The sequence below is a fragment of the Juglans regia genome, chromosome 8 (genome assembly GCF_001411555.2).
Source record: "Juglans regia cultivar Chandler chromosome 8, Walnut 2.0, whole genome shotgun sequence".
Taxonomy (NCBI): domain Eukaryota; kingdom Viridiplantae; phylum Streptophyta; class Magnoliopsida; order Fagales; family Juglandaceae; genus Juglans; species Juglans regia.
The window spans coordinates 20,421,024-20,482,587 of record NC_049908.1 but is presented as its reverse complement, the minus strand read 5'-3'; the positions used below and the strand labels follow the sequence as shown (position 1 = coordinate 20,482,587).

At 34.7% G+C, this 61,564-nt stretch overlaps 2 protein-coding genes and 1 non-coding gene across 3 annotated transcripts; all 3 read left to right on the top strand.

Annotated features, from left to right (window-relative positions):
• The first annotated feature begins 2,881 nt into the window (after positions 1-2,881).
• LOC108990733 lies at positions 2,882-3,655 on the top strand. The gene has a single exon (XM_018964799.1). It carries the CDS (start codon positions 2,882-2,884, stop codon positions 3,653-3,655), a length of 774 nt encoding a protein of 257 aa, XP_018820344.1.
• Positions 3,656-22,770: 19,115 nt separating this feature from the next.
• LOC118349343 lies at positions 22,771-22,877 on the top strand. The gene has a single exon (XR_004802313.1). It is a non-coding gene; the product is annotated as a small nucleolar RNA R71 (small nucleolar RNA).
• A 3,678-nt stretch (positions 22,878-26,555) lies between these two features.
• On the top strand, positions 26,556-43,753 carry LOC108990737 (myosin-11). Its single transcript, XM_018964802.2, has 38 exons — positions 26,556-27,095; positions 28,443-28,571; positions 29,144-29,287; positions 29,395-29,540; positions 29,628-29,784; positions 29,891-29,949; positions 30,237-30,396; positions 30,509-30,658; positions 30,742-30,878; positions 30,965-31,111; positions 31,273-31,374; positions 31,560-31,617; positions 31,694-31,795; positions 32,511-32,548; positions 32,773-32,899; positions 33,006-33,176; positions 33,347-33,478; positions 33,603-33,712; positions 33,822-33,882; positions 34,115-34,292; positions 34,418-34,623; positions 34,712-34,831; positions 36,295-36,393; positions 36,676-36,897; positions 39,066-39,205; positions 40,561-40,672; positions 40,763-40,810; positions 40,946-41,200; positions 41,288-41,443; positions 41,566-41,772; positions 41,901-42,044; positions 42,314-42,384; positions 42,465-42,564; positions 42,639-42,695; positions 42,800-42,856; positions 42,977-43,057; positions 43,205-43,287; positions 43,394-43,753. The coding sequence occupies exons 1-38, from the start codon at positions 27,093-27,095 to the stop codon at positions 43,515-43,517; spliced, it is 4,593 nt and encodes a 1,530-aa protein (XP_018820347.1). The 5' UTR covers positions 26,556-27,092; the 3' UTR covers positions 43,518-43,753.
• Positions 43,754-61,564: the final 17,811 nt, after the last annotated feature.

Sequence of the window (61,564 nt, the reverse complement as noted above, 5' to 3'; positions counted from 1 at the left end):
ACTAGATGGCATATCAGTGCACTGATCCAAGAAGAAAACAGTGGACCAACATGGCAGTTTACTGGTTTTTTTGGCCATCCAGAGACTGGAAAAAGAAGTGGGAGTTGGCAACTTTTGAAGATGCTTAAACCTTCCAGCCCCATGGCCTGGCTTTGCTCAGGAGATTTCAATGAGATATTGCACCGAAAGGAGAAAATGGGAGGGGCAAGCAGACCTTATAAACAAATCGAGGAGTTTAGGCAAACAATAGACTACTGTGGCCTAAAGAACATTCACTCTCAGGGACTAAGTTTTACATGGTCCAATAACAGGCTTGGAAGGGAATTCACAAAGGAAAAGATAGATAGAGCATTTGGAAATAAGGAATGGAATGATATTTTCAGTCATGCCTCATGCACTGCCCTTGCAGCTGTAAAATCTTACCATTCCCCTCTCCTCATTGAAATATGCAGAACAAGTAATGGAAGAAGGAGAAGACAAGTGTGCTTCAGGTGTGAAATGGCATGGGAACAAAAGGATGATTGTAAAAAGGTCATTAGTGAGGCATGGAAGGAAGGTAATGGATCAAGTAGTGAGGCTAGTACTCTGAGGAGACAACTAGACACATGCAAACAGGAGTTACTGGTTTGGCAACAGAAACTGGCTCGGGCAGACACTTAGCTACCATGAAACAAGCTCGGGAGGATGTGGTGTCTGCATTGATAGAAAATGATCTAAAGTGGCGCCAAAGGGCAAAGCAACACTGGTTTAAGCATGGAGATAGAAATACTCAATACTTTCATATGCAGTCTGGTCAAAGAAGAAAGACCAATACCATCAAAACGGTCGAGGTCTCACAAGGAAGGTATGTCACTGAGCAGGCAGAGATTGGAGGTGTGTTTACAGGTTACTTCTCTTCACTATTTACTTCCACCTACCCCTCAAATTTTGAAAACTGCCTGTCTGCTATGGAAACAAAACTTGATTTGGAGATGCAGGCATGGTTAATGATCCCTTTCACTAGAGAACACATAACAGAGGCTATTTTCAGATGAATCCACTAGGGTCTCCTGGCCCTGATGGATTTCCAGCTCAGTTTTATCAAAAGCACTGGGAGGTTGTGGGTGAACAAGTGAGTAATTTCGCACTCAAAGTACTAAACCAGGGTGGATCCCTTAAGGAGGTTAATGACACTTACATCACCCTCATACCAAAAATTAAAAACCCTAAGAGAGTCTCAATTTATAGACCTATTAGCCTGTGCAATGTGGTATACAAAATAGTCTCCAAAACCCTTGCAAACAGGCTGAAGGCCATCCTGCCTAAGCTCATTTCACATAACCAAAGTGCATTTGTACCCGGGAGGCTCATTTCTGATAATACTCTAGTTGCCTATGAGATCTTTCATACCATGAACTCAAAAATGAAAGGCAAAAGAGGTTTTATGGCTATGAAATTAGATATGAGTAAGGCCTACGATAGGGTGAAATGGCAGTTTGTTGAAGCTACAATGGCCAAAATGGAGTTCCCTCCAAAATGGATCAACTTAATTCAGACCTGTCTCCAATCTGTAATATACTCAATACTGGTTAATGGTGAGCCTCAAAGGTCCTTTTTGCCTTTAAGGGGCCTTAGACAAGGTGACCCTTTATCCCCCTACCTCTTCATTCTATGTGCAGAAGCCCTCACTGCCCTGCTAAACAAAGCTGAAAGCTATGGTGTTTTGACCCCTATCCCTTTTGGAAGAGGCTCAGTATCAGTGAACCACCTTTTCTTTGCAGATGATAGCCTGCTCTTCTGCCAAGCTTCAACCGAGGAACTTAGACATGTGCTCAACTTACTAGATATATATGAGAAGGCCTCAGGATAGGTGATAAATAAAGACAAATCCTCTATTTTTTTCAGCAGGAATAATAGCCAAGCAGTTCAAAAACAAATTTTGGAGATTGCAGGAGTTAAATCCTCTGGCTCTTTTGAAAGATACTTGGGTCTACTTGCAATGGTGGGAAGAGCAAAGGTGGCATCATTCCATTCACTAATTGATAGGACATGGAGTCGAGTGACAAACTGGAAAAACAAATTTCTATAAGCAGCAGGGAAAGAAGTTCTCCTCAAAGCAGTCCTTCAAGCCATACCTACCTATGCCATGGGTATGTTCTTAATACCAGCCTCCATCACTAGCAAAATAACTCAACTACTCAGGAAATTCTGGTGGAGATTCAATGAAGATAGCTCCAAGATTCAGTGGGTGAATTGGAAACAGCTCAGTTTCAGCAAAGACATGGGAGGGCTTGGGTTTCGAGATTTGAGAAGTTTTAATCTAGCCTTACTCTCAAAGCAAGGTTAGAGAATTTTACAAAACCCAAACTCTCTGGTGGCCAGGGTTCTTAAGCAAAAGTATTTCAGCAAAGTGGGGCTGTTAGAAGCCAAAGTGGGGACAGGGCCATCCTTTGCTTAGAGAAGTATTCATGCAGGTTTAAGGCTGTTAAAGGAAGGTCTCATATGGAGGGTGGGGAATGGAAAACAAATCAATATTTGGTCAGACAAATGGCTGCCTTTCTCTCATCCATATAAGATTTAGTCCATTCGAGATGGGGATTGTTGGTGTGAAAAGGTTTGTGATCTAATTGACCCCCAAGTGCAGAAGTGGAAGGAACCTTTTCTCAAAGAGCTCTTCACCCAACAGGAAATTGATGATATTAAATCTATACCAATCAGTTTTGGGGGGAGAGAGGACCAATTAGTCTGGCAATTTACTACACAAGGGAGATATACTGTCAAGAGTGGATATCACCTCAGTAAAAGTTTAGAGTGTGGACGAGAAGGGGAGACCTCAAGAAAAGTTAATGAAAAACAAGCTTGGAAGGCTATTTGGAAGCTGAGAGTAACCCCTGCTACTAAAATGTTCCTATGGAGAGCATGCAAGGAGGCCTTACCAACTCTTGCAAATCTGAGAAGGAGGAAAGTAGTGGAACAAAGTTCATGTCTGATTTGTAAGCTGGAGCCTGAAACTTCTGGTCATGTTCTGTGGGGCTGCATTGCTGCAAAGGATGTGTGGGGCCAGGGAGTTATAAAGGTGCAAAAACTATCTTTTCAAAGTGATTTAATATTTGATATCTGGTCGAGAATGGTGGAGAGGCTTAGTTTAGAGGAACTTGAAGAAGTGGCAGCTACTATGAGGGGCATATGGACTAGAAGGAACAACACTCTTTATGGTAAATATTTCAAACATCCAACTGCTCTCCACCAACTAGCCAAGGCAGAACTGGTAGCATACAGGGAAACTCTCACAGAGGAGCCAGTTGTCAATCCCACAACTCATGTAGGGACTCAAAAGTGGTCAAAGCCTGAGGTTGGTTCTTTTAAAGTCAACTGGGATGCGGCTGTAAATCAAAGGGAAGGGCATATAGGAATTGGAGTGCTCATCAAAGATCACCAAGGTTTCCCTATTGGAAGCCTACAGGCAAACAAATCCTTCAAAGGAACTCCCTTCGATGCTGAAGCCTATGGCATACTCCTAGCAGCAGTTTTCTGCAGAGAGATGGGCATAACACAATGTCTGTTGGAGGGGGATTCAAAGCAAGTAGTAGATTTAATGAACCACCAACCAAAGAACTGGAGTTTGGGTGGCTGTCTGGTGGAAGATGCAAGGGTGGTACTAAATTCTTTTGCTTGATGGTCAGTGGTGCATACTTTCCGAGAAGCTAACATGGCAGCACATCACCTAGCCAAATTTGCCCTGGACTGCACAGAGGATCAATATGATCTTGAAACATGTCCCTCATGTATCTTTTCTATTGTCACAAAAGAAATGAAGTAGTTGTTCTACTCGATTTCTGTTTGTGTATTATTGTAATCGGACTTATGTCTTAATGAGATCAGTTTCTTTTATCAAAAAAAAAAAAAAAAAAAACAAGGGGTCCTTGCTATAGGGATCACTATTTCAAAGTATAACACATATACCTATATTAATCTTATGTCTACTGTCGTGCTCACAAAAATTAATATAAATTCATTATGCTCTGTGGAATTCTTGAATGTAGGTCACAAATGTGTATATTTATTTCTAAACTACGCTGCCAAGGTTTGATGAATTTACGAACTAATATTGAACTTCAACTTTTGTTACTTCATTCAACATCTTAAGCATGCAATTCATGGCCAATAAATTGCAAGAATGAAAATCGAAATCATCCAATTGTAATTAACAAAGGGTATTCCATATAACCATATTCAACTCATATCCAAAATTCAATGACTACATCCTAGCACTAGAAGAAGAAAACTAGCAAATCATAACTAATAAAATAATCCAATTATTTCTCAAACATAAGTTCGAATTCAACATCCTTAATAACAATTCAACAACTAAAAATTAGAAAAAAAAAAGAACTCAGTAATTACAAAAATCTTGAGCTTCGGTCTTCCTTTCGGAATTACAACTCCTCCTTCAATCCTCTTTTTGTTCTCTCCACCGATCTTTTTTTTTAGACTTCTCTCAATACGCAGCTAGCTTGAAGTTCATCCCCCATTTAGTCTCCTCTATTTTTAGTTTTAAAATATTTTGTTATGTGCTAGCTAATTCATAAACTTTCCGTCCATATCTGCAGCTGAAAATCCAATCAGTTCAAAACCAATTCTCCTTTCAATTTTTAAAACAGATTTTCCCCATATTTGCCGTTGAAAATTTATAATTCTTGGTTGACCGACTTCTAGGTGGATTTATACCATCAAAACAACACATTTTGGAGCAGAGTCATTCATGAAAGTTTACGTTTGGGTAGTGAGAATATTTTAGAAGTGTTGAGAATGTTTGTGAATAGTTATGAGTAGAGATTGAAATAGATTTGTGGGTCCTATTGAGAGTATTTTGAGTTGTTTGGATGTATGAAGTATGTTGAGTTGTTGACTTTTGGATAGATAATTGAAAAATTTGTGGGTCCCATCAATGATTGTGTAACACCTGGACCCAATCAAGCTCAAATTTTTTTTATTTGTTTATTTTATTTGTTTTGTTCATTTTATTTTATTTTCTTCACACATTATTTTGTTTTCTTTCCGCACGTTTTATTCTTTCGGTCTATATTTCTTTTTCACCCGTAAGTTCTTCCGTCCACTCCATGCACACACACAACACAACCTTTCATCCGCACACACGTCTCTCTTGTCTCTCTAGGGTTTCAGCTCACATATATTTATAGACACATGTTATTCCATGCTAGTAAAACTACTACCCAAACACAAGCCGCCGCACCACCTTAGAATCGCAAGCCCAGCCTCCATCCCCTCGGTTTCCTGCACTTCCGTATCAAGAGTCACCCCAAGTAAGCCAGTCCTCCGTCGTCCATACTGCTACCACCAGCAACCTTCGTGCCTAGCCCATACGAAACCGACGCAACCCGTGCACACTGCATCTCCACGGATTGTGGCTCTTCCGCCGTACACCACAATCACCATCTTTAACCTGTTTTTCCCTCAGCCTCCATGCATGAAGCCGCCAACGTCATTACAGTGAACCCATTCCCCACTGCACGAAACCAAACCGCCTAGAATAAAACCACCGTGATTGCCACTATTCAGCCTTGGTGCAACACCACAGCTCGCCCACAATTCTGCCTTGCATCACCGTACCCCACATGGTCTCAATATCCCCTGTTTTAGCCACCGAAAATAGAGCAACCCAACCCGGTGCACTTGTCGTTCGAAGCCACCACACATGGTGCTAGCTCTTCCACGTCGTTACCATCGGCACAGAGAATTCCGACGGTCACTCCACGCCACTCCTATCCGCCGCGTCCCGCTCGGTAAGCCACCGATAGCACCTCCGTGTTACACTCTCTCGGCTTACTCTATGTCTTTGATTTTTTTCCTCATTCGTGGGTCTCTCTCTCTCTCTCTCTCTCTCTCTCTTGTCCAGTGCTCCGCCGAGATCACCACCGTCTGCCTAGCCCCTCGCCTACGTCGCACGCTGCCGCTTAATTTCCTCCATGAGTAAGCCTTGTCGTGCATGTTATGTTGATTTACGTAAGTTTTTTGTTAGTTTTCAAAGAATTAAATGAAATTACCGTAATACCCTTTACTAGATGTTATTAATGGGCTTTTAAACTTTTATTATGTATTAGTTCACTGTTAGTTATTTATGATTACAGAAAATTATTTTAACATGTTATTAAGTAAAGTTTTATTTTAAAAGTAAACAATATTGGTGTAATGATATTTTTACATTTTAGATATGATTTAGTCTATTTAAAAATAGTTATGGTTTATTTTAAAATTATATTATCCAGTATTAAACTTCATAAGTTGTTTTCATTAATAAATAAGTTAGACTTTTAAATGTTTTTAGTCGAAGTTATCAAATAGACATTGGCGATTTTAGAAAGGGATGATATATTTTAAGGTTATAAAATTTTAGGTTTTGAGGAATTAAGTAGGTTATTTTAGAAGTTTATGATTAAATATCGAAATAAGTGGTTGATAGGAAATTTACGGGAATTATGCGATTATTTTAAGGTGGCATTTAATATTTTTTCGGTATTTTTGAGGAAAATTCTGAAAACCTAAGAAGTCCAGGTAAATGGGGTTCCTATGCTAGACTTTGCGTTAAAATAAAATGAGCTGAGGTTATTTTTGGAAAATATGCATGTTTTGTTATGAAAAGAAATTTGAACTATCTCAGTTATTTGTTCTGCATTACTTATGAGATTCTGTTCAAGAAGAAAATATTTTCTATCATGACTGGTGTAGACATGAGCTTATTTTTGACATTCTGTTTCTGAATTTTGAAAAAGAGAGTGAATATGAAATTTGTGCATAAATTATGTTGTGATATGATTTTATTCTATACCGAAGATTTTGTTTAGTGCTCTGTTTGGATAAGACGTGATTTCTGAAAACCTTTGGCATAACTCTTTGATTCTGAATTTGATTCTGTTTCCGCTCTGTTCAGTTACGGCCAAACCACGGGTTATAATAGTGGATACGGCCCAACTACGGGTAATAATAGTGGATACGGTCCAACCACGGGTAATAATAGTGGATACGGCCTTGCCACGAGTTATAGTAGTGGTCTTTGTTTTGAGTGCACACCTTGGTGACTGAGTGATTTATGTTCTGCTTGACTATTCGCAGATGCACAACCCTACCATGGGGGTTATACATGGCCTCTGTTCTGATATGATGTTCTGATGATGATGATGATCATTTATGCTATGCCAAAGAATATTTTTGAATGAAATTATTTTTAAATCTTCGCTTTGATATTTTGATAACATGCTTTGTTTCCGCACTCTGAAAATGAAAATATTTTGTTCTGCATTCTGATTTCTGTAAATGCTCATGTTTACACACTGGTATATGTTCTATGTTTACTGAGTTGTTTATAACTCACCCCTTATCTCTATATATTTTTCATATAATTTTGATGGTTCAACTAGAGAACAAGAGTATGAAGTTTTAGCAGGTGTGATGATCATAGTGGAATAAGTGCCCGAGGGTATAAGTGCTTATTTGAGAGTCGTAGTTAGTAAACTGATTTTATTTTTCGAGTATTTTGATTTGATGAGTTAAGGATAATTTTGACTTTTAGAGAGTTTTTAATTTATGTTATTGAGATTTTCTTTATTGTCCCCATGGAAGAACTTAGATATTTGAATTGATTAAATTGATTAATATTTTATTGGATTTTCCGGATTTTATAGTTGTACTATTTAAGTTGATTTGAGGTATTAAGAGTTAACTCTCCGGACCTCCGGGAACGGGGCGTTACAGATTGATTTTTTTTAATGATAATTTTATTTATATATAATAGTGATAAATATTATAGATTATGAGTAGAGATTGAAGTGAGTTTGTGAGTCCCATTGAGAGTAAATGAGTTGTTTGGATGTATGAAATATGTTGAATTGTTGACTTTTGAATAGATAATTGAAAAATGTGTGGGTCTCATCAATGATTGATATTTTTTTAATGATGATTTTATTTATATATAATAGTGATAAATATTATAGTGGAGAGACTAAGTACGAAGATGGTTCACTATGTTTGGCATGTGGAGTATTTTCATCAGTACGAGAATACTTGAAAAGTGTTGAGATATCTTCGCTACCCAAACGTAATTGTTCTCAGATTTCCAACGCACTTGGGCTTGCTTTATTTTGGCTTCTAGAACTCCAGATACAAGCTAAAAACCGAAATAGGGTCTGGGCTACAGTAAACTTTTGGACAGATTCGTACTTCTCCATTTCTGCAAAGTTTTGAACTTCAAAACGGCAGAAATGGATTTTGGACTCTTCATAAAAGTTTTAGGTATATGTTTTAGCTTTCCAAAAAGCCAAATAACACTTGAAACTGAGGTTTGTAGCTCTAGTTAGAACACAAAAACCAAACAGTATTCTAGTTTGACTAGACCAAACCAACTAGGATTTGCTCTCTAGGCCTAGCCCGATTTCTACCTCTTCACATCATTCCAATTTCAACCTAATTCAATAATTAAACACCGGCAAAATACCAAGAATTCTCAAGAATTAAATATGACAAAAGTAGAAAAACAATAGTGAGAAAATATTCTTTCCACTGAAATTGATGATTACACAGCAAGTACTATGGGCTGTTATATACAACTTTGTGTCCTCTGCTTAACACTGATGCTAAGAATAAAAAAGACAAATCCTAACGAACCTATTGATGTGTATATATGTCAGATTTACATGAAAAATAAATGAATCTTCTAGAACAATTACTAGTAGTGCCAACTACATATTACTCTTGACCTGCAGTGTCTTGATTAGTCCTGCTTGTAGCTTTTCCCTCACTATATGGCAATCGATATCTATGTGTTTTGTCCTATCCTCTCATGAAACACGAGGTTAGCAACTATGTGTAATGCTTCTTGGTTATCACAAAACATCAATGCAGAATGTGGATGAGGAACATGCAAATCCTTAAAGCAGTTGAACTAGCCACATCAATTCACAAACTTTTGATGCCATTGATCTATATTCAACATTTGCAGAATGTCTAAAAACAGTGGACTGCTTTTTGGATCTCCATAAAATCAATGAATCTCCAAGAAATATGCAAAATCCAATAACACTTCTTCTGGTATCTACACACCCAGCCCAATCCCTGTTTGCAAAGTTTTTTAGATTCGATTTTGATTTAGAAGATAGAAAGAGACCCTGCCTTGGAGCTCCCTTAATGTATTGCAGCATTGTATTTGCTACTGCAAGGTGTGTATGTCTAGGTTTATCCATAAATTGAGAAAGCACTTGAACCACATATGAGATATCTGGCCTTGTAATAGTAAGGTATATCAGTCTGCCTATCAATCCTTTGTATGTTGTAGGATCATCTAGCAAGTTGCCTTCTGTTCTGCTCAATTTTAAATTTTGCTCCATAGAGAATTTCTAAACTTTACTCCCTAACATCCCACTATCTTCAAGGATTTCTAAAGCATATTTCCAGTGACTAAGGGTAATGCCATTTGTTGTTCTAGCTATCTCAATACCGAAGAAATATTTTAGAGGGCCTAAATCTTTCAACTTGAACTTGCTATCTAAAAACAATTTGAGTTCCTCAACTGCACTCATGTCATTAGAGGCTATTAATATATCATGTACATGCACAAGCAAAGCTATAAAAGATGATTCAGTAACTTTTGTGAAGAGAGAGTAATCTGTAGTGGACTGAGTGAAGCCATGAGTGATGAGAGTCCTTCAGAATTTGCTAAACTATTGTCTCGAGGCTTGCTTTAAGCCATAGAGAGACTTGAGTAGCTTACACACTTGCTGAGACTCCCCCTATTTAGCGAAACTTGGTGGCAAGCTCATATACACTTCCTCATGAAGCTCACTATGAAAAAATGCATTGTTGAGATCTAATTAGATGAGATGCCAATTATAAATTGAAGCAAGAGCCAAAACTCTCCTAACAGTTATCATTTTCGCAACAGGTGAAAAAGTCTCATAATAATCGAAACCCTCTTGTTGGGTATAACCCTTGGCCACTAATATGGCCTTGTACGTCTCAATGGACCCATCAGACCTAAGTTTAACCTTATAAACCCATAGGCAGCCAATAGGAATTTTACCAGCAGGTAGTGAGTGAGTTCCCATGTCTGATTGGCTTCTAGGGCAGCTATTTCATCTACCATAGCCTTTCTCCAGTAAGGGTGACATACAACCTCATGAAAGAATTTGGATTAAGAAATGCTTGATAAATTTAAAGTGAAGGTTCTATGAAAAGTTGAAAGATTATCATAAGAAAGAGTAGAAGTTAAAGGGTGAGGATTACCTACTTGTAGAGAACCATTGGCAGAAGGGGAAGGTTGGAGTGAGGTCTGAGAGGGAAGTAGCCTGAGATGAAAGTCGGACTAGTAGTCTAGAACTTTTCTGATTCTAGTGGATGTACGAGTAGGCAAGATAGGTGGTATAAATAGGGAAGATGAGGATGCATCAGTATAATCAGTAGGGGAATCAACATGAGATGAAGATGTAGTGTCAGTTAGAGATACATCAGTAGGAATATTAGGAAAACCAAGTATGGATAAAGGGAGAACAAGTACGAAATTTTAAGTTGACGAAGGAGGCGGTAAAATAGAAGTTAGAAAAGGAAATATAGACTCATGAAAGGCCACATCTCGAGACACAAAAACAGTTTTAGTAATGAGGTCAAATAGTTTGTAACCTTTTGTGGCATAGGGATAACTAATGAAAATGCATTGTCTAGCACAATGAGAAAATTTATATCCATGACTAAAGGGAGTGGCAGCATAGCAAATACATCCAAACACCCTTAAGTGACTAAGAATGGGGCTGTGTTTATAGAGGGCAACATAGGGTGAGATATCACCTATAATAGGAGAGGGTATCCTATTAATAATGTATGTTGCTGTCATAATACAATCACCCCAAAATGAAAGTGGAACACTAGATTGACACCTAAGGGATCTAGCAATAGTTAAAAGATGTTGATGCTTTCTTTCTACCCTAGCATTTTGTTGTGGTGTTTCAACACATGATTTTTTATGAACACAACCTTTAGAATTGTAAAATTCAGGCATGAGGAACTCAAGTCCATTGTCAGTGCGAATATTTTTAATGACAAGTCCAAACTCAATATAAACAAGAGCAAAAAAAGAATGCAAAATGGATCTAGTGTCTGATTTGTGTTTCATTAAATATGTCCATGTGCATTGAGTACAGTCATCCACAATAGTAAGAAAATACTTGAAACCAAAATAAGTGGGCACAGAAAATGGCCCCCAAATATCACAATGGATAAGATCAAAAGGATTAGAAGCAATAGAGTTGCTGACATTGAAAGTCAAGCATTTTTGTTTTACTAGAGGACATGTGGTACAATGAAAAAAGTCTTAACAGTGAACTGCATGATCTATTTTGTGCAGTAAACTAATCCTTGAGGCAGAAGCATGCCCAAGTCTAAAATGTCATAAAAAAAAAGGGTGCAACAGTAATACTAGAAGCAGAATTGTTGAAGGCTGCTTGTTGGAAAAAGTAGAGGCCATCTCGTTCTTCACCCACTCCAATCATCCTCTTCTAGTAAGGTCTTGCATTAAATATGTATGAGGCAAGAAAACAAGAGAACAATTAGATTGACTAGTCAGTTTGCTAGCAGAAATTAAGTTGAAATGAAATGAGGGAACATAAAGGACATTAAGTAAAAGCAAATCAGGAGAAAGTTGAGATGTTCCTATGTGGGAGACATAAATAAAAGAATTATTTGGTAGTTTAACAAGTAAAGAGGTGGGAGAACAAGAGGTAAAAAGAGCTATTTGTCATGTGATCCAAGGCACCTGTATCAAGGATCCAAGTGGTAGGGGATGAAGAGATGGGTTGAGAAGATGAGAGGCATGCAATACCTGAAATGTTGAGAGAAAATGATAAATTGGCAGATTGAGCAGTAAAACCTATGGGCTTCACAGAGGTGGAATCGAGCATGGCTATGAGTTGCGGGTACTGCTCATTGGTGAAGGACATGGCAAAAGCTGGCACATGTGAAGAAGCATTAGCATGAAACAAGGAATCATGAGGGTTAGAAACAGGACCTGAAGCAGCATTAACAGAAGTTGTAGATGTTTTGTTTTTAAATTTGAACCCTGGAGGGTAGCCATGGAGTTTATAGCAGCGGTCCACAGTGTGACCCAATAAGCCACATTGACTGCATTGAGGTCTTCCCTTTCCACGAGAAGGAAGGGGTTTGGTGGAACGAGCAATGTCTTGGCGAGACAATAAAGCCATGGGTTCAATAGGTGGGGTTGGGAGAATTTCATGTTGCCTTTCCTCTTGGTGAGACAGGGAAAAGACCGGGTTAATGGAGGGTAAATGGACCATAAGGAGAATTTAAGCCCTGATTGCAGAAAACGATTCATTAAGGCCAACAAGAAATTGCATAACATATTCAAAGTGTTATGCAGAATCAACTTCTTTTAAGGCATCACAAGAACAGATAGGTAAGGGCTTGAAGTTATTGAGCTCATCCCACAAGCCTTTAAGAATGGTGAAATATGCAGAAACGGAGAGAGATCCCTAAGAGAGGCTAGAGATTTGATGTTGAAGCTGGAAGATTCGTGGACCATTGGCTTGAGAAAAGCGGTCACGTAAATCATCCCATACTTCCTAAGCATTGGCAATATAGAGAACAATGTTTGCTATTTCTTTGCAAACAACATTCAAAAGCCAAGAAAATATCATATTGAGGGTCAGTATCAGAAGGATGAGAGGAAGAGGATAATAGGGATTAGAGGGGTGATCTGTGTTCACAGCAGGTGGAGGAAGAGGATCGTTAGAAGTAGCCATGGAAAGGATGAAGGTGAATATGAAGAAGAAAGGAAAAACTCTTTTCTCAAGAGTGCTCTGATACCATGACAAAAATAGAAAAATAGTTGTGAGAAAAATATTCTTTCCATTGAAATTGATGATTACATAGCAAGCGCTATGGCCGTTATATACAACTTTGTGTCCTCTGCTTGACACTAATGCAAAGAATAAAAATGACAAATCCTAAAAAACCTATTGACGTGTATATATGTTAGATTTACATGAAAAATAAATGAATCTTCTAGAACACTTATTACTAGTACTTTTAACAAACTAAATGTAAAAGACACCTAAAACTCTAGACAAACGAGCTACGAAACAAAACATTCTGAATCAAAACAATTAGGACTAAGAAATGTGTGAAATAAATTCCCACATCAAATACCCCCAAACTTGAATGTTTGCTAGTCCTCAAGCAAAAGGAAAATCATAAAAACAAAGGACAATAATCATAATTAGGCTCAACTCATCATACTCAAAGGACCTATCATGCAAACATCAAATCTTTAACTTAGTACATTAACAATAACAAATAAAGGAAAACTAAGCATACTCACATTCTCTAGTTCAAATATCCATACATAATTTCAAACTCAATCATATTTATCACGCAACCAATACAATTGAATCATGTAATAACTCAACTTGCAATCACACATTCTCACTACTAAAAACAAGATAGCAAACTAGATATATATATATATATATATATAAATATATTATTTTTTATTTTTTTCACTATTTTTTTTCAATAATATTTATTCTTTGTCTTTAAGTTGTTACTCGCATTTTGACTCGAATACAAGCATTTGTGATGGATGCACCTAGTTACTCAACAAGTCACACACTTTAATTGCTTTTGCATACTCATATTTAAAGTTGTCGTTTGACGTGAAGTAAATATTGGTAATGAATACCTATAGTTACTAAGCAACTCAAAACATTGGAGTAAATAGAACTTTGTACACATTTATTTATTCAACTGTCTAATCATTATCACTCTATTTACTTAAACCCTGTATATGACTAGATCAAAGGGGATAATCACAAGAAAAGAATCGCACTCATCTTTTATGTATAGTCACACAACTCACACAACTTTGTAAGAAAATATGTATTTCAATAATCCTAAATAAAACAAGTATGCTTAATCTTGCTTTATAAGATATCGTCTATCCTAAATAAAAAATACAATGCTTAAATCAATAAAGAACCCAAGAGTGAATGTTGATCCTAAATAAAGAAATGATACTTACAATTATGAGTCTGCAAGTATCGTACAATCACTTTAAAAAAAGTGAATAAATATGAGACTCACATGCAAATGTAAGTTCATTTCTCCTAATCTTTCACATACAAATTTGGTTTGGAAGATGTAAATATGATCACGAATTAACTTGCATGAATGTGAACAAACCAGAATTTCGAAGAGAAAAGTTTTTTTTTTTCCCTTTCTCAAACAAATATAGCTAGTACTAGCATTCAGCATAATCAAATATCCACTCCCCCAAACTTAATTTTCACATTTTTCTCAATGTGAAAGGAAAGAAAAATGGAAGACTAATACTTCTCTATTAGTAAGGCTGAACACAACGAATGTCCGATTGAATTGAACAAGAACTAGCTTCTTGCTTAATTTTTTCGAACCAAATAGTTCACCAAATCCGCATACCAGGGGATGATTGAAACTGCCAACAATTGCTCGTCTGGAAAGTTTTCATTAATGGGCACCTCATCTGCTCTTGATTGCCCCTTTACTCTAGACAAGTGATCTGCCACCACATTCTCCATACCTCTCTTGTGTTGAATCTCAAGATTATATTCTTGAAGCAACAACACCCACCGAATCAAGTGCGGTTTGGCATCTTTCTTTTTCAGCAAATACCTGATTGTTGAATGGTCTGTATATACGATTTCTTTGAAACCTATAAGACATCGGCAGACCTATGAAGGGCCGCCCGGCCGGGGGGTGGGGGCGCACTGCCCCCCCCCCCCCGTAATAGTATGAAAAAAAATATATATTAATTTTTTATAATTTAAGAGGATTATATTGATAATATTTTGTGTTGACCCCTCTAAAAAATTATCTTGCCCCGCCTCTACAAAATTATTTTGATTTTATAGATTAATTGCTTATAAGTCTAATTTTAAAAAAATTAATCCAATTTAAAAATAAAATAAGTAAAATACATCTCACATAAAATAAAATGATCTAATAACCTAATCACACACTTTTACTCTCAATAAAAACAAAAAAGAATTCGAATGGTCTCTTTCACTGTTGCCTCTACATTGCAGTTCTCTTTTTCTATTTTAAAAGTTTAAACTTTAAAGTTGTCTTGTCTAGATGATCTGCCAAATAGCCAAAAGGCTAGCTTTTGAGGCTTACGGACCTACGGTTACCGATTACATGTTCATACCTTGAAATAATTTAAAGTTTTTCGTTAGTGCGTCGTTTGATACATGGTTTGATTTTTCTCTATTTTCGATTTTAATGTTCATTCATATATATAATGTATTGAATCTATTAAATTTGATGCAATGTTTCTAAAGTTTTTTTTTTTTCACTTTTCCCCTTCTTTCATGTATTGATGCATTATGCAGTTGTATTTTTGTTTTTGAAATAGATTGATTACTACTTAGTTTGGCTTATATATAATTATGTCTATTGAATGATTATTTATTTTGTGTTTAAAGATTAACTTTAAATTCATGTTTCATGAGTAATTGAATTCATATATATATCTAACTTTATTTTATATGTTTCAATTTGATTTTAAATTTAGGTTCATGAATTATGTTTAAATTGAGAACTATTGACTCATTCTTCAAAAGAAAAGAAGTTGATACTCCAGAAAAGTTTTCTAAAATTTCAAGAATTGAACTTGAAGAAAATCTTGATCTTAATTCTCTAATTGTGGAGTCTGAAGAGATTCATTTTACATCATCAACTCTTGATTCCAAAGAGATTGATATATTTTCTCTACAACGAGATCCAGGATTACGTCCTCCTATGTGGAACTATCCAGTCAATTAACGTGATGAAATAAGAAGAGCTTACTTGAAAATGGGTCCATATCATATACATCTCTCAAAATATCCATTTTCTGGTTCTGAAAAGCATCCTTGTCGCTTTCAACCTTCTTGGTTTGTACAATTCGCATCTTGGCTAGAGTATTCTCCATCAAAAGATGTTGCATATTGTTTACATTGTTATCATTTTACAATGAAAGCATCTTAACGTTCTGGATGAGATGTATTTAATGTCATGGGATTTAGAAATTGGAAGAATATTAATGATGGAAAATATTGTGCCTTTTTGAATCATATTGAGGATGATCATTACTCTTGTCATAATAATGTTGTGAAAGCTTGTGAGGATTTATTAAAACAATCACAACATATTGGTAAAGTAATGAATGCACAAAGTTTCGAGCAAATTCTCAATAATCGACTCTGAGTAAAAACATCTATTGATGTTGTTCGATTGCTTGCGTTTTAAGAATGTGCCTTTAGAGGTCATGATGAGACCTCTGATTAAAAAAATCGAGATATTTTCCTTGAGATGCTTAAACTTTTGGATTTGTATAATGATAAGGTTGGAAAACTTGTTTTGGAAAATGCTCCTAAATCTTCAAAGTATACTTCACCCAAAATTCAAAAAGAGATTTTGAAAGTTCTTGCAAAGAAAGTGAGAAATAAAATTCGCAAAGATGTTGGAAATTCTAAATTTTGCATTATTGTTGATGAGGCACGAGATGAGTCTAAGATGGAGCAAATGGCTATAATCTTGAGATTTGTTGATGGTGATGGTTTTATACAAGAACGACTTTTTGATCTTGTTAAATACATCGGCATTGACTCTAAAGAATGAAATATCTATTGTTATTTCTCATCATTGTCTTAATATTCAAAATATTCGTGGGCAAGGATATGATAGTTCTATTAATATGTGTGGTGAATGGAAAGAATTTCAAACATTATTTCTTAAAGATTGCCCGTATGCATACTATGTTCATTGTTTTGCTTACCGATTACATTTAGCATTAGTTGTTGCATCTAGAGAGGTAGTTTCTGTTCATGAGTTTTTCTCAAATTTGAATTTCATTATCAATGTGGTGGACGCTTTATGTAAACGTCATGAAGAACTGCAAGTTGCTCAGGCAACACAAATTGTACATATGATAGCTATTGATGAACTTGAAAGTGAAAAATGAGCTAACCAAATTAGAATTGTCAAACGAGCCGATGATTCTCGTTGGGGTTCTCATTTTTATTATATTTGCAATCTACTATGAATGTTTGGAGCCATTTGCTCGGTGCTTGAAAACATAATAAAAGAAGGATCTACTTACTCTCAATGCGGGGATGCGAATGCTGCTTATAAAATGATTACATCATTCCAATTTATATTTATTTTACATTTAATGAAGGAAATCATGGGTATTAGTGATGTTCTTAGTCAAGTTTTGCAACAAAAATCTCAAGACATCTTGAATACCATGAATATGGTTTCTACTACAAAATGACTCATTCAAAAGTAGAGAAATGAAAGTTGGAAAAATCTGTTTGAGAATGTTGTCTCTTTTTCCAAGAAATTTGATATTGACATTCTGAAATTGAGCTTCGTTATGTACAAGGTCGTGGTCGTCATCAACGAGATCACATTACAATAGAACATCATTATCATTTTGAAATACTTAATGCTTCTATAGATTTTGAAATGCATGAGTTTGACAGTGGGTTTGGTGAAGTCGCAACAAATCATTTAGCCCTTAGCTCAGCTTTGGATCCAAATGATGCTTATAAATTCTTTAATATTGATGATATTTGTTGTCTTGTAAAAAAGTATTATTCTCTTGATTTTTCTGAGAATGAGAAAATTAATTTAAGGTTTCAATTGAATTATTTTGAAGTTGATGTGCTTACTAATCCGAAATTTCAGACATTGGCAGACCTATGAAGGGGCAGGGGGCCACGACACCCCAAAAGTTTTTAACAAAAAATAATATATATATTAATTTTTTTATAATTTAATAGGATTATATTAATCTTATTTTATGTTGGCCCCAGCTAAAAAATTATCTTGGCTCCCCTCTACAAAATTATTTTGATTCTATAGATTAATTACTTATATGTCTAATTTTAAAATAAAATAAATAAAATACAACTCACATAAAATAAAATGATCTAATAACCTAATCACACGCTTTTACTCTCAATAAAAACAAAAAAGAATTCAGATGGTCTCCTTCACTATTGCCTTTACACTGCAGTTCTCTTTTTCTATTCTAAAAATTTAAACTTTAAAGTTGTCTTGTCTTGATAATCTGCCAATTACATGTTCATACCTTGAAGCAATTTAAATTTTTTCGCCAATACGTCGTCTGATACACGGTTTGATTTTTCTCTATTTTTTATTCTCTTTTTTCGATTTTAATGTTCATTCATATATATAATTGTATTGAATCTATTAAATTTGATACAGTTTTTTTAAAGCTTTTTTTTTTCCCCTTTTTCCCTTCTTTCATGTATTGGTGCATCATGTAGTTGTATTTTTGTTTAACTTTTTTTTCTTTTTGAAATAGATTATTACTACTTGATTTGGCTTATATATAATTATGTCTATTGAATTGTTATTTATTTTGTGCTTAAAGATTAACTTTAAATTCATGTTTCATGAGTAATTGAATTCATATATATCTAACTTTATTTTATATGTTTCAATTTGATTTTGAATTTAGGTTCATGAATTATGTCTAAATTGAGAACTATTGACTCATTCTTCAAAAGAAAAGAAGTTGATACTTCAGAAAATTCTTCTAAAATTCCAAAGATTGAACCTGAGGAAAATCCTGATTTTAACTCTCCAATAGTGAAATCTGAAGAGATTCATTTTACATCGTCAATCTTGATTGTAAAGAGATTGATATATTTTCTCTACAACGAGATCCAGGATGACGTCCTCCTATGTGAGACTATCTAATCAATCAACGTGATGAAATAAGAAGAGCTTACTTGAAAATGAGTCCATATTATATACGTTTATCAAAATATCTATTTTCTGGTTCTGAAAAGCATTATTGTTGATTTCAAAACTTTTAACTCTTAACTCAGCTTTGGATCCAAATGATGCCTATAAATCCTTTAATATTGATGATATCTGTTGTCTTTCAGAAAAATATTATCCTCTTGGTTTTTATGAGAATGAGAAAATTAATTAAGGTTTCAATTGCAACATTTTGAAGTAGATGTGCTTATTAATCCGAAGTTTCAGAGTTTGTCATCCATTGCAGATTTATGTCGAAAATTGGTAGAGATAGTGAAATAAAAAAAAAATATCATTTTATTGATAGATTGATTCGTCTTGTTTTGACTCTTCTAGTATCTACAGCGACCAGTGAACGAGCATTTTCAGCTATGGAGATTGTTACAACAAGACTTCGCAACAAAATTGAAGATGAGTTTCTAGCAAATAATTCAGTTGTCTATATTGAAAGAGAAATAGCTAAGAATTGTGAATTAGATTCAATACTTGATGATTTTGTTTCTTTAAAAGAATGCAAGTTACAATTTTAGACATTCTGTGTTTCTTTTGTTTGATATATTTGTATGAGTGTATTTATGTTATTTCAATGATATATTGTTCTTGACATATCATATACTTTTTTAATACATAGGTTCTATTAAATATCGCAGAAAAAATTGTATAGAAATAGAACAAAAAATATTATAGTTTTAGCTTTGCTTGGCCCCCCCTAAAACAAATTCTTGGTTCCGTCACTACTATAAGATAAGATCGAAACTTGTCAAAAGCAAATACAACAACAAATAATTCTTTCTTAGTAGTTGTATAATTCAACTGTGCATTATTTAAAACTCTATTAGCATAATATATAACATGCAACTTTCTATATTTCCTCTGGCTGAGAACATCACCCAAATCGAAATCACTAGCATCACACATTAGCTCAAAAGGCAAACTCCAATATGAGGTTGCCATAATTGGTGGTTACACCAACTCTTGCTTCAACCTGTTAAAAGCATTCAAACAGTCATTATCAAAATCAAACACAACATCCTTATTCAACAAATTACAAAGAGGTTTAGAAATTTTACAAAAGTCCTTAATAAAAAGTCAGGAAAATCCTGCATGATCAAGGAAACTTCTAACTCCCTTAATATTGATAGGTGATGGCAATTTTTCAATAATTCCTATTTTTGCTTGGTCCACCTCAATACCTATTGCTGAAATTTTGTGGCCTAAAACAATACCTTCCTACACCATAAAATGACATTTCTCCCAATTCAAGACTAAATTGGTTTCCTCACAATGTTGTAAAACTCGAGACAAGTTATCTAAACAACTATCAAAAGAAGATCCAAAAATAGAAAAATCATTAATGAAAACCTCCATGATCTTTTCAACAAAATCAGAGAAAATAGTCATCATGCAACATTGGAATGTAGCAGGTGCATTATACAAACCAAAAGACATTATATGGAATGCAAAAGTATCATAAGAACAAGTGAATGTGGTATTTTCTTGATCTTTTGGGGATATAGGAATCGGGTTACACCCTGAATAATCATCTAGAAAATAGTAATACACATATCCAGCAAGTCTCTCAAGCACCTGATCAAGAAAAGGTAAAGGAAAACGATCCTTACGGATAACACTATTAAGTTTCCTATAATCTATGCAGACTCTCCACCTAGTTACTGTTCTAGTAAGAATTAATTCATTATTTTCATTAGGCACCACAGTCACCCTACCCTTTTTAGGAACTACCTGCACTGGACTAATTCATAAACTATAAGATATAGGATAAAGAATCCTTGCATCTAACCATTTAAGAACTTCAGCCCCAACTACTTCTTTTATGTTAGGATTTAAATGTCTCTGATTTTCAACAACAGGTTTATGATTATCTTCCATTAAAATTCTATGCATACACAATGAAGGGCTAATTCCTCTAAGGTCTGATTTAGTCTATCCTATGTTTTTTTTTTTTTTTCTCAATCTCAAAATATGCATCAATTTGTCAAGTTGATTATCAGACAAAAAAACACTCACAATTACAGGCAAAAAATTATTTTTACCTAAAAAGGCATACCTGAGATGTGAGGATAATGACTTCAACTTCAGAACTAGTGCTTGCACATTAGAAGGGGGAGGGAATGGCTTACCTTTGCCTAGATCCTCAAAATGAATACATCTCTGCTTCAGTTTTGGACATGTAGCCTCTAATGCACACACCACTTCTGTAACCTCCAAATCATCATCCTTACATGTCCCTGCATTCACTAAATAAGTTTCAAGTGGTTCTTTAGTATTTTCAGTCATAAAAACCTCTCTGGTCGACTCATATACAACATTAACTTAAAAAACATGATCAATAAAAGAAGGATATTTAGTTGTTTCAAATAAATTAAACTCTATATTTTCTCCACCAACCTTCAAAGTCAACCCACCATTCTTAACATCTATGACAGCTCCAACTGTGGCTAGAAAAGGCCGGCCTAAAATGATAGGGATCTCAATGTCTTCTTCCATTTGCAACATAATAAAATCAACTAGAATGATAAACTTCTTTACCTTGATCAGCACATTCTCAAGAACACCTAAAAGATATTTCACCGATTGGTCAACTAGCTGTAAAGAGATGGTAGTAGGCTTCAACTCCTTTAATCCAAGCTTCCTAGACTCAGATAAAGACATTAATGAAACACTAGCACTTAAATCACACAAAGTTTTAGAAAAATTAACATCACTTATAGTAAAAGGGATAGAAAAACTCTCTGGATCTCTTAGCTTTGGTGGAAGCTTATTCTGGATAATGGTACTGCATTCTTTCGTCAAGGCAATGGTCTCGAAATCCTACAATCTCATTTTCTTGGACATGATCTCCTTTAGGAACTTTGTATAGGTAGGAATTTGTGCTAAGACATCTGCAAAAGGAATATTAATGTGAAGATGTCTAAACACTTTAAAAAATTTTTCAAACTGTTGATCAATTTTATTTTGCTAGGCTTTTGAGGAAAAAGAATGGGAGGGACATAAGGTTCAACTGGTGATATTGGAGATGGTGTCTTGGCTAGGTCCTCAACTTCTTCACCTACGCTGTTGCTCACCTTTTCATAGTGTACTTCATCACTAACTACAGTCTCACCACTTACTTGACCAAGTTGTTTACCACTTCTCAAGGTGATTACCTTGCAATGCTCCTTCAGAATGACCTTTGTCTTACTAGGCAAATTGCCCTGTCCATGAGAATTGACGGAATTGGCTAACTGCCCTAATTGCATCTCCACATTTATGTTGGAACTCGCCAACTGGTCAACCTTTGCTTCCAGTCTCTCAAATCTCTTTGAACTAGCATTAACTAACTTCTCAATAGCTATCTCCCAAGACTGCTTACTTTCTGGTTGGGATGGTCTTGGTTGGAAACTAGGAGGATGGAAATGTCTAGAATTGCTACCTTGGTTATCTTGATCTTTCTATGAAAAGTTGGGATGATTCCTTTAGCCTGGGTTGTATGTATTGGAATAAGGTCTGTTCTGCTGTTGCTGCCTGTTAAAATTAGACATAAATTGGGCTTGCTCTACCAGCATACAATCAGTACTCATGTGACCTCCTCCACAACAATCACAACTCAATACAGGACTAGAAATAGAATTCATATTACCCAGCTTACCGAACATTTTTACTAGAGAATCTACATTGGCATTCAACATGTTTATGCCATCTACATCATACATACCTGGAACCTTCTTAGGCGTACATCTTTCATTAGATCACTAATAATTGTTAGAGGTCATTTCTTCTAACAACTCATATGCCTCTTCTGTTGACTTACTCATTAAATTACCTCATGCAGCTGCATCTATAGTAATCCTGACTGAATGTGTTAATCCATTATAGAAAGTTTATACAATCAGCCAATCAGGAAGATCATGATGTGGACACTTCCTTTGCAATTCTTTAAACCTCTCCTAGGCTTCATACAAAGATTCACCATCAAACTCAACAAAACTGGTAATATCATTTCTAAATTTGGCAGTCTTACTTAGGGAAAATACTTACTCAGAAAAGCTTGTGACAAGACATTCCAGGTGGTGAAAAAGTTAGGCGCTTTGGAATTCAACCAGGCCTTGGCTTTATCCTTTATAAGAAATGAAAAAAGTCGGAGCCGAATAGCATCATCACTAACTCCATTCATCTTAATTGTATCACAAATCTCTAAGAAATTGGCAAGGTGTTCATGTGGATCCTCAGCAGGTCCTCCACCAAATTGCTCTTGCTGCACCATCTGGATGAGATCAGGTTTAATCTCAAAGTTATTAGCATTGACTGTAGGTCTCGCAATGCTTGGTTGAGCACCATTGACTTTTGGCACAACATAGTCACGCAACACCCTCTGATTCTGGTTATTTGCCTTGGCTACTGCTTGTTCTTGCTCTAGCTCTAATCTTAGTTTTCTCCTTAGTATACATAGAGTTCTCTCAATTTCTGGATCAAAAAACTCAATTAGCTCACAGTTACGTGGCATACACAAAATATAGAAAATGTAGATTGACAAACAGAAACACAAAATAGCTTAAAAACCCTAGAAAACAATGGAATTTGGCCTCGAGAGGGTGGACCAGTCTAAATGAATAAATGAATAACAAAACAGAGCAATACAACCTAAATTAATACAGGAAATTATTTGTAGTAATATTGAAAACCATCCTCCCCAGCAACGACGCCAAAAACTTGATGGTCCTTAGACTCTACCACAAGTTCATAGGTCATGACAAATAGAACAGGGCAAAAAGAGTGTCGTTTCCACAAAGAGGAGATTCAAGTACTAATTTATAAAATTTCCTATATTATTTAGAAGATCCCAAATTGATGTAACTGACTGCAAATTCTTAACTTGAAAAATCAAATATGAAATGTTCCTAGGGCTTGGATTTCATCAATTGAATTCCTTCATTGAATTTAAACCTGGTTGCTTGCATTAATATTTTGCTAATTACAATGACCAAATTCCATTTTTTATGTGATATCCTCTTTCAAGGTATAACATCTATACCTATATTAATCCTATGTCTACTGTCGTGATCATAAAAACTAATATAAATTCATTATGCTCTGTGGAATTTTTGAATGTAGGTCACAAATATGTGTATTTATTTCTAAACTACACTGCCAATGTTTGATGAATTCACAAACTAATATTGAATTTTAACTTTCGTTACTTCATTCAACATCTTAAGCATGTAATTAATGGCCAATAAATTGCAACAATAAAAACCGAAATCATCCAATTGTAATTAACAAAGGGTATTCAATACAACTATACTCAACTCATATCCAAAATTCAATGACTACATCCTTACCCTAGAATAAGAAAACTAGCAAATCATAACTAATAAATAATCCAATTATTTCTCAAACATAAATTCGAATTCAACATTCTTAATAACAATTCAACAACTAAAAATTAGAGAAAGAAAAAAAAGAACTCTATAATTGCAGAAATCTTGAGTTTTGTTCTTCCTTTCGGAATTACAGCCCCTCAAATCCTTTTTTTTTTCTCTCTCTCTAACGGTTTTTTTATTATTATTATTATTTCTCTCAATATGCAACTAGCTCGAAGTTCATCTCCCAATTGGTCTCCTCTATTTTTAATTTTAAAATGTTTTTGTTATGTGCCAGCTAATTCAAAAACTTGCCATCCATATCTGTAGCTGAAAATCCAATCAATTCAAAACCAATTCTCCTTTCAAATGTTAAAACAGATTTCCCCCATATCTGCTGTTGAAAATTTGAAATTCTTGGCTGACCGAATTCCAACTGGATTTAAAGCATAAAAAAGATACGTTTTGGAATTGGGTCCATCACAAAAGTTTTATATCTCATTCTCAGCTTTCCAATGCATCTAGGCTTGCTTTATTCTGACTCGTAGAACTCCAAATATAGGCTGGAAACCTAAACAAGATCAGGGCTGCAGTAAACTTCTAGACAAATTTGTACTTCTCCGTTTATGTGAAGGTTTGAACTTCAAAACGGTAGAAATGAATTTTGGACTCTTCATAAAAGTTTTAGGCCTACGTCTTAGCTTTCCAGAAAGCTAAATAACACTTGAAACCGATATCTGTCGCTCTAGCTAGAACTCAAAAACCGAACAGTATTGTGATCTAACTAGACCATACCAACTAGGATTTGCTCTCTAGGCCTAGCTCGATTTCTGCCTCTTCACGTCATTCCAATTTTAGTCTAATTCAATAATTAAACACTTGCAAAATATCTAGAATTATCAAGAATTAAATAAATGTAAAAGACACAAAATTCTAGACAAACGTGCTAAGAAACATTCGACACACTGAATCAAAACAATTAGGACTAAGAAAATGTGTGAAATAAATTCCTACATCAACATGATAGATTGGAATGAAAATGAAAGTGACCTAAATGCCTTGTTTTGGTGTTTTTAATCTCAAACGGTGCGTGTTACAATTAAGACTACAGACCCAACTAATAATTGAAAACGTTGCGTATCACTACCTATAAGCAGCAACCCAACCTTCAACTAAAAACGCTCGATTTTATTTCTTCAAAATGTTGTGCTTTATGCGATCCAACACAACTCTGTTCCCAATTCACTACTTCCTTCTTCACTTCAGTTTGTAGAAACCCATCTCTAGAACTCACTTTCCTCTTCTCAACTTCATCTTCACTTCTAAGGTTCACTGTCGCATTTGGATCCCTAAAAGTGTGAAAACAAAGTTCTTTTTCAAGATTTAAAATTTAAAAAATGACATTCGATATGAGTTTTCTACACACATTTTTTAACGGGTGAAATAACAACATTTTTTAAAATAATTTTATAAAATGTGAGAATTTTCAAAATTGCAGTGAATGCATACATGGCTCTGCCAAGGTGGTTCCTCATTAGTAGAGATGGGTGAGACCCAATCATGTTCCATGGATCCTATTTTTATTTGTACAATGCTAGGGTGTGCATCAAACGTGCACTCCAAATATACATAATATACATACTAGTGTAAATAATTTTTTCTTTTATTTTTTTTTGAAGTATTTTTTAAACATCCTTAATTATTAAGAAAAAAAAAATACAAACTCACTATTAGTGATTTCCTTAACCATTAAAAAAATAAAAAAATTTAAAAAATTAAAATATATGAGTGAGCATATTTGATCGATACATTTGAGAATCATACTAGCATTTTTCTTTGTACTTTTCTTTTTATGTTTTGTTAGCTACAGTTAGTTGTTTGTTTGGAGTCCTCCAATTCTCTTAAATCACATGACTTTTTATAAATAAATAAATAATAAAGAATAGTGCTACTTATACGTATAATTTTATGTATGAGTACTGCTTTTTATCATCTTCTCGTTATCTTATAATGTGATATTAGATGATAAAAAGTTATTTATTATATTTTATTTGTAAACTTATCATTTAATGTCACATGATGGTGAGAAAATGATAAAAAGAGAATGATTAATAGATTTATTCTTTTGAATAACAAAAGAAGACCAATTATAAATATATTTGAGATCATATAATTAGATTCGATCGGACGGCCAGGCGGAGGAGTTCTAAAAGAAAACAATAGAACCACTTACACTGCGCTGAGATGTTCAACAGAAGCACTTCCACGTTCTGTTGGGGAATACGCATATAGGAAGAGAGAGTGAGGGAGAGAGAGAGATGACTCGGTTAGCAGCCACCCATTGGCGCGAAACACAAGGGAATCACACCGAACTTAGAGGTCCTCTTGAAGAATGTCACTCCACACAACCCATTTCGGATCCCACCATTCCCTTCTCAATACACAAACCCACATCTTTCGTTGTTTTACTTTTGTTCTCTTTCCTTCTTCTTCTTCCCTCATCCCATATCCAATTTTTCCCAGGAAATGGAATTTTCCGGCATTGTTTTCGACCGTACTTGACTCCATATTGGTTTATCTTGACTTTCGACAGAAGGGTCGTTGTCTTTTGTATTGTTTGCGACGTATAAGGTGCAATTTTGAGCGAGAAGTTCACTTCCTCTCCAGAATCTCGCTGAAAATGGCATTTCCCGATGTTATGTTCTACCATACTTGACTCCATTCCTGTTTCCAGCTGATGGGTGGGCTTTTTTTATGGTTCTTATGATTAGAAAAAATTTTAGCTCGGGGAGTTCAAGAGTTCCGTCAGGTGAAGTTTATGAAGAAAGAGCTTATGTGTAGCTGAACTCTGATCGCATCTTGAAAATGGTATGCGTGCTTCGGTTAGCTAATCGGTTTTGTTTGAGTTAATTTCGTGTAGCTTACACTGTTGAACTGTTTTTGATTTCAACAAGAGTGAAGCCATCGTTAATTGTAAACTATTGGTATAGGTTTCTTCCTAGTCTATTGAATGATTAGTTGTTTTCACTATTTCAGTGTATGTTGATGCTCAATCTTTTCTCTGTTTTGAAGAAGTTATGGGGACATTTTCATTTAGGACTCCACTGTTTGTGAAAATTTAAAATTTAACATAATGAGGAATCCACACGATTACGTTGATGACCGATTCTTTAATTTGGGTCTTTTTTAAAGTCCTAGTACGTGTGATTAAGAACGAATGTAATTATTTACCAGTTCCACAAACCAGCTTAGCCATGAAGAGGGTCAGATTTAAGTAACATACCGGCTACTAAATCTCAAGGGGTTCATTCTTCTGCCACATATAAAAGGTTGGGAAAGATACCAGCGGCTAAAGATAACGATAAAAGAATTTAAAATCAGGGAGAGCACTAAATATGCGAACCTTTTGGGAAAAGGTTATGAAAAATTATGGTGTATTCTTAGACTAATAATATACATGGTTTCTAGACAGACTGGATTCAGCACAAAAGCCTGCTTAACCTTTCAACGTTTAGAGCCAAGTATGGACAAATTCTAAGGATTGAGAGGTGTAACCATCGGGGCCATGTGATTATTAGATTGACCAGAGAATTAAGATGTGGTCACTAATGATTTCTCCATGAAATATGTTTTGGGACTCTGATAATCAATATATATGATAAGAGGAGGAAGGTAGTTTTAGAAAAAGAGAGGTGTGAGAAGTTAGGATGTCGTTGCAATGAAACACTGGATCTGTAATGAATGATGGATTTGGTTGTTTAATGAACCAGCAAATTAGCAACTATCCAACCATTTTGCCATCTGGTATAGTACTAGACAAGGAGGAAAAGTTCTAAGTAGAAATCTTATAATGAACCAGCAAGTTAGCAACTATCCAGCCATTATGCTATCTGGTTAGTACTAGACAAGGAGGAAAAGTTCCAATTAGAAATTTTATAAGAAATTACACCATAGATTGATATGATATGCTATATTCGTCAACATATTAAACATGAAGCAATAAGTGGAAAGGGGTACATGAGATTGGCTGTTAAGTTTTGAAGAAATATTGTATTCGGAATACTTTTAAACTTTATTCAAATGTTAAAGTTTCTATTAGCTTAGAATCAGAATCTTGTAACTAAATTCAAAGCTGGGACTGAAACCAATACATCTTTTAAATTTATGATAAGATTTCCCATGCAATAGTTCACACTCTGATATCTGCATCTGTAGGGAACTTCGGTGAATATCATTGTAGGTTCTCATGTATGGGTAGAAGACCCAGAATTATCTTGGGTTGATGGACAGGTTTCAAAGATTAATGGACAGGAAGCTGAGATCCAGACGACTAATGGGAAGAAGGTATGCATTGCTCATAGTTGACATTTAAATTTTCTTTTGGATTTAAAATCGTTTTGCATTCTTTCAATAAACACTCAAAATAGAAAGAAATTGTTACTGGTGCTCCAGTTGAACATTATATTTGCGTCTCTGATATTGTTACCATTTTGTACATCAATTAAATTTAATATACAAAGAACTATCTTCTAGTAATTTGTTCTGTCATATTTGCTGACTGCAATGGATGCTCTGTTAATTGTGTTCATTTTTCCTATCAATGGTTTTGAGTGGATTATGAGCCCACACCCAAGTACTTATATTCATGTAATTCAGCTGGCTCGTGTTTTTAAATTCGCGTTCTTCTGAAAGTACATGTTGTAGTAAATATTTCTGAGCTTTTACAGATAAGATTGAGAAAACCTTGCAGGTCATAGTTATTCTCTAGTGTTTATTTTTATCGGTTGCATTTGTAACCAGAAAACAGAGTGCAGCTTCACTTTTATCCTTTTAAAAAAAATTCTAATAACTTTTTTGTTTTTATTTAGATTATCTTAGATACTGAAATTCATATTTCACTTTTGTGTGATTCTAAGGTCATTACAAACCTATCAAAGATCCATCCCAAGGATATGGAAGCTCCTGCTGGTGGAGTTGATGATATGACAAAGCTATCTTATCTACATGAGCCTGGAGTTCTGCAGAACTTAAAAGCTAGATATGAACTGAATGAAATCTATGTAAGCTTTCCTTTCCTTCATTTTTTGAGAAATAAAATAAAAACTCATCGTTCTAAGTTGTTAATATTCTTTCTGAAACAATGTTTTCCTTTCCTTAATTGTGGCAGACATATACAGGCGGAATTTTAATTGCCATAAATCCATTCCAAAGACTTCCTCATATTTATGATGCTCACATGATGCAACAATACAAAGGGGCTCCATTTGGAGAACTAAGCCCTCATGTTTTTGCAGTTGCTGATGTTGCATACAGGTTGTCCTTATTCTCCAGTTTGCTTGCTTTAAAATGTTTGGTCAGTGAACCAACTGTTAATTGTCGTTCCTACATTACTAAAATCAGGGCAATGATCAATGAGGGGAAAAGCAATTCAATTCTGGTCAGTGGTGAAAGTGGAGCTGGTAAAACTGAGACCACAAAAATGCTTATGCGATATCTCGCCTTTTTAGGAGGTCGGGTAGCTACTGAAGGAAGGACTGTGGAGCAACAAGTTCTTGAAGTATGTTCCATAACTTTCATTTCATATTACAATGAAATTTCCACTACCCCATAATATATTCTATGTTCACATTTGTTTAATTTTTCATCAATTGATCTGATCGCAGTCAAATCCAGTCCTTGAAGCATTTGGCAATGCTAAAACTGTGAGAAATAACAATTCCAGGTGAGACACTCTTCCACTTGGGGAATAAAGTAAGACGATGAATTTATTCCCTTCTGCATCTGATTAATCAATTAACTTGAACTTCTGACGTTCAGATATGTTTCAATGATTAATAGAATGTATACTAAATAGTTGCGTACTTGGTGCCATATTTATCATTGATGAGGGCACTATTAAGCATCCACAAGCTACCCCTTTTATTTCATTTGTAAAAAGCCAACAAATAGTTAAATTCCTTGAAGTTATGGAGATTTGACACTGATGTCTATGAATGAATACTGTTGCAGCCGTTTTGGAAAATTTGTAGAGATCCAGTTTGATAAGCAAGGAAGAATCTCAGGAGCAGCCATCAGAACTTACCTTTTAGAGAGGTCTCGTGTTTGCCAAATTTCTGATCCTGAACGCAACTACCACTGCTTCTACCTTCTTTGTGCTGCACCACAGGAGGTATCTTCCGGCTGGAATGACAGATTTTATGTGTCGTTTTCTAACTAGTTATTGCATACTTCAATTATCTCTCTTTGTTTGAACATTCATCTAAAGTTGTTAATGTTGACAGGAAATTGAAAAGTACAAGTTGGGAAACCCTAAATCATTTCATTATCTTAACCAGTCTAATTGTTATGAGCTGGTTGGTGTAAGTGACGCACATGATTATCTTGCCACAAGGAGAGCGATGGACATTGTTGGGATTAGCGAGAAGGAACAGGTTCAGCCTTTTCCAAGGAGCATTTAACTGCTTATTACATAGACCTGAGCAAGACTATCTTCTGACCTCTCTCTCTCTCTCAGGAAGCAATTTTTAGAGTTATTGCTGCGATACTTCATCTCGGCAATATCCTTTTTACCAAGGGGAAGGAAGTTGATTCGTCGGTTCCAAAAGATGACCAAGCCAAATTCCATCTTAAAATGACTGCAGGGCTTCTTATGTATATCCCTTCTGTCCTGATAACACAATCTTGGTTTATATTCTGATATGTTCCCTCTCATTTGGTTGAAATAATTGATATTTCAGGTGTGATGCTGCGGCCTTGGAAGATGCATTATGTAAGCGTGTTATGATCACCCCAGAAGAAGTGATAAAGCGGAGTCTTGATCCTCAAAGTGCAACAGTTAGCCGAGATGGTTTAGCCAAGACGATATATTCTCGATTGTTTGACTGGTAAGATTGTATCTATTGTAGTAATTTAGGCTTCGTTTGTTTTCAAAATCTTTGAACTATTACTATGTGAACTATTACCTGGTTTTCAAAATTTTTGAGCTATTAGGGAGACTGGGAACTTGGATATTCATCTATTGCTAATTGTGTATGATTATATGCAGGTTGGTGGATAAAATTAATGTCTCAATTGGACAGGATCCTAATTCAAAATCTTTGATTGGGGTTCTTGATATCTATGGTTTTGAAAGCTTTAAGACTAACAGGTAAGAACTAATAAATATGATACATAAAGTCATATGGATACATTACATACATACAAACATACATACACATATGTACATAGATGCACGGACATGTATTATAATTTGTTATTGTGGATATTCCTGCGACAACTTTCCATGAGTCAGGCACTTCATTCTAATATGATTTAGCATAATGTGATTTGCAGTTTTGAGCAGTTCTGCATTAATTTCACAAATGAGAAATTACAGCAACATTTCAACCAGGTAATGTCTCTGGAACATATGTATACTGGATAGCTTAGCAATTTTTAACTTAAGACTCTCTCTTGGCGACTTTCAGCACGTTTTCAAGATGGAACAAGAAGAATACACGAAAGAGGAGATAGATTGGAGCTATATTGAATTTGTGGATAATCAAGATGTCTTGGATCTTATTGAAAAGGTTATTATCCCTTCCTTCACATGAACCTCCACTGTTTGGTTTGTTATCCAATTCAAAGTGGACATAAATCACATGATATATATAGAAAGCTCTGGAAACCTAGTCCACCCCTTCATTTCTCTAGTCAAAAGGTTATTGAGTGTATTTGTACAGACTTGTTCAACATTATTCGCTTTATCATGTCTCAAGGATCAAAAGGCTGTATCATAGCTTTTGATTTTAGAACAGTAATTTAGGTCTCATGATTTCAGTGGTAAGCATTTATCAGGTATCTCTGCCCCCATCAAAACCAAAAAAAAAAAAAAAAAAGAAAAGAGAACACCCGGATCAAGTGGCTACTTGCAGGGTTGAAGAAAGATCTATTCTGTATTTAAACTAATCCACTTTTGATATGGGTGCCTGCATTTAAACATAAGGCAATGTTGCAATAGTGCCTCCAAACTCATACAGTTTAATTTTTTGTAGAAATTATTTTTTGTTCACATTTGTTATTATCAAGCAGGCACATGTTCAACTTGTCAGTTTGTGGTGCTCTTCCACTAGTTTTGAATAGCTTGTTGGGTCAATTTCGTAGTTTTGAAATTGAAGACCTCTTCAGGGCCTAGTATTTCATATACGATTTACTTATCATGCTTATCTTGTAGTTTTAAATTTGGAGATCTCTTCAGGGCGAGTATTTCATATAAGATTTACTTATAATCCTTATCTTTTGCAGAAACCTGGCGGAATCGTTGCTCTCCTTGATGAAGCTTGGTAAACTATTGTTCTTTCACTTATGCTATGAATGTTTGGTTTTTATTCTGAATGGAACTCAATCATAGTTCACTTGAACTTTTTCTCTCGTTTTTTTTTGGCTGAAAAAACTGAGAAATGATAAAGCTCTGTTGGCTTACATTGATCTTCCATTTGAACTCATAGTTGAACACCAGATTGGTCTTTCTTGTCATTCTTTCTAACTTGTCCCTTTTCATTTTCAGCATGTTTCCAAAGTCAACGCATGAAACATTTGCGAACAAATTGTATCAGACATTTAAAAATCACAAGCGTTTTATAAAACCAAAACTGTCCCGTACAAATTTCGCCATTGGTCATTATGCTGGAGAGGTATGATTGATTATCAAAGCATCAATTGTGGCAAGCATGGGCTGCTAATATGTCTTGAATTTCAGCTTTGTTACACTTTTTTTTTTTTTTTTCTAATTTTTTCCAGGTGCTATATCAATCTGACCAATTTTTGGACAAGAACAAGGACTATGTGGTTCCTGAACATCAAGACTTATTGGGCGCTTCCAAATGTCCTTTTGTAGCAGGCCTTTTCCCTCCACTTCCAGAAGAGACGACCAAATCTTCCAAGTTTTCTTCAATCGGTTCTCGTTTTAAGGTACTTTGGTTCTGTGATCTCAGTGGCTATTGTGGTTGATTTTACCTGAAAACCAAACAACACTTAATGTAATGCATTTACATGAACCAACTGATCTGACATCCCTTAACGCTTAAAAACCTTCTTATGCTGCAAGTACTTGACAACTAAGGTTTTTATGACTGGTACAGTTTCAACTACAGCAGTTGATGGAAACATTGAATTCTACAGAACCTCACTACATTAGATGTGTGAAGCCAAACAACCTTCTAAAACCTGCCATATTTGAGAATGTCAACATCATGCAGCAACTGCGATGTGGTGTGAGTAAAATTTGATCTCTCTCTCTCTCTCTCTCTGAGAAGTATCCATCTCTTTTATTTCGTATCTTTACACGTTTTTCTTTTCCCTTCATGTATTTTGCTATTTTGATGTTTGTTCTTGTAGGGTGTTCTAGAGGCAATCAGAATCAGTTGTGCTGGATACCCAACTCGGCGTCCTTTCTTTGAATTCATTAATCGATTTGGTCTTCTTGCCCCCGAGGCCTTGGAAGGAAAGTAAGTACACCCTTCTAGAATACTTTAAAAGAAGTGTAACTGTTGAAATTTATTACATATACTTTTCATTTGGATAATTTACTTTATTTATGCACGTGATTATGGGCAGCAATGATGAAAAGGTTGCCTGCAAAAAGATTTTGGAAAAGAAGGGGCTTAAAGGGTTTCAGGTAATAAATGGAGTTATTTTGCTTTTAGAAGCATCTGATAAATGTATTTCTACTCTTTTGTCCAATCTCTCACAAGCTTCTATTAGGTATGCCTAGACCCATGCACATTCCAGCATGGAGTAAGCCATGCATGCATGGATATTATATCTCTTTATGCATAAGGAATGCCCATGATCCAATCCCATGTTGTGGCTAAAGGAATTTGTTTGTATGGTGCAAAATGGTTTTACAGATAGGCAAAACAAAAGTCTTCCTAAGAGCTGGTCAGATGGCTGAATTAGATGCACGTAGAGCTGAGATACTAAGTAATGCAGCAAAAACAATTCAGCGCCGCATACGAACCCACATTGCTCATAAGCGGTTTGTTGCACTTCGGAAGGCTACCATAGTTTTGCAATCAATTTGCAGAGGTGAGCCTTCTGAGAAGCTTTTATGGTATAAATTAGTTCTACAGCGACATGCAATGTTGTTTCTTGGAGACTTTGTAGTCCCCATAATGGAAAAATATTCTTATGCTTTGGTTATTTACTTGTAGGAAGACTGGCTTCCAGACTTTTTGATTACATGAGAAGGGAGGCAGCTGCTGTGAAAATTCAGAAGCATATGCGCAAACACCAAGCCAGGAAAACCTATTGCAAACTCCATCTCTCTATGCTTGTCTTGCAGGCAGGTTTAAGGGCAATGGCTGCTCGTAAAGAATTCAGATTTAGGAAACTAACTAAAGCTGCTATCTTTGTTCAGGTCATACATTTCAAACTTGCTTCACCTAGAAATCTACTTTTATACTGTTGTCATTTTTCAACAATATAAACTCACTCGAAAAATGCAGGCAAGATGGCGGTGCCATAAAGCTGGGGTATACTATAAGAAGCTTAAGAGAGGCACAATAATGACACAATGCAGATGGAGAGGAAGAATTGCAAGGAGAGAACTAAGGAAGCTCAAAATGGTTAGTATTAAGCAATTTCCTCCCAAAAATACCTTATATTAATCTATATTGTGGAAAAAGTTACGCATAGTATACACATGGTACTACTATCCATGCAAAAACCTAGAAACAAAAAGTTTAACAATAATACATGTCAATTCATAGATTTGATATCAATTACTAAAGGTAATAGTTCCTTTTGTATGTCTGGGTTGTTGGATTGAGGGGATGAGAACCATTTTGATAATGACATTTAATGCATCCTTTGCTGATGGGGAATCAACACTGATACAATGAAGATTGTTTTTGGCTCTCTCTCTCTCTTTGGGTCTAAGAAAAAACCCTGTACAATCAATCGACCTATTAAGTGTTGCACCATATAATTCGCATGTTATGGTTTAAGAATCAGGAATATCATTGGAAAAATCATTACATTTCACCATCCAGAAAAGAAAAAAAAAAAAAGTGGGGACATTTTGAAGTAGATTGTTTAGCTACCAAAGTTTGCTACAAATATTTGGGAAATGCATCACGGTTCTACAATGAACAGTTTACAGTCAGAATAGAAGACCTTGAAAAATAATGTCTGAAATCTATTACAGCTGTGTTGTGTGTGTAAGTGTGAGACATGTATGCAGAACTCCTAGATAATCGATATTCTGAGGGGGATCACAGTATTTTAACCAAAGCTTAACCTCTGGACTATTGTTTCTATCGACCCCCAATAGAATCTGTCCTGTCTGGTGCAAAAGTCATAAGCATCTTCATGAAAAGAGAATAACAAAAAAGAATTTGAGCATTCTAGAGACCTACATATCCACTCATAAAACAAGTACCAATGTGGACTCGGAGAGAAGATGGTATACAGCTCCAAGGCTCTATTCCAAAATTGAAAGACTGTGTAAGCAGTAAATGGACGATCACAGGAACTACAGAAATATAATTATATTAGTGACTCTTTGTACCAGCCTTGCATATGTTGTGTCATATGCAACGACAAGAAATCATGGCATTAGTTGGGAGCCGTGGATTTTTATGCAACACGGTCATCATCATTTCATCTCCTATGTTCCCAACTATAAGAAATATGTAATATAATATAGATAATTGTTCTCTTTAATCATTCATTGAAACAAGTTGAAGTGTAATTTCAAAATTTTAAAGCAAATGGTGAAGCTGCTTATCATATGTGATGTAGTAGAGACTGGAGAATCACGTTTAAATATTCATTGGAACTATTTAAGTTGTATGATCAAATCTTTAGAGGATATTTGAGCCATTTTCATGTGTGGTGGAGTGGGGAAACAAGAGTCACATAGTGTTCCTGCCTAAATCATTGTATTTGATTAATTCAATAATTGATATAAAAGAATATTGAGTCCACTATTGGCATTTAAGTCATGAAATTTTATCTATCAATGATATATTTTTAAATCATGTTTAGTAACTCTTTCAAATATGACATCCATATACATCTTTTCCAGGCTGCAAAGGAAACAGGTGCACTTAAGGAAGCAAAGGATAAGCTTGAAAAACGAGTGGAAGAGCTTACTTGGCGTTTACAATTGGAAAAACGTTTAAGGGTAATACTGAAGTTCTGCACATTGGTAGTTTTAGGTATACAGGATATTGCTAAATATGATGTATGCTTCTTTGATCAGAAGTATAACCTGTGACACATTGCAAAGAATCACCATGCTAAATTGCCAGTGTACCATTTACTTTACTATATATTAAATATATATGAGGTTTCAAGATCATTCACTCAAATTTGGCTGATGTTTCACCATTTGAAGAAGCTAGAACTCACTCTCATTTCTGTTTTTTTATGTATATTTTCTCATGCCTTAAGATCGCATGTGCAGACTGACCTAGAGGAAGCAAAAGCACAGGAGATTGCAAAATTGCAGAATTCATTGCAAGAACTGCAAAACAAAGTCGATGAAACAAAAGCATTACTTGTCAAGGAACGAGAATCTGCAAAGAAGGCTATTGAAGAAGCACCTCCTGTTGTCAAAGAAACCCAAGTTCTTGTGCAAGATACCCAAAAAATAGATTCTCTAACAGCAGAAGTGCAGAGCCTTGAGGTTAGAAACTTCAACTAATAAACCCTTAGCTAGTGTCTTCTGTTGAACCAGTTATATGATCTGTATTATTCCTTTAGCTACCAAAGATACTAGTATTTTTGGTTATAAAAACAAAATAGAATATTAAACTTTCTATTGGTGGTAACTTTCTCAAAGACAATCTGCATCTCATGCAATTTATTTTTTTAACTTGTAACCTACCAAACAGTATGCTGACCGTTGGTGTCTATTCATGACCTGTGGGTGCTTCATGAAGTTGTAAGTTTGATCAAATTGGTCTCTCCGTCAGTATTTCATCAGTGAACTGTTGGAGATCCCACATCTGCACCTATGAGTAATTGATATGTGCTACTTGACAAATATTATCTATAAAAAAAAAATAATGAAAAAAATCATTAAAGACTCCAGAAAATTGTAAAAACTGAAAAACAAAAATAAAAATTAAAAGATAAATTTGTTTAAAAAATAGTAGAAATCTAAAAACTCTTTAACTAAGAAGAAACCTAAACCAGATAATACTAATAAAAAAATTATTTTAAAAGAAAAAGCATGTTCCATGTGAGTCATTGACTTCTATTGTGTCTATAATATGTGTGTGTGTGTATTAGATATAGGTGGCGCACAGCCACCCCTGGTCATCCAACCACCATCCGGCCACATCGTGGTGACCCAGATTGGGTAACTGAGAGATGGCCCCGCAAGGACCTCCTGAGGGGGGCACAAGTCAGGCAGTCCCTAGGGGTGCCCAAGGAGGGAGGGTGTAATGGACCGTTCTGCGGATGACTGGCTCGAGGGAGTCACCGTCCAAGAAAATCAAGAACTAGAGAGAGAAGGAAAAAGATTTAGCCCCGGTTTGGATTGGAAACTCACCTCAACTCATTTCATCTCATCATTATAACTTTTCTAAATTCTCACATAAAATATAATAAACAATTCAACTTTTTCAAATCTTAAAATAATAATAATATTAAAAAATAATATTCAAATAATATTTTATTCTATCATTCACAAACCATCTTTAACTCATCTCAGCTTATCTCCGAAAGAAGAGGGAATGAGTATCTGAATTCCAGAGTTGGCCACTTTTTCCAGCTCGTGGAGTATTTATGTGAATTAAAATGACAGCATTCTGTATACAATCAGAAGAATTCAACTCATCCTATCAAAAACGACCTCACTTGCTACTTACAACACAGTATTTACTTCTGATTTACATACACCTCTGATTTACATACAAAAAGACACAAAATTACAACACTCTATTTAATGAAAACGACAACGTATCATTAAATCCCTAACTAACTAAACTGTCATTCTCCCTCTTTGATTCCCTCGTAATCAGCTTCCCATTTCCCAGCTACACTCCACTGCACATCCACTCCAGCTCCCATCTCAACCAGTAACAGAGGGCCACGACTTGTGGGTGGCAGTTTTTTTAATGATTATTTTTATTTGTTAAATTTTAATAAATTCATATTTTTAATAAAAATTATCATTTCCTTAAATTAGAATATTATATTTATTTATTTTTAAAATTTTTCCTCATGGCATGCTGGGTCTTATGCCCTATCAAGATTTTTAACATTTTACTTGCAGGATTTTAAATGAATAACTCACTTGATCAATCTTAAAAGCACAATATGTAAAAAAATCTCAATTTAAAAGCACAAGGAATAATGTGATTTCAAGGAAAAGTACAGGGACCAATTTAGTATTTAATCCTACAATTATTACACATTTTCCTTGAAAATGGATAGGGCAACCTAAGTGACAAGATGTGGTACATAGGTTCCTAGATAGAAACAAATCATTGCTGACAATAAGTGGTGTCCTTTTGTCAAACTTGTGATCCATCCTCCATTAGAATCATTTGAGCTTAGAAAAGTTCAGCATGTTTTGCAGCTTACTCTGCTTTGTCAATGAAACAGCTGAGCTAAGCTAAGGGACAAGACATGGAATAGTCAGCATTACAATTTAATTTATCACACTCATATTTGGCATCACCATGTCAGGTTTCTAATTCATTAATGATTGGATAAAGCAAACTTTTTTAACAGTTGAACAAGTTCTTCAGCTTCATATATTCATGTTTGGAAATATTCAATAATATTTTCATATTTTTAAGAGTAGATTGTAGCCATCTCAATTACTGGGTCATGCCAATGCAGGTATCATTGGAGTCAGAGAGACAACGAGCCAATGACTTTGAAAGAAAATACAGTGAAGCACAAGAGTCTAGCGAAGAGCAACGCAAAAAGTCAGATGAAACAGAGAAGAAAGCTCATCAGCTCCAGGAATCTTTGACCAAGTAATGTGATCTTTCTAGAATGGCTAACCTTCATATTGCCAGTTTATATGTTGAGCAAATTTCACACGGCAGTATATTTTACATAATGGTTTTACTGGCTTATCATGACTCATATGGGTTAGATAAGATGTTGTGTGATCCCCTTTTTTTTTTAAATTTTTTTTATTTTGCATGATCCTGATATATAATTTGAAACTGGCGGTTCAGCATCTTCACGCATAGTAATCGTAACAATTGACACTAGAAACACACCCAAATGGAAAAGTAGATATATTGACATTGATAAAGGTATTTTTAACTCTTTTCTTATAATGTAGTCTTAAATCGAAGTACATCTAAATAGTGATTGATGAGAAAAATTATTTCTAGAGGTAAGGAAAAAAATCTATTTTTCTTTCCTTAGAGCAATTCAAACAAAATTTCCATACAGAAGCCTTATGGACTCTCATCTTTTCAATTTATCAATAACAATAAACTTTGTCATGATCTCCTTGCAAATACTTTCACGAATTAAATCTACCACCCATGGAAAGACGAGTAAGATTCAAAGAATATAGTATATAATACAATGGTAGATTTAAGTAATATGGATATCAGACATCTCATGCTAGAATGCTTACTTTATGGTGACTTTATTTGTTGGAAAGAATTAAATCTGCATGAGCATCTGAGTTGCACCCTTTACTACTCCATTTGATTTAAGTAGCTGTCACGAAGTCAATTTGGGTCCTTCAGATTATTATTTCTTTAATCTAATAGGTTATGGAAACAATAACTCAATCACCTTTCCAAAACTTTTATTTTTAGTTCTAGTTTTTCTGAATTTAGTTTATTATCACTTATACATCATATGAATGGATTCCGATATGAATTTGAGGGCCATTGAAACTGATATGGCACTCGATGAAATCATCCTATCATGATAGATTTGTGTACTTCAAAGCCCATGGTATGGAAAAATTGGATTGTGATCATCTTAGGTATATTACTTCAAGGACAGGGCGGCATATTTTAGGTTCTTTCCGATTTACTTTCTTAAAGGAAAAATTGAAAAACTACGCATAATTTGTCTTAAAAACTTTTTTTAAGTGGGGACGAAAGTGAGTCATATTTGGCTATCATCTCTGATCATATATATCTGTGAATGTTACAGACTATGAACTAAATCCTTTCATGTATGAAAGCACTGGAGTATATTGATGCATATATCTATTTCTAGCACCAATTCACATCATTATATATTTGATATTCTTCATCACTTTCATACAGGAGTTCAACTCACAATTTATTTTGAGAAAGTTACTGCTAGTTTAAATTTTTCGTATTTAACTGGACATTTAGATATCTTGGATTAGGCTAGAAGAGAAGCTCACCAATTTAGAATCAGAGAATAAAGTCTTGCGTCAACAAGCAGTGTCCATGGCGCCTAATAAGTTCCTTTCAGGACGCTCCAGATCAATTATTCAGGTAACTTCAGTAATCATCAATGTGTGTAATTGATTAATGTTTAATGTCCTGAATAGTTTAGAGATTTTCTGGTTCTTTGATATATGACAGAGAGGTCCTGAAGGCAGTCATGTTGGATTTGACGGAAAGGTAGCTTCGGTAAGCAATGCTCTCCAAAACTTGTTCTACACACGCTTATGAAACAAGCAATACATAAGCGTAAACTCATAGTATGAGCTACATGAATGTTCCTTCTTGATTTTCTCCATTGTTGATCACCTTTTAATAAATCAGGACCTGCATAGCCCTTCAATAAATCAAAGGGATCTTTCTGAAGTAGAGGAGAAACCCCAAAAATCCCTAAATGAGAAGCAGCAGGAGAACCAAGAGTTACTCATACGATGTATTGCACAGCATCTAGGCTTTGCAGCGAATAGGCCTATTGCTGCCTGCATCATATATAAATGTCTTTTACACTGGAGATCATTTGAAGTTGAGAGAACTAGTGTTTTTGATCGAATCATTCAGACCATTGGCAATGCTATCGAGGTTTTACCCAACTTTATATGCTGACCACTGTGGTTTTTCTGTTTTTTCAGAAATCTGATTTCACTTTAAATTTTCATTGGATTTCAGACACAGGATAACAATGATATCTTGGCTTATTGGTTATCCAATGCTTCAACACTTCTCTTGCTACTACAGCGCACATTGAAAGCAAGTGGTGCGGCTGGAATGACTCCACAACGCCGTCGGTCCTCATCAGCTACTTTATTTGGGAGGATGACACAAGTAAGTACAAGTTTGTTTTTGTTCTTCTTGGGCAAGAAACTATAATTTTCTTGCTATATCAACTTCTATCCAGAAAAAACTTCATTTTTCAGTTAATTCATTTCTCAATTATTTTCATTTAGAGCTTCCGTGGTGCTCCACAAGGAGTCAATCTTTCTTTAATCAATGGTAACATAAATGGTGGAGTGGATACGCTACGGCAAGTTGAAGCCAAGTACCCGGCCTTGCTTTTTAAACAACAGCTTACTGCATATGTAGAAAAGATCTATGGAATGATTCGAGATAATCTGAAGAAAGAAATTTCTCCCTTGCTGGGATTGTGCATCCAGGTTTATCAATTTGGCTTTTTAGTAAATTTGTTAACGATCCCAGTTCATGTTTTTCACTAAAGTTTTCAACCTTTTATTCCTTACAGCTAACTTAAACTGAGACTTTGCTATATAATTATGATGAACAGGCACCAAGAACATCCAGAGCAAGCTTAGTTAAGGGGTCATCACGTTCGGTTGCAAACAGTGATGCGCAGCGAGCTTTGATTGCTCACTGGCAAGGGATAGTAAAAAGCCTTGGAAGCTTCTTAAACACTTTGAAAGCAAATCATGTGAGTGGAATTTCTTTTAGCTCTGTTCCTGTTTTTTTTCTACGCTATACGATAGAAACATTTTGTTTATCAATGATACTACTTGCATTGACATGAAGTCTCAGATCCAAGCCTACTTTGACATTCCTGACCATGATTGTTATTAACTAAACCATGCTGAGTTTTTTGGTAGATCATGGATGTCATCCATCTGATTTTTCAGAATTTCATTTTGGGTGTACTTTCGGTGAGATAGCTTTTGCTTATGTTTGTTATCTTCTGTCTCCTAGGTACCCCCATTTTTAGTTCGCAAAGTGTTCACACAAATATTTTCTTTTATCAATGTTCAACTATTCAACAGGTATATATTCTCTGCTACAATTCCTTTTTTTAGAGTAGAAACTTTCCTTTATCACTAGCATAGACCATTTTTTGTTGCAGTCTTCTGTTAAGGCGAGAGTGCTGCTCCTTCAGTAATGGTGAATATGTGAAAGCTGGACTGGCTGAATTGGAACATTGGTGTTATAAGGCAACAGATGAGGTACCTTGAATTCACAGTCACGTACCCTGATCTTGAGATATATCATTGTTAAATAACCACAAAAAATTATGCAGTATGCAGGTTCATCTTGGGATGAGCTCAAGCATATTAGACAGGCTATTGGGTTTCTGGTATTTTTCTGGTCTCTGTTATTTTCTGTATCTCCTGCCATTACTTTTTAAAATGGTGAAGCAACCAAATAGTTTGTGCTGAAATAATCTATTTTCTCATTCAGGTCATACATCAAAAACCAAAGAAAACACTAGATGAAATAAGTCATGATCTTTGTCCGGTGAGTGATGAATTAGAAGCAAGGGATATACTTCTTTCTACTTTGACTTTACTAGCAAGAAAAAAAAAATTTGATGGTTATGTCTTCCCAGGAACTCATGCAACTTTTCTCAATTTACAGGTTCTCAGTATACAGCAGCTATATCGGATCAGTACAATGTACTGGGATGACAAGTATGGCACACATAGTGTCTCCACGGATGTAAGTTTTGTGGATGCCATTACTCATACTAGGTTCGAGTCATCTTTGTTACATGACAGTATTATAGATGTCCATTTCTCATAAGATTACAAACATTTATCAGAAAAGTGACAGACTGAGCTTCGCCATCTTAATGTATCTGTCTAGGTTATTTCCAATATGAGGGTGCTGATGACAGAAGATTCTAACAATGCAGTTAGTAATTCATTCCTGCTGGATGATGATTCAAGGTTAGTAACCACATTCAATCACGTGATGATCTCTTCATTTTGGGACTGTTTTAATTCTATTCTTTCTTATAATATCACTGACCGGTCTCTACCGTCTCCGGTGCAGTATTCCATTTTCAGTTGACGACTTATCAAAGTCTATGGAACAAATAGACATCTCTGATGTTGAACCACCACCACTTATTCGTGAGAACACAGGCTTTACTTTCTTGTTGCCACGTTCAGACTAATCACTTTTACTGCAAAGATGGATTGGTTTTCTCTTTATCAATCTCCAATTTTGAGATGTTGATTTACAAGGCAACCTCTATTATGGGTGGAGGCAATCATGGGGTTGTAAATTGTTTATAATCCTTTTCTTTACGCTAGAAACAATTTTTTTTTTTTTTTTCAATAATCTTTCTATTTGATAGTTCAATGTTTTAAGCAGGGTTGCCTTTGCTCCCCCATCTAATGTAATATCCAATTTTTCCCTCAATTCCTTCTCTGTAAACAAGTTTTTGATGGAGGGAATAAAATCAACAGCGTATAGCATAATATAAAAAGATGTACGCTATCTTCTATTTAAACAGGTTCTTAGCTTCTACTTGTATTATTTCTTCTTGTATCCATAAATTTTGTACTCTTTTTTCTTTTTTTTTTTGATTGATGGGCAATGCTAGGGATCCTGCCGGGGGATCCCGTTCAAGCATCCTGCTCTTTTTCTTTTACGTAGTGATTAAGAAAATATTGTTTAATAATATTATGAATTTTTTTCTTTTTTTAAAAGTATTTAAAAGTGTTAAAAAAATGATGTGAAAAAAAAATGTTTTTTTTTTCACATCATTTTTTTAACACGTTTAAATATTAAAAAAAAAATTCACAATATTATTAAACAATATTTTCTTAATCACTACGTAAAAAAAAAAACTAAAAACTAAAAATAAAAATTGGAGTGGGATAAATGAACGGATGCCCCAACGGGATCCCTATCATTTTCCATACTAGATTTCCTATTTGAATTTGGTATTTTCATCTTGCCTAGGTGGTGGTGGTTAATTATATAGAAAAAAATAAAAGAGAAATGATTAATACTGTTTTAGAGTATATAAGTCTCGCACACTTGCTTTAAAAAAAATGGAACAAATTTGAGATCTACGTTATTTTTTTTTCTTGGCTAAACCTTGTCGAGTTGTGCTCTTAATGTTTATTAATAAAACTTTCTTTGTAAAATGATAAACTAGGAATAAATAAAAAATAAAATCTATATATATCCCTTGTAATGTATCAGATCGGTTACTTTTCACTCAAGATAGGTAAATTATGATGAGAAATGATACTTGCAGTCGTGAATGTGCAAGCGTCGTGAATGTAACATTATTTAATTATGATAGAGTTGCATGAATGTCAAGTTCCACACATTAGTTTTTTTTTTTTTTTAATAGATAAAATAAATGATTTCGTAGGATTCTAACTTTTATCTTGACTAGTCATTTTGGTGTACATGAACAAGTAGTGTTTTCTTGGATGTTACAATCTCATATAATTTATCTTTTGATATATAAAGTTACTTTGAAATTGGAAATGATAGATAATGTATACTTGGTCCCCTCTTCTCAATCCATTCTATTAATTGCAAATTTCATAAACTAATCAATCTTATCTAGATAATGTATTGTTGATACCCTTTGAAATGAGGTTTTTTATTTATTTATTTATATATATATATCATCCCTTTGAAATTAGTTAACTGCAACTATGAAAAATTCTAGACAGAAGCCTCACACCTCTGCACACTAGTAATTCTACATACAACCGTGAAGTACGTAAATGTCGCGTAATCGCTTTGAAAATGAGTGAGGTCAATTATTAAAAAATTAATTTTTTTTATGTGAGTCTCATATTTTATTCACTATTTTCAAAATGATTACGCGATAGTTGCGCAATTCACGATTACAAATATTTTTTCTCTTATGAAATTATTCCAATCAATGTCATATAAACTTCAAGTTTTTTTTTATGAACATCTTAATTTGATATTAATTTATGACTGCTCATCTCACATTCTAAATCGGTTGAAAATAACAAATTAATTTATAGTATCGGCCGAGTAATTAAATTAAACTAGTCATATACCAATGCGATACGTGGGTATAGTTATAATATGTCCTATTTACTTAATCGTAAAGACAAAAATATCCTCTTGCTCACTTGCTCGCAAGACATGCAAGGCTAGTGGAAGACACAGTTCAGTAGTGACATCAATTCTTAGACGTGATTCTTTCTAGTTTACTGGAAAGACAAAAATATACTAAATTAGGATTGGAAGCTGGTCGATCCGAACCGGAAAAACTGAACGGTTCGGTCCCATAAATTATGGATTCAGAAAATTCGGTCCGGTCTTAGAGTCTATAAATTTTGGACTGGACCAGACCGAACTCCTATATATATTTTAAAAATATTTTTAATAATTTAATATATTATTTTATATAGTAATTATACAAGTTAATGATGTAACTTTTATCTAATTTATTATCATTGACCATATAAAATATTTTTTTTAATGAGTTAGTTACATAATACACATTAATAATTCACTTAATTTTAATTTAGTAATTTAAATAAATTTTATTTATTAATTTATTTGAAAAACAATAATTGGGTCGGACCGAACGGACCAGATCAGATCAATAGCTATCGGCCGGTCCCATGAATGTTCAGTCCGGGAAAAATGATGGATCCTTCAACTCCAGACCGGACCGATTTACACCCCTAACTATAATATGTCTAACATTATACCTAATATATTATTTAAAATCTCAATTGACATGAAAAAAAAACATGTAAAGCTTTTCTTATCAAGTAAAGAGTTATTTAAAATGCAGAATATTAACTTATCCAGTATGAATGTCTCTGCATGACACAGTTGCACAAACGTAATCATTTCACTTTATTTCATATTTCCATCCCATCTCCTAATTTTAAGCGATGTTCATGTTCTTCACTTTGTAATCCACAACATAGAATTGAAATCCACCAAAAGCCTACTAATAATCAAGAGGTGCAGTTGTCCTCAATTTCAAATCTTTAACATTTTCATCTAATTATTATCCAAACATAAAATCTAATGCATATTTCTCAAATTTCTAAACAAAACACAAAAAACAATATAACAGTTTCAAATCTTAAAACAAAAATAATATTAAAAAATTTATATTCAAACAAATTTTAACTTCATAATATTTTTATTCAACTATTTCTCTCTCATTTCTCAAAACTCAATAAAATATCATAACTCAAACAATTTCATTATTATTCATAAAACTTTTGAGATACTATAAGTTTCCAAACAAGCCTTAAATCAATTGTATAGTAACACTACAAAACATTCCTGGGATAAAATTGATTGACTCCAGCCCATTGAAAACCTATAGCTAATAATAAGGAAGGATATAAAGTCAAGAATCTAGCCTTGAGATAAAGCTAATAAGGGATAAGGCAAGTTGACTCAAACTCCTAAAAGGAAAGAGGTTCATAAGGCAAGTAGCACTCAATCACTCCAATAAAGTAAATAGATCTCTATAAAAGGAGGAGATCTCTACAAATCAAGGAGCTCTCTACGACTTCTCTACGCACAAACTTCACCACACACAATGACTCCAAATGATCTTCTATCAAGAGAGACATCATCTTCAACCTCCTGAAATGTGATGCCCCCAAACCTTTGGAATGGAACAAAGACTTAGAGCATCAAGACATGTAATACAAGGTTACATACCATCGTTCATGATAGTTAATATGCAATGCATCCTAGAATGCAACTAGCAATATGTAATAATCGCAGTGAAATAAGGGTGACTAAACATAACTCATGCTAGAATGAACTAAAACATCTCAATAGCATTAATAACCATCATAAGTTCAAACTTAAATGTAGCATATCCTCAATACAAAATTAAACCAAGTCTCAACAATTAAACCAACTCTCTCATACGCTCTATCGTATGCAGATTTAGTGCTATGAACGTCAAAATCAGATCTAATCTCCTCTCCATGTCTGACTCTTCCTCAACCAATCGTATCCATTGGTCCATCTTGGTTGATCTACTCCTGTCCTGATACTACTTCTACCATTTTGGGGGGAATGGTAGTGGGACTACTACAGTGAGATTCCTTGAAATTTTAGTAAGTTAACAACCAACGTATACAAAAATAAATTATGCATGATAAATGATAAATATGAAATGTATGCTATGCAGAAAATTAGTATTTGTCTCCCATCCAGATTCTTTAATATTTTCAGAAAAGCTTTGAGACACATTTTCTTATCCAGAATATTTTCTTTCTGAAAGGATATTTGTTTAATTTCATTATGAAAGGAATATTTTCTTTTATATATAAAATAAAAGAAAATGTTAAAACAATTAATTAAATCTACGTACTATTTTACCAGAAAATGCCTAACATTATACTTAATGTATTATTTAAAATCTCAATTGACATCATAAAACATGTAAAGCTTTTCTTATCAAGTAAAGAGTTATTTAAAATGCAGATATTAACTTATCCAGTATGAATGTCTCTGCATGACACAGTTGCACAAACGTAATCATTTCACTTTATTTCATATTTCCATCTCATCTCCTTTTAAGCGATGTTCATGTTCTTCACTTTGTAATCCACAACATAGAATTGAAATCCACCAAAAGCCTACTAATAATCAAGAGGTGCAGTTGTGCAAAACCCAACTTCATTACAATACCGAAACTTCAACTTGTTTGGGTAATGATATATTCTCGATATTCTCAAAACTTCTTATAATTTTATTTTTAAATATCACTAAAATATAAAACACTTTTCACTTTCAAATCTTCAATATTTTCATCTAATCATTATCCAAACATAAAATCTAATGCATCTTTCTCAAATTTCTAAACAAAACATAGAAAACAATATAACAGTTTCAAATCTCAAAACAAAAATAATATTAAAAAAATTATATTCAAACAATTTTTAACTTCATAATATTTTTATTCAACTATTTCTCTCATATTTTTCAAAACTCAATAAAATATCGTAACTCAAAACAATTTCATTATTATTTATAGAATTTTGAGATAATATAAGTGTCCAAACGAGCCTTAAATCAATTGCATACTAACACTACAAAACATTCCCAGGATAAAGTTGATTGGGTCTAGCCCATTGGAAACTTATAGCTAAAAATAAGGAAGGATATAAAGTCAAGAATCTAGCCTAGAGATAAAGTTAATAAGGGATAAGGCAAGTTGACTCAGACTCCTAAAAGGAAAAGGCTTCATAAGTGTGACGCCCGGCCCCAATCCCCGCTTGGGATCGAACGGAGACTTAGAGCGTCGGGACATGCAATACAAGGTTACATACTCTTGTTTATGGCAGTTAATATGCAATGCATCATACTATGCAACTAGCAGTATGCAATAATCGTAGTGGAAATAAAAGGTTAAGGTGAAAAATATGCCAGAATAGCTAAAACATCCCAACTTCATTAGATAATCATCATGTTCAAAATACTAAAGTAGTATAGACTTATATACAAAGTCATATCATTCTCTTAATGCGATCTAAAGTATAAAGGACTTGGGCTATGAACATCAAAATTAAGTCCAGCTTCCTCTCCAAATCCGACTCCTCCTCAATCATGCGAATTTAGTATTCCATCAATCTCGTCCTGATCGATTTCTGACACAACTTCTATCATTCCGAGTGAAATGATAGTGGTTCCATAAAAGGGTGAGATTTATTCGAAATCTCAGTAAGTTAAACAACTAACTGACACAAAGATAAATCAATCATGAAAAATAATAAATATGCGATGCATGAGATGCAGAAAATCAGAATACATGTCTCCCATCCAAATTCCTCAACATCTTTTAAAAAAAAAATGAAGACATGGGTTTTTACTCAGTAACTGATTTCGTCATCATTTTTTAAAAGACATAAACTTATTCATAAAAATTTCATCATAGATTTTCTTCATCATAGACTTACATCATTATCTTAATTAATAACATAACGTGTGGTAATGTCACAATTCCCCATATGCATTGTGAGTACATGCCGATAACCGTAGTATAACTTACGTTAAAACTACGTTGTCTATAGACTCGTTCTCAATGCATTGGTAAATAACATAACATCATAAAAATTATAACGTGTACACCCACCAGCGTTAGGTATCATAACATGTTGACTTCGCTCCGGTGTTCTTTAAAGAGAACCCATTCGAAACCTGTTGACTGTTCTTCGTCAACTCAGAGATTACCACTCCATTATTAAACACTCTAGAGTGGACAGAGGAGTTCCACTAGAATAATTCCCCATCCTAACCTTTGGGGTCGTGATAAAATGATTTTCATGCAATATTTTAGAAAATATTTTTCATGACATGTGCAAATATAGTAAATTTCATGCAAAAAAAAATGACTTTTATAAATGTAATATGCAAAAATGGTGAAAATGTCATATGTTACATAAGTATGCACTCAATGTGTCATATAATAAGATAAATTATGCCCAAAATGATAATTGAAGAATAAATGAAGCATTTATCAATAATTCATAAAAAATTTATCAAGGTGTAAGTTAGAGACCAACTTACAAACTTCCTGGAAAATTCAAAATTAGTATCGTAGCTGCGTAAATTGTGTGTATACTAAGTTAGAGTTAATACTCTTATGGATAGGTTCAAAATCAAGGGTTTCACAAAAATTGGGTATTCACAAAAATACCCCTAGACTTTAAAAAATTGCCATTTAGGCGCTAAATGTTCACTAATTGCAAACGAACTCAAAATTTAACCAAATTTCATGGACTTCATATTTTTGGCATTCTAAAACCATCTATGCCCTTAAATTTTCAAAATTCAAAATGAAACTTGTCAAATTAGTCCTAACCCGTAGCATGCATTCTAGTTGATGTTTATGTGTATTTTCAACTATTGATCCCTATAAATGCATGCATATGAGACTTTGTTTAATCATTAATGATCACCAACGTCTTTAGGGACATTATGAAGTATAATTCTTGAGTAATCAAGTTCATCCCAACACTTAATCAAAGATAAGAAATCCTTAATCATCAATATGCTTAAAACTGATTTACGCTTGATAATGAAAACAAGATAGATTTAAAACCTATCATGACATGCTTCTAATCACAAATTTAACCTTCCATAATCATGTTAGGATAATTATAGATCAGATAAAATCATGATTAGGACATGCCATAGCTATATTTTCAATTAAAAATATTCAATCATTCAAACCTTCCTTTAATTGACCCAATTTTGCATTAAACATGATAACCTTCTCAAAACTCAACCAAATTTCGTACCAACACTTGGAAACAAAGCTTGAAATACTAGCTAAGATCAAAAGGAAGAAAAATTACAAATTTCGTGGCCTTCCAAGCAGTCTAGACTGTCTTATACAAGAACACTCAAGAACTTACCAAAACTCACTCGATTTGCACTCTTTTGATCTCTAAGAGGGAGAAATACTCCAAGGCTCAAAATGATACTTGGAGCTGTGGTGTGGGTGAAATGAGAAGATGAGGGAAGTATTTATATGTGGCCAAGGGGTGAGGGATGTTGGCTTGGGTGCTTGGTGACTGGGTGAAGTGAGAGGTGCTCAAATCTGGAAAATTTTCAGATTTGCTTGTATGAACTTAGGTCATTTGTGCAAAATGAAATAGTGCCATAAACCACCATCATTTCCTCTCCAAAGTAACTGCAAGGGTCCTGTAGATGACTCCAGTTCGTGGGGCATCATTTGGATGATAGAAGATCCCTCAAACTATCCATGAAAATAGGTGGATGAAGGTGGTTTTGTGGTGGTAGAAAATCAGTTCGGTTTTTATCCTTTTGGGCAGCAAAAATGAATCAAAATCCTTCATGATGGTCATGGGACTTCTTGGTAATTGGGTGGAGAAGGAGGTGGCATGGGGTGGTGGTGCAAACCATGGCAGAAAGCTGGTTTAAATTCAATCCAAATGGTTCCTACACAAACTAGACCAAGGTGCACCCGGTTTGGTTATTTGAGTTGGTTGATGCAACCAATTTGGTCCAAGGCTCAAACTGAGTTTGGGAGGGTCTCATAAGGTGTTTAAGAATCATATTAACCTTGAGAATAAACCACAAAAATGTTGAGCCCGAGGGCAAAACAGTCCAAGCATTACAAAGGGAATTGCCCAAAACCGATTGAAGCATGATTTAGGCTTGTTATGTCATTTTTCTTAATGACATGTGGAATGGTTTAGATAGGGTATTAACATGATCTAATCATGGTTTAAGGGAGTATTAATTCAAGAAAATTTGACTTAAAAAGTTTAAGAAGAGATTAAGCATGATTAAGCTTCAAAACATAGCTTAAAGTGCACTAACCTCAAGTATGATGGTTAATGTTAATGGCCTTAGCCAATTTTCAAAACTTAATTTAGGTACTTTGAGTGTGATTTGGGCTTAAGAAAATCAATGGTATGGTATATTGGGTCTTTGGTCATTGAATGATAAAATGAATCCAAACATGACTTTGGGCCATATGAGCTTGAAAAGTGCCAAGGGTCCAATCTACACCAAAAGCCTTATGCCTTCCTATACTTGGGCCAAGACTAGCCTTGATTTTCTAAGGGGTTGGTTCATGATTTTTCTTGGGCTAGGCCCATAAATGCACTTGGGTCTTAAAAAGCCTTACCAAAATTACTAATGGGCTTACCTCTCTAATTCTTAGCTCATTAATACTAAGTACCAACATTAATGTTAATCCCACTATCAACCTCAATGAAAGTGATTAACCCAAAAATAAAAGCCTAATCTAGAGTACTTAAGGGTTAATCAAGACTTAATTAAACGGGGTGTTACATAAGGCAAATAGGACTCAATCACTCTAAAGAAGGAAATAAATCTCTATAAAAGGAGGAGATCTCTACAAATTAAGGAGCTATCTACAACTTCTCTACGCACAAACTCCACCACACACAATGACTCCAAATGATCTTCTCTGAAGAGAGACGTCATCTTCAACCTCCCGAAATGTGATGCCCCCAAACCTCCAGAATGGAATAGATACTTAGAGCATCAGGACATGTAACACAAGGTTACATACCCTCGTTCATGATAGTTAATATGCAATGCATCTTAGAATGCAACTAGTAGTATGCAATAATCGCAGTGAAATAAGGGTGACTAAACATAACTCATGCCAAATTGTACTAAAACATCTCAATAGCATTATCATAAGTTCAAACTTAAATGTAGCATATCCTCAATACAAAATTCTTAAAGCCAAGTCTCAACAATTAAATCAACTCTCTCATACACTCTATCGTATGTAGATTTAGTGCTATGAACGTCAAAATCAGATCTAATCTCCTCTCCAAGTCTGACTCCTCCTCAACCAATCATATCCATTGGTCCATCTTAGTTGATCTACTCCGGTCCTGATACAACTTCTACCATTTTAGGGGGAATGGTAGTGGGACTACTACAATGAGATTCCTTGAAATCTCAATAAGTTAACAATCAAAAATAAATTATGCATGATAAATGATAAATATGAAATGTATGCTATGTAGAAAATTAGTATTTGTCTCCCATCCAGATTCCTCAACATTTTCAGAAAAGTTTTGATGCACATTTTCTTACAGAGAACATTTTTCAATTCAACTTTAAAAGATATAACATTTCATCATCATTAAGATATCATTAACATTAAGATTAACATTAACATCATAATGTATGGTATCATCACAGTTTCCCATATGTACTATGAGTACTAGCTGGTGATCATAGTACAACTCATGTTAAAATTACGTTGTCTGTAGACTCGTTCTCCATGCATTAGTAATATAACATTTTATCATAACATCATAACATTTATCATAACGTATGTACCCACTAGTATTAAGTGTCATAAAATTTGACTTCGCTTCGGTATCCTTTAAAAAGAATCCATTTGAAGCCCATTGACTGTCTTTCGTCAACCCAAGCAATACCACTCCATTTTTACTCACTCCAGAGTGGACATAAGAGTTTTAGTAGGATAATTGCACATCCTAACCTTTGGGATTGTGACAAAATTTCTTTTTCTGCAATATTTAAAAAATATTTTTCATGACATGCATTTATAAGTATACTTCATGCGAAAATGATAATTTTGTGTAACATGCTCAAATGATGAAAATTGCACGACATGTAAGCAAGTAGTCATGTACTCAATGTATCATATAACATGATGTCTTATGCTCAAATAACATTTATATCATGAATGTGACATTTATCAATAAATCATAAATAAATTATCAAAGTGTAAGTTAGAGACCAACTTACAAACTTCTCGAATTTAGAGAATCGAAGCATTTGTAATCAAAGTTATATTAAGTTAGGATTTGAAATACTAAAGAAGATGTTCATAATCAAAATGGTTCAAAAACTGGTATTTCCAAAACTGTCCCTAAACTTTTCAAAATTACTACTAAGATCCTAAATTTTTACTATTTACATTTTGGCCCCAAAATTTACCAAACTTTCTAAACTCATATTTTATATGTTATAAAATCATCTATACCCTTAGAATTTCAAGAATCAAAATGCAAGTATGCTAATTACACTCAACCTGTGGCATGCATCACTTTAAGGCCTATGTGTGATTTCATTCTATTTAACCTCTATGGATGCATGTGTACTCAAATTCATCAAGTGCCAACTATAATTATAACCTTGGGGACAAGTTAAAACTTAGGCTCAGATCATACAAGTCCATCCCAACACTTAAGCATGGCTTAAGACCTAATTATCACTAAACCATCCATTAAGCATGCATGATGTCTCTAGCTTTCTTTACCAAGAGATGTTTTAAAACTTAATCAAATCATGCACTTTAATTATTATATAAATCACAAGGCTTTTCTAAATTCACATTATTCAATCCTAGGTAAAATTAATCAAAACTCCATAAGTTAAACATAAACTAAGCAAAACCGATGCATGCTAGATGATCAACATAAGATATGAATTTAAAACTTATCTTGGCATGCTTTAAACCTCAAATTTAAACCTTAAAAATTCATTCTAATACATTAGTGAATCATATAAAATTATATTAAGACATGCCATAGCTAAAAATTGAACCCAAAACAATTTATGCATTCAATACTTTCCATTTAACCCGGTTTTGAACTTAGCATGGTAAACCTCAACTAAACTCAATTAAAATTCATTCTCATGGCATAAACTAAAGCCTAACATGCTATGATAATACTAAAAAAAGATTAGGCAAAGGTTAATTACAAAATTCATGGACTTTAGAACTTCCAACACAACCTCTCTACAAGAACTCTCACAACTCACTTAGTTTCATGCGTTTTGCATACTAAGGGGAGAAATGCTCTCAAGACTCAAGAGAAGACTTGGAAGAGTGGTGTGGGGAAATGAGGAGGTGAGGAAGGTATTTATAGGCTTCAAGGAGGGTGGGGGACGTTGACTTTGGATGAAGAAGGGGCTTGAGATTGGTTGAAATGGGCAGTGGAGTGTGGTAATGCAAGTTTCAACTTGTGTCATCACTTGTGCTGGTGAATATTGTTCAAACACTTCATCATTTTTGTGTTTCTGGTGCTGCCTTGTGTTATGTGGGTGCATGTGCTGACATGGTGTAGAAATTTAAAAACAAAAATGTAAAAATGCAAGTGAGGTCATGCTACATTAATGTCTGGTAGGGTCTTAAAAAACTGTCCAGCTTTCATCACTTGCTTGCCTCATTATCTTGTCCTTTCTCCATGGTTGTGTTGTGCAGGTATGATGACACTTCTTGTTGGCCTTTTCAGGAGGTGGAAGGTGGAGGAATTGGTTGCCAAGTAATGATGTGTGTGCAGCTCATGGAAGGGAATGAAGTGAGGTGGTTGCCTAGTGGTTCTATGTGCCATTGCCAATCAGTTTTGGCAATTGTTTAGGGAAAAGCTTGGTTTCTTGATTCCATTTAATTCATTGCTAAAAATGAATCTTAAAGGATGAGATGCTGTGTGGATAGTGAAATTTCCCTCGAGAAAATGGTGGAGAAGGCTTTGGGTTTAGGGTTGATTTAGTGTAATGCACATGATGGTGCACCTAGGTGCCAATTGATGGTGATTTGGGCATTGTCATGGCTTTGCTTCTATTGACATGTGTTGGGTTAAGTTTAAACTTCTAAACTAGTCTAAGGAAAATGTAAATTATCAATAAAAATCAAAAGTTTCATGTTAAAAAAAATGTGGGAAACAAATTAAAGAAAAAATTAAGCTAAAAACATGGCTTAGAGGTTACTAATCATGTGTAAGATGATTAGTTCTTCTTAACTTAAGTTATAAGCTTAACCATGGTTATATGGAAACCCTAGGGGCATGTGGCACATCTTGAGCTTGAGGGAAGCCGATGGTATGGTGTATGTGGGCTTCAATTAGAAGGATAAAAATAAAAGACAAGGCTTTTGGGCCTTGTGGGTTGGGCTTTGTAGGCCATTTGTGTAAGCCTTGGCTGTGGGCTTTGGTGTGGGTTATTGAATGGACCTTATGTCCAAATTTGAGGGCTCATCTAAGGTCTCAACGGCCTACTAAGTCTGGGTCCAAATGACAAGTTTTTCTAAGGTTGGGCCAATGGCCTTCACTCTCACCAAGTTAGGCCCAAAGGCTTCATGCCCACTACATATTTGGGCATAATTTCTAAGGTCCTTCAAGAGGGGCATAGAACCTTATAAATCCAAATGGGTTTAGGCTTATGACACCTATTTCTAGCCCATCACATCCTTAGTGATTGAGGGTCCTTAATTAAATACTTTTGGGCTCACACCTCAATCCATCCATCCTTAGCCCTTTTTGCTTAGGCTAATAATAATGCCAAGTGTCAATCCACTCATACAATCAACATGATTATGTCATGAGTATCCCAAGCATGACTGACTAAGAAAATACTATTTTAGAAACATACTCTATACTGAGACATGACGTGACGTGAAACGAAATGATAGATGATATTACATACGTAACGTGAGATGACATAGCATATTGTGTAACAGATAAATATTTCATGACATAAAGTAACGTGTAACAGATAAATATTTACATGACAGAATATAATGTATAACAGATAAATATTGCACGACAGAATATAATGTGCAACAGACATACATGTAGTGACATATCATAGCATAGCATATATGATGACATAAGAACATAACCAATTGTCCCCTTATCAACACACATACAGAGTAATCTAACAGTAAGTTAGAAGCTAACTTATACTGATTGTCGCATTACAGAGAAAATGTACGAAATATGAGGAACTATAAATGGAGATTTCTAAATGTTAGAAACTCATTACTAACAATTTACAAACATAAAAACACTACCTTAGAGTAAATGACCATTTTACCCATCTACATATGAAAAAATGATCATTTTACCCTCAATTTAAGGATTTTACATCCTAACTCCAAAACTCACCAAAACTTACATTCCTTATGTAAATTTTGTCATAAATCAAAATATCTAATTAGAAAATTTTAAAACACATCACAACTATCCCAAACATGCTTAGACCGAAACCTTCAAAGGCAAAAAACACTTTGATTTTTGTTGCAATTCTATCAACCCCATTCCTCATGCTTAAAACTGAAATATTGCAACATAGATTAGCACATACTATGTTTTAAAAACATAAAAGAATAACCAACAAAACTCATTTTATAAAAATCACAAGTCTTTTTAAAACAAACCTCCAAGCTTTAACTAAAAATATAACCTTTGATTCTCAAGGTTTTGTCTCTTTTTAAAACATCTCCAAGAACTCCAAAAGTTGAAAAATACATTTTCAATATTTTCATAACACACTTCTAAAAATTATCATACTTTTAATCATCAAGCAAACATCACAAAATCACAAGATCTAACACCAAGCTTTCGGCTTTAACATTCAAACTCAAAACCGATTTTGTTAATATTAGGTTATGATCAAATCCTTTATTCCAAAACATACAATGAGAAAAATACAAACCAACAATGTTAAAAATCATGTCCTAGAGTATATCCAAACATTAAACTTAAGATCACATGGCCATATTAGCATCAAAACATCCATATACTCAAAAACCTTAAATCTGTGACCTGACCAAGTCTCTTCATGCATAAAACGCATATCTTTAAAATCAACACCAAAAATTTTCAAACTAATATCCTAACATGTATATCAAAGACTTAGTATTATCATAAATATCAAAGCCATTGGAGCATGATTTTACCACAAAAGATCCAAACTTTCACAAAACAGAAACTGTTTTACTCTTTCCAGTTTCCAACTTTTTAGATCTAAGAAATACTTTCATCAAAAGCTTATAACATGAAACTAATACTCATAAAAATTTCATATAAGCATGCTAACTATACTCCATAAAAAACTCAGACCAAGAGCTTGCCAATAACTTGGTCAAAATCATCAAAATATCATACCCTGTCCAGTTTATCGTCCAAACTAACCATTTAATTATTAAACAAACTTTTGATCAAACAATTACCACTAAAATCAACAGAAAACATATCCAAAAAAAATAAATTCAAAGGTGAATGACTTTTGTGAAGGAGACTCTATGAGAAAATACTTAAAAATGCTTTAAAAGGATCGAGCAAGGTGAGCCAGAAAATCAGCCTGGGAATCTCTCTGGTTTTCTCTCCAAGAAAAGAGTTGGAAAGTGATGAAATGAAGGGGGAAGGGACTTGGAAGCCTCTTACACATCTTAAAGGTGATATGACGGGTGTGAGTGACACCTAAAATGATGGGTGTGTCAGCTAAAACAATGGGCAAAATCATGCGCAATAGTGTTGGAAAGTGATGAAATGAAGGGGGAAGGGACTTGGAAGCCTCTTACACATCTTAATGGTGATATGACGGGTGTGAGTGACACCTAAAATGATGGGTGTGTCAGCTAAAACAATGGGCAAAATCATGCGCAATAGTGAATGGTTTTCAGCTACGAAAGCTTCATTGTGAAGGGTCATGGTGAGGCGGCTTTTGGCCTTCCCATCATGCACTTTTGTGGCTTCTTTGGGCAATGTTTGGACTGCCATGGCAAGGGGAACCTTCCTCCACAAGCCTTGCTTTGGTGGCCCAATTTTGTGGGCCTTAACCGAATGGGCTTCCATTTAGGTATCAATAGGGTTTGGTTGGGGTTTGGGTTGTTATGAAGCTCAAATCTAATTTTTCTTGGCCCAATAAATTTTTAAAGTTTAAAGGAATAAATAATGATATTATAACATGAATTTGAGTGGTTAATAGTATATGGAAGTGATTTAATCAAGTGATTAAATACTAAACTAAAACTAGTCCATTTAGGATTTGGAAGCAAACTTTGGTGTTTGGGAAAACCATTTACGGTTTCAGTTTCAACCAAATTTCTTGGGTTTCAATTGGATTCCAAGTGTTTATGGTGTCTCTAGGGTTGAAACCCTATTTGGTTTGACACAAATTGGATGGTTGGATAGAATAGCGTTTTGCTTAGGTGGCATGATCACAAATCTTGATTTCCTTCACTTTTTTCCATCTCATGGTTCCTCTTGTTGCCAAGTGTCAATATCATTCACCAAGTGTAGCTAAGATTTTGTCAAGTGTCAAAATAAAACTTCTCTAACCTAATTTAGACATTTCACACTGCTCTAAGTGCTACTATCGAGGCTACTATTCACTCCGAAAAAATAAAAAATAAATTTACACTATAAAATCTTAAATAATCATACTAACCTTAGAGTGCAAACATTTTATTAAAATTCAACTCCGAATAGCCTTGACATAATTAAAACGCTTTTTTAAACAAGCTTTTTATCCATAAATCGAAAATTATTTTATTGAGCCATAAAATCTTAAATATTCATTTGAGTCTAATGGTATAGACCACATCTCATTTTGAAACTTCTAGATAGCTCAAATAAATAAAATTACACTTCTGACACTATAATGAGTGGCAACATTTACTATGTTGACAGACTAAAACCTTTGCGATTGGTCGAATTAGTGGAAACTTTTAGTGTTTTCACGAGTTTTCTAAAACCTAAAGAAAATCATCTCTTGAATTTCTGGCGGGTTATTACATCCTCCCTTCCTAAAAAAAGATTTCATCCTCGATATCGACGCATTTACTAAAACAACTATACCAAACAAATGAGAAGATGTTGCTCACCAAGCTTATTGTCCATCACTAGACATATCATTGCTGGTTGGTGATGGAGGGCGTGAGTCGATGTCTATCGGCACAGTATGCTGCGGCAAGTAGTAGATTGCATCATCATCAAAATCATACGCCACGTTACCAAAATCTTTGGGGCCAAAGTGCTGCTCGACCACCTCGGCATCGCTATCAAGTATGTGACCCTATACGAGCAGTCGTCCTCGGTGAGTAGACGACATCGATGACCCTGATGTCGTGGGTTCAAGTTCGCTTTCTGTGGCGTGTTCCTCTACTGCTCGATTGGACTTAACTTCATCCCATGCCATCCTTGCATTGAAGCTATCCTGATCCATCCATGTGGTTAGGTGAAGAGGTGGGTAACGTTCTTCATGAGGTAAAACCTTCCTCTCATAACCTGCCCAATTTCTATCTATAACCATCACATGGGTTCATAAAATAACTACCACCATACAAAAGGAGAATATATCACTCATAAAGGCTACTGCCTAAATTGGACAAGTTCTAGGCTAATAGTCTAGGACACTGAATTATTGCCTAAGCCAAGTCAATACTTCCTTGCTGCTAAAAGAGCTATTCACCATAGATATTTCCACCACTGAGATTCTGCAATTCTTTAACTCTCTCTCTTTTTAATCAACAATTTGTACTAAAATCCTTTTGCGAATGTAGATTGGGTCATATTGATATACTCTCTAAATCTAAAACTTTCAAAGGTTAATCTCCCAAAACTCTTCCTTAGAAAAATATATGCAGTATACTTCATATCTCCTTGTGATTCAGTTGGAATTTTGTTTAATCCATACACAACTGAATTCACTTTCTCTATTTCCTCAAGGAATTCTATCTGTCTTGGACTAGTTTACTCATTCATAACCAAAACGAATCGATCCTCCTTTTAGATGGTACCTCGACAATCGATCAGGCCTTAATCTAAACTCAAGGCTTTCCCTCTTATGGTTAACATAGCTCTTCTATCTATAATGAGTTGCCTCTTATTCTAACTCTAATCAAAATGATATGTTCCTATTGTTCTCGTACATCCTCAAGATCAAGATTTTACTCCCCACATATTTGTCTCTGATGTAAGAGCGATCTATATATCCACAAACATAGTGCTTCGCCAGAAACTATTTACTGGTGGTTGGGTAAAACAATTATCATAAGTGAATCCTACTAAAATAACTTCCAATACGCTGAATACTAATTCATCGACCTTTAATACCCTTCCTCATACTACTAAAGGATATTCTATGTTCACACTGGTATGAACAATAATACTCTTAATGAGAATTGTTACTCTTACCACTTGGGTAATAATTCGGCTTCCGAACTTAACTCATGTGCAATGCTGCAGTCACTAGAACAGTGAAGCGCTTGAAACAAATGCATACAAGCTACAACCTTCAATGGCTTGACATTATCCCATAATAACAATAATGCAATAATACCATCAATTGCAATCCAATCAATCTTTACTAGACTTAACAATACATAGGTTTTAGAAAAATACCAGAAATGGCATTTGCTCCATATGTTCTTGGGGCGTTTGCATCTGTGTCTCCAGGAGTGACAGCGAACACTCGAGCTAGTACTAGAGGTCGTGGCTTTCGTTTGGAATCTCCGTTGGGAATAGTCTCATTTCTCTAAGCTCTCTTGGGACAATTTTTATCAGGTGATCAAGTTGGTAACACTCGAAACAGAATCCTAAGGTAAGTTTGCACTTGCCTCCATAGTTCTTTCCGCACATCCCACATATTCGATATGTGGTCGACAATGAGCTCCAAGCCTCGATGGCTTTTCCCTTATTTAGTTTAGTAAACATATGCTTCCTTTTCGAATTATCTTCAATAGTATACAGTGAAGTCCTCTTTCTTGTCGAAATGATCTGGGTGGTCAAACCCTTATGCTTGCCTCTGCTATGGCAGCAACGTTTACCAACTCCTGGTAATTCATTATTTTGTGACGAGCCACTTGGCTATGAATTCTAGACTGAAGTCCTCCTTGAAATTTTTGTGTCTGCATCCTCTCTGTAGAGATCAGGTGAGGTGCGAATTCCC

What these genes read in the sequence shown, in the direction of transcription:
- LOC108990733 (XM_018964799.1), top strand. Translation starts at nt 2,882, where the DNA reads ATGTTCCTATGGAGAGCATGCAAGGAGGCCTTACCAACTCTTGCAAAT.
- LOC108990737 (XM_018964802.2), top strand. An exon ending in GTTGCTGATGTTGCATACAG is followed by an intron (nt 29,541 to 29,627) that starts GTTGTCCTTATT and finishes TACTAAAATCAG; the next exon opens with GGCAATGATCAATGAGGGGA. An exon ending in CTCCAGGAATCTTTGACCAA is followed by an intron (nt 39,206 to 40,560) that starts GTAATGTGATCT and finishes ATCTTGGATTAG; the next exon opens with GCTAGAAGAGAAGCTCACCA.